The sequence below is a fragment of the Sciurus vulgaris genome, assembly GCF_902686455.1.
Source record: "Sciurus vulgaris genome assembly, chromosome: 4".
NCBI classification, from domain to species: Eukaryota; Metazoa; Chordata; class Mammalia; order Rodentia; family Sciuridae; genus Sciurus; species Sciurus vulgaris.
The window spans coordinates 33,811,225-33,883,313 of NC_136464.1; the positions used below are offsets into that span (position 1 = coordinate 33,811,225).

Sequence of the window (72,089 nt, forward strand, 5' to 3'; positions counted from 1 at the left end):
AGAATTTCAAGGATGATGTTGAATAGAAGTGGTGAAAAAGAGCATCCCTTCCTTGTTCCAATTTTTAGGTGGAGTGCTTTCAGTTTTTCTCCTTTTAGAATGATGTTGACCATGGGCTTAGCATAGATAGCCTGTACAATGTTGAGGAATATTCCTACTATCTCTATTTTTTCTAGTGTTTTGAGCATGAACAGGTGCTGTATTTTATTAAATGCTTTTTCTGCATCTATTGAAATAATCATGTGATTCTTAACTTTAAGTCTGTTGATGTGGTGAATTACATTTATTGATTTCCAGATTTTGAACCAACCTTGCATTCCTGTGATAAACCCCACTTGATCATGGTGCACTATCTTTTTAATATGTTTTTGTATGCAATTTGCTAAACTTTTGTTAAGAATTTTTGCATCTACGTTCATTAGGGTATTGGTATGAAATTTTCTTTCCTCGATGTGTTTTGGTATCAGGGTGATATTTTCTTTATAGAATGAGTTTGGAAGGGTCCTCTCCTCTTCTATTTTATGTAATAGTTTGAGGAGTATTGGAATGAGCTCTTCTTTGAAGGTCTTGTAGAACTTGGCTGAGAATCCGTCTGGTCCCGGACATTTCTTTGTTGGTCAGTTTTTCATGACTTCTATTTCATTGCTTGAAATTGATCTATTTAATTTGTCTGTGTCCTACTGATTCAGTTTGGGTGGATCATAAGTCTCTGGAAACCTGTTGATGTCTTTGAGATTTTCTATGTTGTTGGAGTATAGGTTTTCAAAAGAGCTCCTAATCATATTTTGTATTTCAATAGTGTCTGTCATGATATTTCCTTTTTCATCTCGAATTTAAGTAATTTGAGTTTTCTCTCTCCTTCTCTTCAGTAGTGTTGCTAAGTTTTTATCAATTTGGTTTATTTTTTTCAAAGAATCAACTTTTTACTTTGTCAATTTTTTGATAGTTATTTTTCGATTTCATTGATTTCAGCTCTCAATTTTGATTATTTCCTGTCTTCTACTACTTTTGTTATTGATTTGTTCTTTTTCTAGGGTTTTGAGCTGTAATATTAGGTTGTTTATTTGTTGGCTTTTCCTTCTTTTATTGAATGCACTCCATGTAATGAATTTTCCTCTTAGTACTGCTTTCATAGTGTCCCAGAGATTTTGATATGTCGTATCTTCTAATTCACCTCTAAGAAATTTTTGATTTCCCCCTTATGTTTTCTGTTATTAATGCATCATTTAATAGCATATTATTTAATCTCCAGGTGTTGGAGTAGTTTCTATTTTTTATTCTGTCATTTATTTCTAATTTCAATCCATTATGCTGTGATAGAACACAAGGTAGTATCTCTATCTTTTTGTATGTGCTAAGAGTAACTTTGTGGCATAATATATGGTCTATTTTAGAGAAGGATCTATGTACTGCTGAGAAGAAAGTGTATTCACTCATTGATGGATGGAATATTATATATATATATGTCTGTTAAATCTAAATTATTGATTGTGTTGTTGAGATCTCTGCTTTCTTTTTTAAATTTCTGTTTGGAAGATCTGTCCAGTAGTGGTGAGAGAGGTATCTTAAAGTCACCTAGTATTATTGTGTTGTGGTCTATTTGGTTCCTTTAATTGAGAAGGATTTGTCTGACTTACATGGGTGAGCCATCATTTGGGGCATAAATTATTATGATTGTTATGTGTTGCTGATTTATGATTTCCTTAAGCAGTATGAAATGTCTTTCTTTATCCCTTCTAACTAATTTTGACTTGAAGTCTGCTTTATCTGATATGATGATGGATACCCCCACATTTTTACTGAGTCCATGTGTGGTATGTTTTTTCCCTTCCTTTCTCCTTTTGTCTGTGGACATCTTTTTCTGAGATGAGTCTCTTGAAGGCAGTGTATTGTTGAGTCTTTCTTTTTAATCCAATCTGCCAGTCTATGTCCTTTGATTGATGATTTCAGGCCATTAACATTCAGGGTTATTATTGAGATATGATTTGTATTCCTAGTCATTTTTGTTTATTTTTGGTTTTTAACTTGATTTGGTTTATCCTTTATTTGGCTATTCCTTTAGGGTAATTCCTTCCTGTGCTGACTTACATAGTTGTTTTTCATTTCTTCCTCATGGAGTATTTTGCTGAGAATGTTCTGTAGTGCCAGCTTTCTTTTTGTAAATTCCCTTAGCTTTTGTCATGGAAGTTTTTTATTTTGTCATCAAATCTGAAGGTAAGTTTTGCTGGGAATAAGATTCTTGGTTGGCAGCCATTTCTTTCAGAGCTTGAAAACTGCTATTCCAGGCCCTTCTAGCTTTTAGGGTCTGTGTTGAGAAATCTACTGATTTCCTCCTGAATGTAATTTGAGATTTTTCTCTCACAGCCTTTAAAATTCTATATTTATTTTGTATGTTAGGTATTTTCATTATAATGTGTCTTATTGTAGGTCTGTTGTAATTTTGTACATTTGGTGTCCTGTAAGCCTCTTTATTTGATTTTCCATTTCATTCTTAAGATTTGGGAAATTTTCTGATATTATTTCATTGAATAAATTGTTCATTCCTTTGGTTTGTATCTGTGTGTCTTCCTCAATCTCAAAAATTCTTATATTTGGCCTTTTCATGATATCCCATAATTCTTGAAGTTTCCATTCATGATTTCTTGCCATCTTTTTTGTTTGGTCAGCTTTGTTTTCAAGATTAAATACATTCTCTTCAATGTCTGAGGTTCTGTCTTCCAGGTGTTCTAGCCTAATGGTTATGCTTTCTGTGGAGTGTTTAAATTGTTTTGTTTCCTTCATATCAAGTATTTTTTTTGAGAATCTCTATCTCTTTATTGAAATGATTTTTTGCTTCCTGCATTTGCCCTTTTAACTCTTGATTGATGTGATCACTCAATGCCTGCGGTTGCTCTTATCATTTTAATTATGTACATTCTGAACTCCCTTTCTGAAATTTCTGCTGCCATGCTGTCATTGGATTTTATTGATGTAGTATATAGGTTTGTTTGGGACACTTTCTTCCCTTGTTTTCTTATAATGCTCATATATCCTCCCCTCTAGGAGTGCAAATCTGAGGTATTGCAGTTTCCCTCCATAGACTTACAGTGTTTCTGCAGGTTTCCAATACCTCATCTTTAACTGAGAGATCAATATTAGTAGCACACCATACAAGCAATATGCATCCTTAACTCAAATAGTCCATTTTAAGATACTAACCGTATGGTCTTAATGTGCCCTGGGGAAACCCTGCTCTTTAACTCTTTATTGATACTAACCATATTGTTTTAATAAACAGATATTATGAGTTTGATTATTATTTACAACTTAACCAATAGGCTTGCAATAAGGACCATTTCCAATGGTGGACAAAGAGGATGGGAGGTGTGCAGGCTATATCATTAATGAGATAAGGAGTGTGTCTATAGAGGCACTATGTCATAGGTGTAGTGAAAGTAGAATTAAAAGAAATTGGTTGTTAGCATGTGAAAAGGGAGAAAGAGTCTCCAAGGAGACAGATATACAAGAGGAAAATAGAGAGAATGAGATAAATATTAATAAAAGAAAAGTAGTAATAATAGTAGGTATAATAGGAATAATCATAATATTGCTACTAATAAAAAATCTACAATAAATCTATACGGTACTGTTCAAACCATCTAGTCTTCAGTAGCCTGATATGTGGGAGGAACTTGATAATGCAGTTACCCAAGAAGGGTGCTACACCTCTTAGGATGGTGGCCTATAGGTGGGGTATAATACCTGCTAGTGGCAGAAGTGCTTCCATGTGTTGACAGATGGTCAACAGCAGCATAAGCACTAAACTGTGGATTGGGGACCGGCTGGTCGGGCCTGGATCTCTGAGACTGGACTCTGGGCATGGAAGTCTTCCCTGGTAGCCCTAGGATGGGCCTGGGTCTCTTGGTCTGCCTCCCCGGGACCTATAGCTGGGTTCTTGAAAGCAATTTTCCTAACTAAGTAGATTTTAAATATCTATGCTTGTCAACTTAAAATAAATTCAATGATCTCTTTATGGCACACATCTTTGTACAGCATTACCTGAGTGATCTAGTAGTGTACAGTACATCAGTCCAATGACATATTAATTCATTTTTATGAAATAAAGTCTCATATTCCAATTTGCATACTGTTTCTTCTGTGCTAGGAGTTTGGTGTAGTACCTACCTCCCATCTAAAGTACAAGCCTGTGTTTCTGTTTGCAATACAATTGCTTGTGGTGAATATTTTTTATTGTATTACATCTGACAAGGACATACTAAATAGCCACAGAAGCAGTACCATCTGGAAGAGCCATAATTTCTTAAGTCTGTCCTTTTAATTCTCTGAGATTGACAACTCTTTAGTTCTTTTGAATAAATTTCACCTCTGTACTGATGGAGGGGAGTGAAATCTTTCTGTGCATCTTCCTTTTGTAGAATATATGACCCAGTTATCTTGGGAGTGAAATAATTGGTACTGATTTTAGAGGAAGTTTGTCTATGAACACAGCCAGTGTGGTGTTTACTCTTCTTTTCTAATGTGACTTTGGAGGCAGCTCTGATGTAATATGACAAGTAATATGTACATATAATATGATGTAATATGTAATGATGAGCCACAGCACACCATTATGTGCATTAGAGCTCATTCAAATTCCAGTTCTGACTTCTGTGAGTTGTGTGAATGATGGTCTCCCAGGTTCCCACAAAATCTATTTCCCCATTCGTCAAATAACAAATAATAATCTATGCCCACTGGTCCCCAGTTCTGGGGGGGTTGCGGTGCTAAATGCAAATGCTATGTACATTTTCTTAGTTACATGATGATGTGTGTTTGGTATTTAAAAATGTTTAAGCTGTACTAACTAGTTTATCCTCAGGCATTTGTGATGATAGTTCAGCATTTTAAAATATTAAAATACTTGATTTTCAAAGACAAATTATCTTACTGTTTAATGAAGTATTACATGTTCAATATTTTTTTATGTAAAATCAGATACGCTTATTTCCCCCAAGTTATGAATTTCCAACCAGTCATCAGTCTGAGCATGTTAAGCAATGTTTTGGATCAAATGCTTCATTTCTTCTTAATCCTACCTGCACTTTGGTAACACCAGAGGTTGTGTGCTTGTTTGTTCATTTTCTTGCTTGTTTGTTTTGAAATGCCTATCTCAGAGTGGATGAACTGATTTTCAAGGATAGGGGTTTGGAAAGGAGAGTAAGAGTAAATAACAATTTGTTTTTATCTTTATCAGATGACCATTGTACACTTGGAAGAGATCAGAGCTTATCTAGTTGATTGCCTCAGTGGTTTATGTCAAAGGGACATATTCAGATTAACAGGGAGCACTATAAAGGTTTACACTGGTTGCAAGCTCACAGTTTTCTCAGTAGTAGAAGGCTTCAATGGATCCAGTTGTGGTCCTGGTGATCAGTCTCTCCTGTCTGCTTCTCCTCTCACTATGGAGACAGAGATCTGGGAGAGGGAAACTCCCACCAGGACCCATGCCTCTGCCAATTCTAGGGAATATCCTGCAGGTAGATTCTAGAAACATCCCCCAGTCCTTAACTAATGTAAGTATGTCAGTGCTTCTCCAGTAGCTTTAATGGGAAAATAAATTAATTCTTCCTTTTAAATTAAATATATGCATGAGGCAATTTTTTAAGATTGTTTTACAGCAAATACTCTGTGGATTTTGATGTTTCCATTGATTTTTATACTTTCCCATAGTTAGAGGTAGTGTAATGAAACAAAACATCTGGAATAAAAGAAACATTTAAATTTAATACTTTGATGTCAATATTAAAATGGCAAAAGTCTGGAGTACCCCTGCTCTTTGTTGTTTCACGGTTATTTGCTATGATTTTCTATTTTCTGCACATTCTAATTTGTTTGTGATGCTTTTGAGTAAATTTTTAATTGTTTAAGTGTGTCTTTCATTTCCAGTTCTAACTATTTTTTTCAATATCTCTATTTCCTTATTGAAATGGTCTTTGAGTCTCTGAATTTTCTCTCTTAATTCATTCCTTAGGGCTTCCTTTAGTTTATTGAACATTTTAAGGATCATTTGCCATCTTTCTCTGAAATTTCACACCCTTTCCCAACTGTGAAATCCTTTTAGAGGGATAGTGAATTTTGGGGAAAGATTTATTTGTCTGTTTCCTTAAGTTTTCAGAGGTCTTGGAATTGCACTTCAATTGAGATGGATTCCCCTTTCACTTTTATAGCAATGTCCTTTTGCGTGTAGTTATCTCTTCTGTTTTGGGATTTCTCCATGTTTTTGATATATGAGTAGTTTCAGGGGTGTGACCTGAAGTCTTCCTCTGGTGGATCTTTTTTGGGGCCTGGTTGTTGGTTTCAGGTTTTTCTCTCCTCAAGTCTATGTGTTCAAGTAATGTTGAGGCTGAGGTGAGTCTAGAATATATGTGGGGTGAGATTCCTTGTCACTGGGATGAATTGGGAATGTTGCTTGGGAGCAGGATGTCTTATCTGTGAACCTGAAGTGACCCATACACTTTCCAACCCCACATAGAGGAAGTGGTGGACCAGGTACAGCACTATTGTTATCCACAGATAACAGCCATAAGACAAACGTCTAATATCTATTTTGGAACACTAATTGTCACCTACATAGAAATGGTGGGATCAGCAATAAAAAACTGAATGAGATCAGAAGGGATCTAAAAAACATTGCCAGCTCTGTTAATAATCATGACAGCATGAATGAGATAGGAACTGCATAAAGTATACTTTTCTATATTAATGAAATTTGCAGTTTTTTATGTGGAGAGAAAGTAGGCTAGAAAGGCCTGAGTAAGCTTGAAATGTAAAAAGTGGAATGGTGAAGGATAAGATAGATCACAAATGTTGATTATAAAGCAGAAGGAATAAAAAATTAACTGTAAATAGTTTACATATAACAAGAGGTAGGTAGAGGGAACAAAAATTTGCAGTGTTATTGGGAGAAGAGAATGAAGAAGGGGCACTAAGAAAGAGAAAAGCCAAGGAACAGCAAACAAGCAAATGTAAGATCAACACAATTCAAACCATGCATGAATATACCCATTCTATGTCAAACCAAGGCAAAATGATAAACAAATGCAGAAGAAAGCAGTAGATATGAATTATATGAAATATATATTATACTGCAAAATTATATGAATATATATTATACTGCTGGTTATCAATGAGCAGTTCAGCCTCCTCAAATTTTGAAGTTTGAATATTAGAGAGTATGCCAAGTTAAGCATAGAGAGAAGGTTTTATTTAAAGGTAGTATCACAGACTTATCCTGGGAGGGAGAAGGGGGCTATGGCCCATATTCTGGTATCCCAAGAAGTAAGAGTGCCCTGCATCTTTTATAGACTGAAGTTTCCATTGTTCTCCTGCCCTCTCCACCCTTATCTCTCCTTCTGCCTATGTGACTATGCCCAGGAGATGCAGGAGGAATGAGCAAAAGGTGAGAAACAGAAGGCCAGGGGAAGGGCCAAATGGAATGATCCAGTCCGGAATCAGCACAGGGGGCAATAATTAGCAACTCCCTCCCTGCAAATTTTTGGGAGGGATAGTATAGGCAGGTAATCTTGGTAATCAAAAGTACTATGGACACATTTACATTCCAATCACCCAGGAGTGGTCTGCAACTTACAGGATATAAATGGCCTCCATTTTCTTGATTTGACCCAAACACCTATCTATCCTAACTGACTGTCTTTAATTCTGGCTTCATATACACATATTGTACCACTCGTGCTTTGAAAACTCACATGGCCCCACACATACATACACATACCTTACACAATGGAAAGGACTAAAATACAATAAAATACAATGAAATGGTATTTGAAAAAAAAATTATGTATCTTTTATTTGTTTTTAAATATACATGACAGTAGAGTGTACTTTGATTTATTATACATACTTTGAGGACATCCCATTGCAATTAGGATCCTATTTTTGTGGTTGTACATAATGTGGAGTTACACTGGTTGTGTATTCATTTAAGAGCAAAGGAAAGTTATTTCTGATTCATTTCACTGTCTTTTCTCTTCGCCTCCCTTTATTCCTCTTTGTCTAATCTAATGACCTTCTACTGCTACATTTCCTTCCTTGTTGTGGGTTAGCATTCACGTATCAGAAAACGTTTGGCCTTTGTGTTTTTGGTACTAGCTTATTCCACTTAGCATGATATTGTCCAGTTCAATCCATTTACAGGCAAATGCCATGATTTCATTCTTCTTTATGGCTGAGTAATGTTCAAATTATTGTATATATATCACGTTTTCTTAATTCACTGATCTGTTGAAGGACACCTAGTTTGGTTCCATAGCTTGGCTATTGTGAATTAAGCTGATATAAACATTGATGTGGCTGTGTAACTGCTGTATGCTGATTTTAATTGCTGTGGGTATAAACTGAAGAGCTGGATAACTGGGCTAAAGGTGGTTCCATTCCAAATTTTCTAAGGAAAACTGCTTTACAGTGTGATTGTGCAAATTTGCAGTACCACCATCAATGTATGAATGAACATATTCCCCCATATCCTCACCAACATTTATTGTTATTTTTATTCTTACTCATTGCCATTCTGATTGGAGTGATTTTCTAATTGCTAGAGATGTTGACTTTTTTTTTAATATTTATTGATTATTCATATTTCTTCTGTGAAATACACATTAATTTCCTTTGCCATTTATTTATTGGGTTATTTGAAGTTTGGGGATGTTTATCATTTTTGAGTTCTTTAATTCTTTTATTTTTCTAAGTTTTACTTATTTAATTTTTTATTATCATTTTTGACAGTGACAAATATTTTCTTAAAAATTTTTTATACATATATATAGGGTAATAATATCTGTTTCAGTCTACCACCCTTTTTATCCCTACCCACCCCATATCTGTGCTCACTTCCCTCTGTACAATCCAAAGGAGCAAACAATGTATTTTAAATGGGGTGTACTTGGAGGAAAAATTTTAAAAAAATTAACAAGAAATAATGGGCCTTTCCCAACTGAAGTAGACTAAATAATTTGTAGCGGTGTATTTTCATTCTTCATATTTATTTTTTGTTTTCTAATTCTGAGGTCAAGGATTGGGGGTTGTTAAGCCACACCTGTTTGCATTCCTCACTTAGCCAACTGCCAGACTTTGTGGTTAGGAGCCCATTTGATGTAGTAGCTCTCAGCTTCCATTTTTCTGTCGTTAGATGGGATCCACTGAGTGTTGCTGACAAATTGTATATTCCTGTAGTGGAAGTGGAGCAGAGTTTTACTTGGTCCTCCTACTACTTACCACAACATGGAATGAGCCTGGAGGACTTTATGATCAGGGAAATAGCCACACAGAAGACCTACACTACATGATCTCACTTACATGAGGAATCTTACAAAACAAAGTAGAAAGTCTCAAACTCTTAGTAACAGAGAGTAGGATGGTGCTTGTTGGTGGATGGGATGTGAGAGAAAAGGTGAGATGTTGTTCCAAGGGTACAAACATTCAGTCAGTAAGCGAACAAGCACTGGAGACCTAAGACACAACATCGTGTCTACAATAAATGATAATGGATCTTACACCTGAAATTTACCAATGTGTTTTCACCACACACACATGAAAATGTTAATACTGAGGCAATGTCCATATTAATTAACTTGACTGTGGGAATCAATTTGCAATGTCTATGTAAATCAAAATATCACATTTTATACTCTAATTATATAAATTTTCAATCATACACCAATGAAGCAATTAATAAAAATAAAAATATGGGCTGGGAACCAGCAAAATCAAGAGAAGGAAAGTGTTAACCATTCAGGGTCCACTGGCTGGTAACAGAATCCTTGCGGGTTTTGCATGAAACTTTAGTCTGTAGTCTATGAACTGCTGCTCGGGGAGAGAAACTGATATGCTGCATGGACTGGAGCTGTGTACCTGGTACTCTCTCTCTTGCTGTGTTGGTGATACCTGTGGTTTTGACATATGAGTATTAAGATCTTCTGGGGTCATCATTAAAAATATAGACTCCCAGTAGTCATAATGGGCTTATTCAGTCAAAAAAGGTCTATGAAAAAGACCTGCTAAGGACCCAGAAGAATTCAGCTGGGTATCTGGACAAAGGTGGATAAACACTGGGGAATGACTAATTGTCCAAACTTCAGAAGGTGACAAAATAAAAGTTCAAATCTATGTCTTCCGTTCAAAATATTTATGGTACACTACAAATGAGTTTGTAACTCTCAGGCTTCATTTCCTCTTCATGTAAAACAGGACAAATAAGTCTCATGAATGCATGAGGATTGATGTGAGGATTAATTCTAATGTAGTCATGAATTGCCTAAGCCAGGCATGGAACCTCATAGATCATCCATAAATGACAGCTATGATTGCCATCCATTTGTGAACAAAATTCAGAAATATTTGAAGATACTTGTGGGACAATAAAATATAACAAATACAATGAGAATAATCTCAATGACAGTTTGAATCATTCCAAACATGTAGCTCACATGCTGATTTCATTAAGCTAATATTTGCATTTTCTTTCCCATTTCTAGTTGTCCAAAGTCTATGGCCCTGTGTTCACTCTGTATTTGGGTATGAGGCCCACTGTGGTGTTGCATGGATATGAAGCTGTGAAGGAAGCCCTGATTGATCATGGAGAAGTATTTTCTGGAAGAGGCAGTTACCCAATGGGTGATAGAGTTACTAAAGGATTAGGTAAGTGTGTGTGCCTGTGAAGTGGGTGAGCAATGGTCATGGGGATGAGGAGAATGAAAAAAAGAAAGTCAGTTTGAGCTTGACCATCCCTGTGACTGCCACTCATTTACTTCCTCTACCTCACCTGAGCTATCCCTCCTAAATATCCCTCTCCCTCATTTAGGAATCATTTTAAGTACTGGAAACAGATGGAGAGAGATGAGGCGCTTCTCACTCATGACTCTGCGGAATTTTGGGATGGGGAAGAGGAGCATTGAGGACCGCATTCAAGAGGAAGCCCGCTGCCTTGTGGAGGAGTTGAGGAAAACCAAGTGTGAGTGACTTCTCTTATCACTGTCCTTAACAGGCTGCTCTCTTCTGTGTCTAACAGACATGTTTCAACAGCAGCCAGACCTTAATTATGGGTGCTGTCAGTCCTCATGTGGAGGAGGGATGATTTGAACTAGAGTCAGAGTCTGTGGATCTGTGCTGCCTGTGCACAGGCATGAGTAGGCTGCATGGTGGGTGTAAAGGTCATGTAATCCTCCTCTGACCAGTGTTATTTCTGTTTTCAAAGCATTGCATCATGAAGACAGAAGGTTTAGAGATCCATTCCCTTAAAGAGTTAAAGAGCAGGGTTTCCCCAGGGCACATTGTGAGTTTCCCATTCCACATTTCACCACTGTCCATTGGACACAGTGGAAACATCAGCCTTAGACCCTGTGGAGCTGAAGCAAGTGAGGTGGTTGAACCAATTGAACTGTGGTTCCATAGTCACTTTGCTGTCTCATACTTCTCAGGCTTTCTTTCAAGTCCAGTGCCTAGTAATCATCCTAATCTATCATTTTTCTTTGATTTGTATATCTCCTGGAAAGTCTCATTGATCATCCTTATGATAATCACTTACTTCTCCCTTTCTTTTCTACTGAAACATGAAGTGTTTTTCACAGTGTCTAATTTTCAGCTTGGATCCAGATGCTCTGTTTTTAAATTTCTCTTCCAAATTAACAAACAAGGAAAGGCAAAAAATTATGCTTGATCAGTGAATGACATGCACAAAAAAATTCCCGACTTTCATAATCACTGCCTAACTCCATATTAAAAAACCTTCATTGTGAAATCTAAGAACCTTGGAAAATTTATAGTGCCTGTTGGAGGAGTAGATAATTTGAAAGCTTTGTTCTTATACAATGCTCTATCCTTTCTTTCCATCAGTTTTTTATTTGCTTATTTTTGAATTATTCTTGTATTTTTCATTGACATGTAATGAGTCCATATTAATGAGGGTCATTATGGTGTTCCCACACATGCGTGCAGCAATTACTGTTAAAATCTATCCTCACCATCTCTCTACCCTCCTCCTCACCACCACACCCTTCCCCATCTACAATAATCACTATTCTACCCTCAGGTTCATTTTCATTTTAGCTTCTAGTCCTGAGAGAGACCATCCAATACTTGACTTTTTGTTTCTGACCTCTTACCATCAGTTCCCCCAGTTCTGTCTTCTTTGCAGCAAATGTTAAGATTTCATTCTTCTTTATGACTAAGAAGTACCTATTAAGATTATTTGGTGGTTTTTAGCTGTATTCTTGTGTTTGTTTTCATGTTTTTTTGTTCTTTATATATTAGCAATTTTTATCCTTTGTGAGATGAATAATTGGCAATTATTATCTCCCATTTGAAGAATGTCTCTTCAGTCTATTGACTGTTGTGTAAAGACTTATCAATTTGATGTAATCTACTTCCCTATTTTTGCATTTAGGGTCATGTACAAAAAAATTATGACTTTTATCCATCTTGAGGTATTTCTCCTGTTTTTATCTAGTTGTTTTAGGGTTTCAGGTCTTACAGTAATGCCTCTGAGCTATTTTGGGTTGGATTTTGTACGGGGTGGAAGATGAAGATCTAATTGCCATTTTCTGCATGCTCCAGTTATTGAAGAGGTTCTCCTTTCTCCACCATAAGTTTTGGTAACTTGGTTGAGAATCAGTTGAATGCAGATGCATGCTTTTGTATCTTTCTCATCTCCATTCTCTTCCATTGTTCTGTTTCACTCTTTCATGCCAGTGCCATGCTATTTTGCTCACTGTGGCTCCGTAGGATGGCTTAAAGTCATGCATTGTCCTGCTTCCAGTTTTGCTCCTTGCTCAAGATTGACTTGACTATTTTGTTCTTTGGTGCTTCCACATGAATAAGGGTTGTTTTCTCTAGTTCTGTGAAGAATGCCTTTGGTATTATCATGGAAATTGAATTGAGTCTGCAAATTGATTTGGATAATATGTTCCTTTTAGCAATGTTAATCATCCAATTAATGAACATGGGAGTATTTCATGTTTTTTGCCTTTTCAATTTCTTTCATCAGTTTTGTAATTTTTTTAAATTGTAAACAAATGGGGTACAACTTGTTTCTCTGGTTGTATATGAAGTAGAGGCATACCATTTGTGTAATCATACATTTATGTAGGGTAATGGTGTCTGATTCATTCTGTTATTTTTTCCTTCTCTCCAACTCTCCCACCCCTCTTTTCTCTCAATACAGTTATGCCTTCATTCTTGCCTCCCTCCAACCCCCCATTATGTATCACAATCCGCTTATCAAAGAGATCATTTGTCCTTTGGTTTTTTGAGATTGGCTTATCTCACTTAGCATTATATTCTCCAGTTTCATTCATTTATGTAGAACTTGGCTGGGAATCCATCTAGTCCTGGACTTTTCTTTGTTGGTAGGTTTTTGATGACTTCTTCTATTTCATTAATTGAAATTGATTTATTTAAATTGTGTATGTCCTCCTCGTTCAGTTTCGGTAATTCATATGTCTCCTAGAAATCTGTTGATGTCGTCAGATTTTCTATTTTGTTGGAGTATAGATTTTCAAAATAGCTTCTAATTATGTTTTGTATTTCACTCTTGTCTGTCGTGATATTTCCTTGTTTATTCTGAATTTTAGTATTTTGAGTATTTAGTATTCTCTCTCCTTGTCTTTGTTAGTGTGGTTAAGGGTTTTTCAATTTTGTTTACTTTTTCAAAGAACCAACTTTTTATTTTGTCAATTTTTTGATTGTTTCAATTTCATTGATTTCAGCTCTGATTTTAACTATTTCCTGTCTTCTACTACTTTTGGTGTTGCTCTGTTCTTCTTTTTCTAGGACTTTGAGCTGTAGTGTTAGGTCATTTACTTGTTGATGTTTTCTTCTTTTATTGAATGCACTCCATGAAATAAATCTTCCTCTAAGTACTGCTGTCATAGTGTCCCAGAGATTTTGATATGATGTATCTTTGTTCTCATTTACCTCAAAGAATTTTTTTATTTCCCCCTTGATGTCTTCTGTTATCCATTCATCATACAATAGCATATTATTTAATCTCCAGGTGTTGGAGTAGTTTGTTTTTCATTCTGTCATTTATTTCTAATATCAATCCATTATGATCTGATATAATACAAGGTAGTATCTCTATCTTCTTGCATTTGCTAACTGTAGCTTTAGAGCATAATATATGGTCTATTTTAGAGAAGGATCCGTGTGCATCTCTGTTGGATGGTATATTCTATAAATGTTCATTAAGTCTAAATTATTGATTGTGTTATTGAGATCTATGGTTTCCTTGTCCAATTTTCATTTGGAAGATCTGTCCAGTGGTGAGAGAGGTGTGTTAAAGTCACCTAGTATTATTGTGTTTTGGTCTATTTGATTCCTGGAATTGAGAAGGATTTGTTTGACGTATATGGATGAGCCACTGTTTGGGGCATAGATATTTATGATTGTTATGTCTTGATGATTTATGCTTCCCTTAAGCAATATGAATTGTCCTTCTTTATCCCTTCTGACTAACTTTGGCTTGAAGTCCACTTTATCTGATATGAGGATGGATACTCTGGCCATATTTCTGAGTCCATGTGCATGGTATGTTTTTTCCCATCCTTTCACCTTTAGTCTATGGGTACCTATTTCTATGAGATGAATCTTTTTCAGGCAACATATTGTTGGATCTTTCTTTTTAATTCAGTCTGCCAGTCTATGTCTTTTGATTGATGACTCCAGGCCATTAATATTCAGGGTTATTATTGAGATATGATTTGTATTCCCAGTCATTTGGTTCATTTTTGTTTTTTAACATGACTTGGTTTCCTCATTTATTTGGCTATTCCTTTAGGGTAGTTCCTGCCTTTACTGATATACGTCATTGTTTTTCATCTCTTCCTCATGGAATATTTTGCTGAGAATGTTTTGTAGTGCTGGCTTTCTTTTTGTAAATTCTTTTAGCTTTTGTTTATCATGTAAGGATTTTAGTTCATCATCAAATCTGAAGGTAAGTTTTGCTGGGTATAAGATTCTTGGTTGGCATCCTTTATTTTCAGGACTTGAAAAATGTTGTTCCAGGCTCTTCTAGCTTTTAGGTTCTGGGTTGAAAAGTCTGCTGATATTCGTATTCGTTTCCCCTCATGTACTTTGAATTTTTTCTCTTGCAACCTTTAAAATGCTGTCTTTATTTTGTATGGTAGTTCTTTTCATTATAATGTGCTTGGTGTGACTCTGTTGTAATTTTGTATATTTGGAGTCACATACGCTGTTTGTACTTGATTTTCCATTTCTTTATTCAGATTTGGGAAATTTTTTGATATCATTTCTTTGAGTAGATTATTCATTCCTTTGGTTTATTTCTCTGTCTCTTCCTCAATCCCAATAAATCTTAAATTTGGCCTTTTCATGATATCCCATAATTCTTATAGATTCTGTTCATGATTTCTTGCCATATTCTCTGTTTGTTCAACTTTGTTTTCAAGATTAAATATTTTGTCTTTAGTGTCTGAGATTCTGTTTTCCAGGGGTTCTATCCTATTGGTTCTGCTTCTATGGAGTTTTTAATTTGGTTTATTGTTTCCTTCATTTCTAGGATTTCTGTTTGTTTGTTTTTTTTTCAGTATCTCTAACTTTTTATGAAATAATCTTTTGCTTCCCACATTTGCTCTTTTAACTGTTGATTGGTGTGATCCTTCAAAGCCTGCATTTGCGCTTTCATCTCATTTTTTGCTTCTCTGATCATTTTAATTGTGTACATTCTGAACTCTCTTTCTGACATTTCTTCTACCATGCTATCATTGGATTTTATTGATGTAATATCTAGGTTTTTCTGGGACATTTTCTTCCCTTGTTTTCTCATATTGGTCAGGTAACTTCCATTCTTGTAGTGAAACTCTGAGGTATTTCAGATGTTCCCTATTGACTTATAGTGTCCCTGCAGATTTTTAATAACTCACCTCCTAGTCTTCAGGAGCCTGAAGTCTTGGAGGAACTTGAAAATGCAGTGATCCCCAAGAAAGCTGCCCCTCTAGGGGTGGTGGCCTTCAGGTGGGATATATTCCCTGCTAGTGGGCAGAGGTGTCTCCACTTGTTGACTGATGGTAAGCCAAAGGAAGACTAGATTGCAGGCTGGGGCATAGCTGGTCTGGGCTTGGGACACTGGTTCTACCACCCTGGTGGGAAAGACTAACCAGGTAGCGAGGACTCACCTGGTGGGGAAGTCCCATTTGGCAGCTCTCCTCTGAGAAGTTCCCTTTGGTCCCGAAGTACCACCCATGCCGGGGAGCTGTGCCCAATGGGAGAGACTCACCTGGTGGCTCTGAGTTGGTCCTGAGTCTCTCAATACCTCCTTTTCTTGAATCTTGAGTCCTGGAGCGACATGAAATGCAGTCACCCTCAGTCTGCCATCTTGAAACCTCTCTGTGTTTGTAATTTTTTTTTTTTTTTTTGTAGAAGTCTTTTCCTTCCTTGGTTATTTTTTTTAATCAAGTAATCTTTAATTAAATCTAAAATTTACTTGTTTTATCAAGTAAACTTTAATTAAAATACAGTTCTTAATTTGGATACTTTGTTTTTTTAAAAATGATATGTATTGAAAACCTTATTGTAGTTTCAGTTTTATAGATTCCAACATAAATGAAAACCTGGTTGTTTTTTAATTTACCAATAAAATGACAGGAGTGACTAAGAGAATGGTCAGCATTCAAATTTACTGAAATATATTATACTGGTGACTATATCATTCAGGGAAGTGTTCCAGAAGTTCATTATGAGGTAGCATTCGAATAGATTAAATTTTGAATCATTTGAAAATGAGAGGCTCTATTTTCCTAAAGTGGGACAATTCCCCTCAGTCAGTCTCTATTTCTTCCTCTAATGAACAAATATACAGATTTCATTATGACTTTAATCTTTCTGTCACCTTGAATTTACTCTAAAATAAAATCTTATCACTTTAATTTTCATAAACACATGTCCTTTATGTGTTTATGTTTCCTAAACATTTGTCCATATGCCTTTCTTCTTCATAAAGCATGAATCTTTTCTGCTTATATTCATTTGTTCCACACATTCACAACTCTTTACCTAGTTATTCTCTATTTAAACTTTTTACAAAACTTTTAGTTGTAGAGAGGTACAAAACCTTTATTTTAATTACCTATTTTTATGTGGTGCTGAGGATCAAACCCAATGCCTCTCATGTGGAGACAAGTGCTCATCACTCAGCAACAACACCATCCCTCTCTATTTAATCTTTACTGCAACAGTTTTCACACATGAATCTTTCAGTAAGGTACATATACATATACATGTGTATACATTTATATACATATTTCATGACCAATATGATTCTGTACTGAAAGTGAATTAACAAGTGCTTTTAATGTGATCTTTTACAATATTTTTCTTATGAATGATACTTTGGGTTAGAATGGCTAAAAAGGCAGTGGATTTGAATGGAGAATTAGAAAAACCACTATTAAACTGGCTAGAAGTTGAAAGTCAATTCAAGTTTAAGGTAAAAGTGATAATGATTTTTAGCATTCTGATATTTTTCATCTCAAGGGGATTTCAGAGAGGTATTGCTTAGAGGTTCTATAATTACCTTTCCCTATTATCTTAAAGTTAAATACATTTTTATATATTTTTAATGTTAATTGTTAATGTTTTCATTTCTTTAGCCTCACCCTATGATCCTACTTTTCTGCTGGAGTGTGCTCCCTGCAATGTGATCTGCTCCATTATCTTCCATAATCGTTTTGATTATAAAGATCAGCATTTTCTAAATTTATTACAGAAAATAAATGAAAATATGAAGATTCTTAGCTCCTCATGGATCCAGGTGAGACAAAATCCCACCCATTCTTCCTAAAATAACATATGATCTTTAGTCTTACTGTAAAAGCTTCTAGAGGTCCAAGCAGTCAATTGAGTGTAGATCCCACAGTCTGATGCAGAGTTGGGTGTCATTGAGTGAGTATCAGAGAAATATGACTGAGTCCTTTACTTCATGCACAGGAAAATTAATGCCCACATAATGATGACATGTGAGCCTATTGGATCTCTGGCCAGTGCTTTTCCCAGTAAACTCCAAAGTCTAATTTTTATAAAGTACTTTGGTGACAGCATTTGAGCAAGGTCATGGCACTCAGTGGACATCCTGGCCTCTGTGGAGGACTCACCATTTGCAAGGGTTTAACTCTAATCAACAATTAGAAATTTCATTATTTTACTTGGCAGAAATTCAGTTATTTGATACTTCACAAAGTTTCAAGAAACTTATGTTGCAGAAAAGATAGCCTTTTAAACAAATGGTGCTGGAGAAACTCAAACTCCATATGTGGTGAAATGAAAAGGAACCCCTAGCTCTCACCCTGCACAAAACACAACTCAAAGTGGTAGAAAGGCCTAGGATTACACCAGAAATCCTGAACTTTCTAGAATAAAATGTAGGCCCACACTCCAATATGTTAGCTCAGCTACTGACTTCCTTAACAAGACTCCTGTAGTGGAAGAAATAATTTCAAAAAAGCAATAAATGGATGGCATCCAATTAAAAAGGTAATAATCAAGAGTGTGAAGAGAAACCTTACAGAATGGGAGGAAATCTTTGCCACATGCTCTTCAGATAGGGCATTAATATTTAGGATATACAAGAACTCCTAAAACTTACCAATAAAACCATATAACCCAATCGATAAATGGCTAAGGACAAAACAGACACATCTCAAAGGAAGAAACATGAATGGTCAACAAATACATGGAAAAAACATTCAACATATCTAGAAATTAGAGAAAGGCAAATTAAAACTACACTGAAATTCCTTCTCACTGCAATCAGAATGGAATTATCAAGAATATAAGTAACAAAAAATGTTGGTGAGGATGTTGTTAAAAGTTATGCATGGTTGGTTGGACTGCAAATTGGTTCAATTACTCTGGAAGGCAGTATGGAGATTCCTTAGAAAATTAAATGGAACCATCATTTTACCCCATTGTCCCACTCCTCTGTATATATTCAAAGGATTAAAATTATCATACTACAGTGATGCAGTCATTTCAATGTTTATAAGAACACATTTAACAATAACTAAGCTGTGGAGCCAAACTAAATGCCTTTCAACAGAAGAAAGGTAAAGAAAATGTGGTGTATATACACAGTTGAATACTACTCAGTTATAAAGAAGAATGACTTTTTGGCATTTTCTAGTAAATGGATGGATCTGGTGAATAGCATGCTTCTTGAAATAAGCCAGTCCCACAAAAGCAAAGGTTGAATGTTTTCTCTGATCTTCAAAGCATCAATTATGGTAATTCACGCCAATCTGTATTTCCAGATCGTAGGGAAAAATTGGTTTGAAAAAGAAGAGAATTGATATCAACTTATTTTTATCTCTAAAAATGATGTATGACTATAGGAAAGGGTTATCATTTCTGTTCCTCTGATCATAGTTTTCTCCCTCAAGTCTTTCTATTAGCTTGGGGATTGTTAGATATGTAGAGTAAAAGCTTCTTTCCATGGAGGACATCATTTTTTAAACCTATATTTCTAAGCTGCACTAGGAATAATATTCATGTCTATTATACCTATTTATAATTAATACATATTTTTATTTTGTAGATCTGCAACAACTTTCCTCTTCTCATTGATTACTTCCCAGGGAGTCATAGAAAATATTTTAAGAATGACGCTGATATGAGGAAGTATATTTTGGAGAAAATAAAGGAACACCAAGAATCCCTGGATATAAACAATCCTCGAGACCTCATCGACTGCTTCCTGATTAAAATGGAAGAGGTAGGCTGTGAACAACAGCTCAGTTAACTGATTGCTTCTACATTGTGTGGTTCATCAATTAATTCTATGGTTACTAGGGCTACGTAAGTGGTCAAGCAAGACATATTTCACAAGCACCGTAGGCACCTCTTGTCCTTAAAGATCTATATGAACCATCATGAAAGAATTAAAATTGAATCACTAAATAGGTAGAGTACACGAACACTGTTCTATAGATACTAATAATCTACCTGAGGAAAGACAAAATTGACACCTCAGGTGAAAAGGAAATAATTAAAAACAAGCTGCAGTATATAAAATTGGAGGCATGAAATGCAAATTGAAATGACTGTACTCAGTGTATGGGAGAATGGGAATGTATCCAAAGACCAGCTTTGTAATGGCTCCTTAATGATCAAGATCAAGTGTTCAAAAGATACAACACTGATTTTCATAGACACAATCCCGGTTGCTCATTCTAAGACCAACAAGATGCAACAGGACTGTAGAGCACTGTCCTCACAGCTGCCTGCAGGGGGTGCTATTCTATGGGGAACAGTAGCTGGTACGTGAGACACTGAGATTTATCAGAACTTTTATATATTAAATATCTCCCTTGATACTATAATTTTCAACTAGATTGCAGAGTTCCAAAACAATTGCTTCCCGCAGCACATAGTAGATCAATAGTTACTTCTCTGGAAGGACTGATACCTGGGACTTCCTACTCCAATCTCTTTGGTTAATTATTCCTATACTGTCTTTTTTTTTTTTTTTTTTTTTTGGTAAGTTTTTGTTTGATACATTAGAATTATCCATGTTTTATTTTGCAACATTTATACAATCACATAGCACAAATTTCCTGGTTTGTTTTCTTTATACTTTCCCTTTCCTTCATTTTCTCCCTTCCCCAGTCCCTTTCTCTGCTGTCTTTGTCTTTTTTCCATTTTGACGAGGTCCCTTTACTTTTCTTTTTCTCTCTAGCTGGCACATATGAGAGAAAACATGTGATCCTTGACTTTCTGAGTTTTCTCATTTAGATTATGTTCTCCATGTCCATCGGTTTCCTTGGACTTGACATTTCATTGATTAAGATTGAGTAAAAGTTCATTGTGTATACATACCATCTTATTTTTATCCATCCATCTCTTGAATGATATCAATTTGATAGGGTGAACTGTGCTGCTATAAATGGGAGGTATTGCTAGAATATGCTGACATTAAGGCTTTTGGATAAATACCAGTGCTAGGTCATTCCATTTCTACTCTTTTGAAGAATCAATCTCCACAGTGATTTTCATAGTGATTATACTAATTTACGATCCTACCAACAGTGTAAAAGTGTTACTTTTTCTTCAGATACTCTCCAACATTTATTATGGTTTGTTTTCTCTTTCCAAATACTTTTATGGCTGGATTATACTTGTACATATGGTAGGATTTTTTTATTACATATTCATATATGTACACAATATAACAATGTAATTCAGTTAAGATTATTCTCCAGTTTTTCCCTGTTATCTCATGTCCTCACTTCCCCTGGTTCCTTCTTTCTACTCTACCGATTTCCCTTTGATTTTCCAGAAGTATCTTTTCTTTTTTTTTTTCATTTTTTTTTTTATTGTAAACAAATGGGATACATGTTGTTTCTCTGTTTGTGCATGGCGTAAAGGCATACCATTTGTGTAATCATAAATTTACATAGAGTAATGTTGTTTGATTCATTCTGTTATTTTTTCCCTTCCCCCCACCCCTCCCACCCCTCTTTACCCTCTATACAGTACTTCCTTCCTCCATACTTGCCCCCCTCCCTAACCCTAACTATAACCCTAACACTAACCCTTCCCTCCCCCCCATTATGTGTCATCCTCCACTTATTAGCGATATCATTCATCCTTTGGCTTTTTGAGATTGGCTTATCTCACTTAGCATGATATTCTCCAATTTCATCCAATTGCCTGCAAATGCCATAATTTTATCATTCTTTATGGCTGAGTAATATTCCATTGTATATATATACCACAGTTTCTTTATCCACTCATCAATTGAAGGGCATCTAGGTTGGTTCCACAGTCTGGCTATTGTGAATTGAGCAGCTATGAACATTGATGTGGCTGTATCTCTGTAGTATGCTGATTTTAAGTCCTTTGGGTATAGGCCAAGGAGTGGGATAGCTGGGTCAAATGGAGGGTCCATTCCAAGTTTTCTAAGGAATCTCCACACTGCTTTCCAGAGTGGCTGCACTAATTTGCAGCCCCACCAGCAATGTATGAGTGTACCTTTCTCCCCACATCCTCGCCAACACCTGTTGTTGCTCGTATTCTTGATAATCGCCATACTAATTGGGGTGAGATGGAATCTTAGGGTGGTTTTGATTTGCATTTCTCTTATTACTAGAGATGTTGAACATTTTTCCATATGTCTGTTGATTGCTTGTAGATCTTCTTCTGTGAAGTGTCTATTCATTTCCTTAGCCCATTTGTCGACTGGATTATTTGAATTCTTGGAGTAGAGTTTTTTGAGTTCTTTATAGATTCTGGAGATTAGTGCTCTATCTGAAGTATGATTGGCAAAGATATTCTCCCACTCTGTAGGCTCTTTCTTCGCATTGCTGATAGTTTCCTTTGCTGAGAGAAAGCTTTTTAGTTTGAATCTATCCCAGTGGTTGATTCTAGCTTTTATTTCTTGTGCTATGGGAGTCCTGTTAAGGAAGTCTCATCCTAGACCAACAAGGTGAAGATTTGGACCTACTTTTTCTTCTATAATCTGCAGGGTCTCTGGTCTGATTCCGAGGTCCTTAATCCATTTTGAGTTTCGTTTCGTGCATGGTGAGAGATATGGGTTTAGTTTCATTCTGTTGCATATGGATTTCCAATTCTCCCAGCACCATTTGTTGAAGAGGCTATCTTTTCTCCATTGCATATTTTGGCACCTTTGTCTAGTATGAGAAAATTGTATTTATTTGGGTTTGTGTCCGTGTCCTCTATTGTGTACCATTGATCTACCTTCCTATTTTGGTACCAATACCATGCCGTTTTGTTACTATTGCTTTGTAGTAGAGTTCAAGATCTGGTATTGCAATACCCCCTGTTTCACTTTTCCTGCTAAGTATTGCTTTAGCTATTCTGGGTTTCTTATTCTTCCAGATGAATTTCATAATTGCTTGCTCTATTTCTGTAAGGTACGTCATTGGGATTTTAATTGGAATTGCATTGAATTTGTATAGCACTTTAGGTAGTATGGCCATTTTGACAATATTAATTCTTCCTATCCAAGAACATGGAAGATCTTTCCATCTTCTAAGGTGTTCTTTAATTTCTTTCTTTAGTGTTGTATAGTTCTCATTGTAGAGGTCTTTCACCTCTTTTGTGAGATTGATTCCCAAGTATTTTATTTTTTTCGAGGCTATTGTGAATGGGGTAGTTTTCCTAATTTCTCTTTCTGAAGATTCATCACTTGTGTATAAAAATGCGTTGGATTTATGGGCATTGATCTTGTAACCTGCTACTTTACTGAATTCACTTATGAGTTCTAAGAGTTTTCTGGTGGAATTTCCAGGTTCCTCTAAATATATAATCATGTCATCAGCGAACAGGGATAGTTTGAGTTCTTCTTTTCCAATTCGTATCCCTTTAATTTCTTTGGTTTGTCTAATTGCTCTGGCCAGAGTCTCCAGAACGATGTTGAATAGAAGTGGTGAAAGAGGGCATCCGTGCCTTGTTCCAGTTTTTATGGGGAATGCTTTCAGTTTTTCACCATTTAGAATGATATTAGCCATGGGCTTAGCATAAATGGCCTTTACAATGTTAAGGAATGTTCCCACTATCCCTATTTTTTCTAGTGTTTTGAGCATGAAGGGGTGCTGTATTTTATCAAATGCTTTTTCTGCATCTATTGAAATAATCATGTGATTCTTGACTTTAAGTCTATTAATATGGTGAATTACGTTTATTGATTTCCTGATGTTGAACCAACCTTGCATCCCTGGGATGAAACCCACTTGATCATGGTGCACTATCTTTTTAATATGTTTTTGTATGCGATTTGCTAAAATTTTGTTGAGAATTTTTGCGTCGATGTTCATTAAGGATATTGGTCTGAAATTTTCTTTCCTTGATGAGTCTCTGTCTGGTTTAGGTGTCAGTGTGATATTGGCTTCATAGAATGAGTTTGGGAGGGTTCCCTCCTCTTCTATTTTATGGAATACTTTAAGAAGTATTGGAATGAGCTCTTCTTTAAAGGTTTTGTAGAACTCGGCTGAGAACCCATCTGGTCCTGTTAGGCTTTTGATGACTTCTTCTATTTCATTACTTGAAATTGGTCTATTTAAATTGTGTATGTCCTCCTCGTTCAGCTTAGGCAATTCATATGTCTCTAGAAACCTGTTGATGTGTTCGAAATTTTCTACTTTGTTGGAGTATAGATTTTCAAAATAGCTTCTAATTATGTTTTGTATTTCAATCCTGTCTGTTGTGATATTTCCTTGTTCATTCCGAATTTTAGTGATTTGGGTTTTCTCTCGTCTTCTCTTTGTTAGTGTGGCTAAAGGTTTATCAATTTTGTTTATTTTTTCGAAGAACCAACTCTTTATTTTGTTAATTTTTTGTATTGTTTCTTTTGTTTCAATTTCATTGATTTCAGCTCTGAGTTTAACTATTTCCTGTCTTCTACTACTTTTGGTGCTGTTCTGTTCTTCTTTTTCTAGGGCTTTGAGCTGTAGTGTTAGGTCGTTTATTTGTTGAGTTTTACTTCTTTTATTAAATGCGCTCCATGAAATAAATTTCCCTCTAAGTACTGCTTTCATAGTGTCCCAGAGATTTTGATATGATGTTTCTTTGTTCTCATTTACTTCTAAGAATTTTTTAATTTCCTTCCTAATATCTTCTGTTATCCATTCATCATATAATAGCATATTGTTTAATCTCCAGATGTTGGAATAGTTTCTGTGTTTTACTCTTTCATTTATTTCTAACTTCAATCCATTATGATCTGATAGAATACATGCTAGTGTCTCTGTCTTCTTGTATTTGCTAACATTAGCTTTGTGGCATAATATATGGTCTATTTTAGAGAAGGATCCATGTGCTGCTGAGAAGAAAGTGTATTTGCTCTTGGTTGGATGGTATATTCTATAAATAATAGAATTAATTTAATAAAATTAATTTAAGTCTAAATTATTGATTGTGTTATTGAAATCTATGGTTTCTTTGTTCAATTTTTGTCTGGAAGATCTGTCCAGTGGTGAGAGAGGCGTGTTAAAATCACCTAGTATTATTGTGTTATGGTCTATTTGGTTTCTGAAATTGAGAAGGATTTGTTTGACATACATGGATGAGCCACTGTTTGGGGCATAGATGTTTATGATTGTTATAACTTGCTGATTTATGCTTCCCTTAAGCATTATGAAATGACTTTCTTTATCCCTTCTGACTAACTTTGGCTTGCAGTCCACATTATCGGAAATGAGGATGGATACTCCAGCTTTTTTGCTGAGTCCATGTGCATGGTATGTTTTTCCCCAACCTTTCACCTTTAGTCTATGGGTATCTTTTTCTATGAGGTGAGTCTCTTGCCGGCAACATATTGTTGGATCTTTCTTTTTAATCCAATGTGCCAGTCTATGTCTTTTGATTGATGAATTCAGGCCATTAACATTCAGGGTAATTACAGAGATATGATTTGGTTTCCCGGTCTTTTGGTTCATTTTTTAAATTTTATTTATTTATTTGTTTGACACAACTTGTTTCCTCCTTTATTTGACAATTACTTTAGGATAATTCCTCTCTTTGCTGATTTGCTTCTTTGTTTTTCATCTCTTCCTCATGGAATATTTTGCTGAGAATGTTCTGTAATGCTGGCTTTCTTTTTGTAAATTCTTTTAGCTTTTGTTTATCATGGAAGGATTTTATTTCGTCGTCAAATTTGAAGGTAAGTTTTGCTGGGTATAAGATTCTTGGTTGGCATCCATTTTCTTTCAGGGCTTGAAAAATGTTGTTCCAGGCCCTTCTAGCTTTTAGGGTCTGGATTGAAAAATCTGCTGATGTCCGTATTGGTTTCCCCCTGAATGTAATTTGGTTCTTTTCTCTCACAGCCTTTAAAATTCTGTCTTTATTTTGTATGTTCGGTATTTTCATTATAATGTGCCTTGGTGTGGGTCTGTTGCAATTTTGTGTATTTGGAGTCCTATAAGCCTCTTGAACTTGATTTTCCATTTCATTCTTCAGATTTGGGAAATTTTCTGATATTATTTCATTGAATAAATTGTTCATTCCTTTGGCTTGTTTCTCTTGGCCTTCCTCAATCCCAATAATTCTTAAATTTGGCCTTTTCATGATATCCCATAGTTTTTGTAGATTCTGTTCATGATTTCTTACCATCTTCTCTGTTTGTTCAACTTTGTTTTCAAGGTTAAATATTTTGTCTTCAATGTCTGAGGTTCTGTCTTCCAGGTGTTCTATCCTATTGGATATGCTTTCTACGGAGTTCTTAATTTGGTTTATTGTTTCCTTCATGTCAGGGATTTCTGTTTGGTTTTTTTTTCAATATCTCTAACTCTTTATTGAAATGATCTTTTGCTTCCTGTATTTGCTCTTTTAATTGTCGATTGGTACGATCATTCAATGCTTGCATTTGCTCTTTCATCTCATCATTCAGTGCATGCATTTGCTTTTTCATCTCATCGTTTGCTTCCCTGATCATTTTAATTATGTACATTCTGAACTCCTTTTCTGTCATTTCTTCTGCCATGCTTCATTGGGTTTTATTGATGTAACATCTAGATTTCTTTGCAGCATTTTCTTTCCTTGTTTTCTCATATTGTTCAGGTATCAGTGGACCGCTGAGATATTGCAGATTTCCTCTATTGACTTACAATGTCCCTGAAGATTTCTATATATATCCCCCCTTAGCCTTCAGTAGGCTGAAGTCTTGGAGGAAGTTGATAATGCGGTGCTCCACAAGGAAGCTGCCTCTATAGGAGTGGTGGCCTTCAGGTGGGGTATAATCCCTGCTAGTGGGCAGAGGTGCCTCCACTTGTTGACCAATGGTCATCCAAATCTGACCTAGGCTGTGGGCTGAGGCAAGGCCTGTTTGGGCCTGAGTCTCTGGTTTTACCGTCCTTGTGGGGAAACCTCACCCAGCAGGGAAGACTCACCCGGTGGGGAGGTCTCGCTGGTCAGTTCTCTCCTAGAGGTTCCCCTCGATTTACAGCTACTGCCTGGGCTGGGCTGCCTTCCTCTGCAAAGTTCCCAGGGGCCCGGCCCTACCTCCTCGGCCTGGGAGCCTCACCCTTTGCAGATGAATCTCCTTAGGCTGTCCCTCCTCAGAGAATCTGCCCGCAGGCCTGGAACCTTCGCTCCGCCCTAAGCCTGTCTCTGTGCGGCTCTTCCACCAAGAAGCCTCCTAGATTCTGGGACCCTGCTCTGCACCTAATCGCCTGGCTATGGGGCCCCTCCTCTGAGCAGCCACCTGGGAGCCGTACAATCGCTCTGAGTCCCAGAGACCCGCCACAGGCCTCTTCCTCCAGACAGCCTCCCAGTATTCCGATGCGGTCCCTAGGAGTCCAAGAAACTCACTGCGTGCCTCCACCTCCCACCAACCACCCGTAGCCCTGGGCAATCAATCACTCTGAGTCAAAGTGACCCTCCCCGTTCCTCCTCCTTCTCCAGATAACCCCCCGGGTGTTCAGGAGGGGTCGCTCTGAGTGGCTCTGAATCCACGTGACCCGCTGCACAGGTCCTCTGGGCAACCGCCCGGAGTTCTGGTGCGGCCACTCAAGACCAAGCGACCCACCATGCTTCTCCTCCAGGCAGCCCCCCTGTGTTCAGGAGCTGTCACTTTAAACAACTCACCACTCGCCTTCTCCTCTGAGCAGCCGCCTGGAGCGCTAATGCAGTCACTGCGAGTCCAAATGACCCGCCGCGCTCCTCCTTCTCCTCCTCCTACTCCGGGCAGGCCCCGGTGTTCAGAAGTGGTCTGAGTCCAAACAGCTCGCCACGCAGCCCCTCCTCTGGCAACTGCCTGTAGCTCTGGTGCAGTCACTCCGAATCCAAGCAGCCACGCTCCTCCTCCTCCTCCTCAGGGCAGGCCCCGGTGTCCTGAGTCCACACAGCTCTCCTCGCCACTCCTCCCCTGGGCAGCCGCCGGAGCCCCAGTGGTTGTTCCGATTCCCAGCGCTGTGCCGAGCGGTCTCCTTTAATGCGCTCCCAGTTGTCCTAGTTCACTGCTCCAGCGGGGGGAGGGGCGTCTCGCCGGCAGCTCTACTTCACAATGTTCCCTGCGTTTTGGGACCACTGTCCCATCCAGGACGCCTTCCCAATGGGTGAGAGTCATCCGGCTGCTTTGAGTTGGTCCCAAGTGTCTCAATATCTCCTCTTTTGAATCCTGAGTCCTGGAGCAACATGAAATGCAGCCACCCTCTAGGCCGCCATCCTGAAAAACCTCCAGAAGTATCTTTTCCTTATTTAATTGCTTAGGATAATTACTGAAAAGTGGAATAGCTGGATCATATGGTGATTGTGGTCCTAGTATTTGAGGAACCTTCATAATAATTTCCATAGTGGAAATTTACAATCACGCCAACAGTGTAAAAGTGTTTTTTTTTTCTCCACATCATATCCCCTTTTATTATTGTTTGTGTTCCTGATGGCTGACTTTCTAATTGTAATGAGATGAAATTTCAGTGTCATTTCAATGTGAATTTCCCTACTTGCTAAAAATGCTTTTTTTCATACACTTGTTCAGTATTTGTATTTCTTCTTTTGCAAAGTGTGTGTTTAGTTCATTTGTACACTTATTAGTTGGGTTTTAGTGGTTTTTGGTGTTAAAATTTTTAAGTTCTTTATGTATTTTGGATATTAATCTTGTGGAAGAGTAGCTGGCAACATTTTTTCTTCTACTTTGTTGCTTGTCTCTTCACATTCTTTTTCATTTCCTTTGTTTTGCAGAAGTTTCATAATTTGATGTCAACCTGTTTATTGATTTTTGATTTTCTTTCTTGAGTTTTAAAGTCTTATTGTTGAAATCAATGCCTATACTCATTGACTGGAATGTTCCCCTTGTGTTTATTCCAGCAATTGCATTGTCTGGTCTAATTTCTAGATTTTTGATCCACTTTGAGTAGAACTATGGGCAGGATTAGAGAGAAAGGAATCTAGTTTCTTTCATTTTCATATGGATATCTAATTTTCTCATCACCATTTGTTTAAAAACAACAGAACTGCCTTTTCTCCAATGTATGTGTTTGGCACCTTTGTCAAGGATGAGATCGCTGTACTTATCTGGGTTTATCTTGATGATTTCTTTTCCATTAGTCTACATTGACAGAACCATGTAGTCATTGTTGCCAGAGCACTGTAGGGTAATTGGAGATTAGGTACTGTGATGCCTCTGACATTGCTCTTATTGCTCCTTATGGCCTAAGCTACTCTGGGTCTTATATTTTTCCAAATGAATTTACAACCTTTTCTTCTTGTTCTGTGAAGGATAGCTTTGTTATCATGATTGGGATTTCATTGAATCCATAGATTGCTTTGTTAATATGGTCATTTTGATAATGTTCATTCTGCCTATTAAAGAACACAAGGAGTCTTCGTGTCTTCTAAGGTCTTCCTCAGTTTTTTTCTTCAGTTCTTTATTTTTAATCTAGAGATTTTTCTCCTTCTTGGTTAGATTCATTCCTAGGTTACTGAGATTTGGATTTCTTTGTTTGTATTGAGGCTATTGTGAATGGAATTGTATTTCTGATTTGTTTTTCAGTGGATTATTTTTCTGTATATAAAAGCTACTGATTTTTATATTTTGGTCTTATATCCTGCTTCTTTTCTGAACTTGGTTTCTGAATCAACCATGGAAATCTTGTGGTGAAGTTGTTTTCGGTCTTCCAAATTTAGAATCATATCTTTTTCAAACAGTGATAATTTGAATTGTTTCTTTCCTATTTGTATCACATTTATTTCCTTTCCTTGCCCATTGTTTTGACTAAAATATCAAATATTTATTGAATAGAATTTGTGACAATGGACACCCTTGTCTTTTTCCTGAGTGTAGAGGAAAATGTCCTCAGTTTTTTTTCCCATACAGTATATGGTGGCTTGGAGCTTGTTATATATAACCCTTAAGATATTTAGATAAATTCTTTCTATCCTTACTCTTCAGCATTTTTAACATGAATATGTGCTAGATTTTGCTACTGGCTTCTTCTACATCTATTGAGATTATAATGTGATTATTATTTCTTGATTTTATTTCTGTAATGAATTATGGTTATTAATTTGTAGGAGATGAACCATCCTTGCCTTTCAGAATTGAAACAAACTTGATCATCATGTACAATTTTGTTATTTGTCTTTTTAGTTGTAGAAACTTACTGTGCTCTCATACCTGATTTACCACTATTTTATTAAGAATTTTAACATTTATATTTATCAGGGTTATTGGTATCTAGTTTTTCCCCCCATATGTCCTTATCTGTTTTTGGAATCATAGTGATACGTGTTTCATAAAACGAATTGGATGTTATCCCCTTTCCCCACCCTCTTCTTATTTCATGGAAGAATGTGAGAAAGGGTTACATAGTTCTGCTTTAAAGGTCTGATAAAATTCACCTGAGAACCAATTGGCCAAGGGTTTTTCTTTTCTGAAAGGCTTATCACTGCTTTAATCCCATTGTTTATAATTGGTATGATTAAGTTTGTATGTCTCTTGGTTCAATTTTTATAGGTAGCATTTGGGTTATAAATTTGTTCATTTCTTCTAGATTTTCTAATTTTTGGAATAGGCGTTTTCAAGGTAGTCCCTAATAATCCTCTGGATTTCGGAGATGTATCTGGCAATAGCTCCTTTTTCACTTCTAATTTTATTGATTCAGGTGTTCTCTCTTTTGCTTAGTTTGACTAATGTTTATCAGTCTTGATACTCTTTTCAAAGAATCAAGTTTTTGTGTCATTGATCCTTTGCACCTTTTATATTTCTTATCAATTTCACTTTGCATCTTAATTAATTCTTTCTTTCTACAATATTTGATATTAGCTTGTTCTTAATTTTCCAAGGCCTGGAGATGCATTATTAGGTTATTTGGGATCTTTCTAATTTTTTAATGTATTCATTCATAGTATTTAATCTTTTTCCTTAGACCTCCTTTCCTAGTGTTTCAGAGATTCTGGTATGTTGCATTTCTATTATTTCTTGATTCTAGTAATTTTAAAATTGTCTCCTCATTCTCTCAATGATCTATTCATAATTTAAAATTGTATTATTGAATCTCCATGGTCATTTGTATTTTTTAATAATATATTTTAGTTTTTGATGGACCTTTATTTTATTTATTTACTTTTATGTGTTGCTGAGAATCGAATCCAGTGCCACACATATGCTTGGCAAGTGCTCTACCACTGAACTACAACTCCAGCCCCATTTGTATTTTTTGTAGTTGTTTTATTGCTGTTGATTTCTAATTTCATTTCATTCTGACCTTACAGGATAACTGAAAAGATTACATTAATTTAAGAAGAATATTTTCTAAGACTTAATATTATATGTCCTGAAATATGGTCATATTGGAGGTTGTTCCATGATTAGAGGAGAAAAAGTAAAATTTAGCTGTTGTTGAATAATATATTCTGCTAATGTCTGTGAAATTCGCTTAATATATAATATTTTTAGCTCTAAAGAGTCTTACATGATTTTATGTGTGGATGACCTATCCCTTGGGGAGAGAGGTATGTTGAATTATCCAGTATTATTGTATTGCTGTCTCTTTGAATCTTCAGGATGAGTAGTATTCCTTTATGTAATTAGGTGCACTGTTGTTTGGAGTATAAACACTGTAAATATCTTTTTGCTGAATTGTTTTCTACCAGTTTGAATTGACTCTTATTGCCTTTTCTGATTAATTTTGGTTTGAAGTCAGCTTTGTTTGATCTGTGAGTATCTACTCATGCTTGTTTTGGTTCTCCATTTTCTTGGAATATCTATTTCCAACCTCTTACTTTAAGCCTGTATATTTCTTTGCCTGTAAGACTGGTCTCTTGACAACAGTATATAGATGGGTCCTATTTTTAAATTCATTCTGCCATTCTATGTCTTTTAATGTCAGAGTTGAGTCCATTTACAGTAATCTCTTTTAGTCAGCTTTCCTGTTGCTGTGATCAAAAGACTTGAGACGAACAAGATAGAGTAAGAAATGCTTATTTTGGCTCATGGCTTCAGAGAGTCAGTCAATGTTTGGTTGACTCCGTAGCTCTGGGCCCAAAATGAGGCAGAACATCTCAGTAGAAGAACTCAGAGCATGGAAACCAGGAAGCAGAGAGACCTGTGCTCACCAAGGACAAAATAAAAATCCTCAAAGCACTCCCTCAATGACCTCCTTCCTACAGTCACACCTTACCTGCCTATAGGTCCTGCCAGTCAATCCATATCAGTGGTTAATGAATCAATTTTGTTGATTCAAATACCTCTCATTTTTCAATCATGTCAACTCTGAAAGTTATTGCATTCTCTCATATGTGGTCTTTTGGGGAATCCCTCAGATCTAAGACATAACATTTCAAAAATGGCCCCCAAAAGCTCATGCCCTTTCACAGTGCTAAATTAATGTACTCCAATTCCAAAAATCCCGTGGTATTTACACTTTCCATAATGTCCAAAAGTCCAAGTTCAAAGTCTCCTCTGAGACTCAAGGACAAACTTGTGGTGTGAACCACTAAAAATAAAAACAATGTAATACATATCCATTACCAATAATGGATATCCAATATCCAATGTATAGTGTCCAGAATAAATATTTCCATTCTAGAAGATGGAAATAGAGGAATAGAAAGAAGGAATGGGACCAAACTCAAACAAAATCCAGCTGGCAAATAATCGTATAGCTTCTTGTCTAGCTTCAAGGGCATGTGGCATCATGTTGTTTTCTCTAAAGAGCTTCTGTGGCTTCACCATTATGGATTGTTGACTGTAGTCCACATGGCCTTTCTCTTGGTTTTTCTCTGCTCAACTCCTGTGGCTTTCCTTGGCAGATGTTTCATGCTATCATCATGTTTTTGACAATTAGATCAATTTGCCTTTTTTTGGGGTGTGTTTACATGACAAATTATTTTCTAGAACAGAATTCACCAATCTATGACTCAGAGGTCGAATCTGATTCTGTTTCCTGTTTTGTCAATAATGCTTTATTGGATCAATGTCACATCCATTTATTTACATCCCATCTAAGATTACTTTTATAGTACTATGAGTGAGTTGGGTAGTTGTAATGGAGACTGTATAACCTATAACACCTAAAATATTCTCTATCTGACCCTTCAGAAAAAAAAAATTAGTTTATATACTCCAAATAAATTGAGAATTGAAAAATAAAGGTGATAGTGAAAATAATAATGGTGCTTGTGACTTAATAATGTCCTTAAGGTTTTCCTAATTAGGGTAATAGGAATGTGCTAGTGATTCTGCTAAGTATTTTTTAGTATTTGAAGAAATTTATGCCTACTTCTTTGAAAATTTCAAGTAAAGTTAAGAAAAATATGTAAACAAAATAATTTTGAATTATGCCCAGTTGCTTTAATATTGACTGTGAAAGGAATGTAGTGTTATATAGCTCAAATACCATTGAGGCCTCATTTCAATATTTTTTCTCTTTAATTTCGTATTTGTTCAACTAGTTATACATGACTGCAGAATACATTTTGACACATCATACCTAAATGTAGTATAACTTCTCATTCTTCTTGGCCATGATGTAGAAACATGGCAGTTGCATAGTCATACATATGCATAGGTTAATAATACCTTATTCATTCTATTCTCCGTACTACCCCATACCCCCTCCCCTCCTTCATTTCTCTCTGCCTCATCCAAAGTACCTCTATTCTTCTCAGGACCCTCCTGCCTTTACTGTGAATTACTATCCACATATCAGAGAAAACATTTGACCTTTGGTTTTGGGGGATTGGTGGATTTCACTTAGCATGATATCGTCCAGCTCCATCCATTTACCAGCAAACGTCATAATATCATTCTTCCTTAAGTCTGAGTAATACTCCATTGTGTATGTATACCACATTTTCTTTATTTATTCATGTGTTAAAGGGCACCTACTTTGGTTCCACCCTTTAGCTATTGTGAGTTGAGCTGCTATAAATATTGATGAGGCTGCATTGGTGTATTGTGCTGATGTAAGTACTTTGGCTATATACTGAGGAGTGGGATAGTTATGTTATGTCAAATGATGGCTCCATTCCAAGTTTTCTCATACTGCTTTCCATAATGTTGACACCAATTTGCTGTCCCACTAGAAATATAAGATTTGTATTTATACTGATTTGTCAATGTTGGTTTTTTTTTTTTTTTTTTTTTTTTTAGCTTTTAGCATTTCCTTAGGATGTTACTAGCATTTCTTAAACTCGGGGGGGGAGGGGGGGTCTCCACTACAGCTTCAGCTTCCTGCTCACATTTTCATGCATCGCCCTTTCAGGGGCTGTGTGCACAGAATCTGACTCTGCTTCACTTTGCATGGCCTCCTAGATCTTCCTCTGAAATCTTGGTGGAAGCCTCTATAACCCCCAAATTCCAGCATCTTGCTTCAGTGCAGTACAAGAGCTACATGGTTAACACCAAGATTTGCCACTATCTGGAAGAGTAATCAAGCTTCCAGGGATCATGGATGAAGGAGGCTCTCAGTTTGCATACTCTGCACATTGAAATATCCTCCGAGCTGCAGTGCAAGCAGGGTGCTCCCATGGTCCCTTCTCAAATGAATGGATGACTCCCCACCTCTGGATCCAAGGTCAAGCAAAACATCATGGCAGAAGGTCATGGTGGAGAAAAGCAGTTCAGGAAATGGCTATTAGGAAGCAGAGAGAGAGCTCCAATCACCATGGACAAAATACAAACCCAAAGCCACTACCCCTAGTGACCTGCTTCATCCAGTCACACCATACTTGCAAATCGTTATAGCCCATGTAAACCATATTAATGGATGGATTTATAGAGTAGGCTACACCCCTCATAATCTAGTCATATTACCTCTGAGAATTTTTGTTCTTTCAATTGGCATACGTGCATATATATGCATGTGTATATGCACACAATTGTATGGACATACTACTTTGGATCCTGCATATATATGAACATTGAAGAGTGTTCCTACATGGAAATAGCATAATTTAGTAGATTTTGTGATCCAGTAATTTTTTTTTCCATCCTGGCATTTCTCCCTCTTTTTTTTTTTTTTTTAACTTTCTTTCTTTTTTTAATTGTAAACAAATGGGATACATGTTGTTTCTCTGTTCATGGAATAAAGGCACACCATTTGTGTAATCATAAATTTACATAGGGTAATGTTGTTGGATTCATTCTGTTATTTTTTCCCTGTCCTCCCACCCCTCCCACCCCTCTTTTTCCTCTATACCGTCCTTCCTTCCTCTATTCTTGCCCCCCTCCCTAACCTTGACCCTAACCCTAACCCTCCCACCCCCCATTATGTGTCATCATCCACTTATCAGCAAGATCATTTGTCCTTTGGTTTTTTGAGATTGGCTTATCTCACTTAGCATGATATTCTCCAATTTCATCCATTTGCCTGCAAATGTCATAATTTTATAATTCTTTATGGCTGAATAATATTCCATTGTGTATATATATATACTACAGTTTCTTTATTCATTAATTGAAGGACAAATTTAAGAATTATTGGGATTGAGGAAGGCTTAGAGAAAACAAACCAAAGGAATGAACAATCTATTCAATGGAATAATATCAGAAAATTTCCCAAATCTGAAGAATGAAATGGAAAACCAGGTACAAGAGGCTAATAGGACTCCAAATATACAAAATTACAACAGACCCACACCAAGGCACATTATTATGAAAATACATAAAATACAAAATAAAGACAGAATTTTAAAGGCTGCAAGATAAAAGAATCAAATTACATTCAGGGGGAAACCAATAAGAATATCAGCAGATTTTTCAGTCCAGACCCTAAAAGCTAGAAGAGCGTGGAACAACATCTACCAAGCCCTGAAAGAAAACAAATGCCATCCAAGAATCTTATACCCATTTTTCCCTCTTGATCCCCTTACTCTTCTCTATTGTTTTACTTTCTATTTTGTTTTTCTGTCTATACTCTACATATAAGCAAAAACATTGTACTTCTGACTTTCTGAGACTGGATATTTTCTAGCATGATATTCTCCAGTTTCATCCATTGATCAGCAAGTGCCATATTTCATTCTTCTTTGTGGTAGAATGAAATTTATTGTGTATTTTTATCACATTTTTTAATCCATTTGTCCCTAGGGGATCTTCTAGGTTGTTTACATAACTTGGTAATTGTGAATTGCACTACTATAAACATGGCTATGCATGTATCACTACAGAACACTTACCTCTGTTCTTTTGGGTAAATACTGAGGAATGAAAGAGCTGACTTATGTGATGTTGCAAATTCTGATTTTTGCAGACCTACTCATTGCTTTCCAAAGTGGTTGTACCAAGTTTCAGTCCCAACAAGAATGTATGAGTGTACCTTTTCCCTGATATTCTCTAAAGAAATTTTTGTTTTTTCTATTCTTGATAGTTGACATACTGACTGGAGTGTTATGATATTTCAGTGTAACTTTGATTTGCATTTCCTTGATCACCAGGGATTCTGAAAAATTCTTTTCTATATTCATAGGTTATTTACATTTCTTTTTTGAGAAATGTCTGTTTAGTTTATTTGCTCATTTACTGATTGTATTTTCTGTTTGTTGTTAATGATTTTTTGAATTCTTTATATATTCTGGATATTAATCCCCTGTCAGAAGAGTACCTGGAATAGATTTTCTCCAATTCTGTAGGCTCTTCATGCTCTTTTTTCCTTTTTTGTGAAGAAGGTTTTTAATTTGAAGCCATCCCACATATTTATTCTTGTTTTGTTTCTTGAGTTTTAGATATCTTATTCAGGAATTTGGTACTTGTGCCAATATGTTAGAATCCTGACCCTATTTTTTTCTTCTAGCTGTTGCAGAGATTCTGCTCTAATTCCTATGTCATTGATCCATTTTTAGTTTACTTTTGTGGAGAATGAGAGATAGTAATCAAGTTTCATTCTTCTACATATGAATATCCAGTTTTCTTAGTGTGATTTGTTAAAAATAATATTGTTCCTTCAACATGTTTTTGGCAGCTTTTGTCAAGTACCAGATGACTGTATCTATGTGGATTTGTCCATCTTTTATTCTATATGATTGGTTTTCATGTCTGATTTTTAGCTACTTCCATTTCTAAAACTCTGTAGATTCAATTGAAATCTGGTATTGTGATTCTTGTAGAATTGTTCTTATTGCTCAGTATTGCTTTGGATATTCTAAGTATTTTGTTTATCCATAAATTGTAAAACTGATTTTCCTAATTCTGTGAAGATTATCATTGTATCTTGATCAGGACTGCATTAAATCTGTAAGTCATTTCTTGTAATAGCACCCCTTTTAATAATATTAATTCCGTGCATCTAAATACATGGATGGTTTTCCATTTTTCTATGGTTCTCTTTAATTTCTTTCTTTAGCATTGTATGATTTTTCAGTGTATAGATCTACGCTTCTTTGGTTAGATATATTTGTAGTCATTTTGAGATTTTGAGGCTGTTGTGGATGGAATTGTTTTCCTCATCTTTCTCAGGAGATTTATTATTAGAGTAGAGAAAAGCTATTGATTTTTGTATGTTGATCTTATATCCTGCTATAGTCATCATTTAAAAAATGAGTCCACATGTCTTCTAGTTTTTTGGGGGGGATACATGTATAGAATCATGTCATATATGATTATAGAATTATGTCATCTGAGTTCAGAATGTGACTATGTTGGACAATGATGTCTGCTTTTCTTAAACTTGGTAGGATGTTTCATGGAAGGGGAGCTTCCCCTTACCCACTGAGCCACCACGCTGACTGCTGTGTCTGTCCATTGCTGTTGTTAATTCCTTTTGCTGTAGTAGCCAATGTTTTTGGTATTCACCTGTCTACTAATTTATGAAAATTTCCCACAGTCTTCTTACCTGAGCTTTTGTCTGCAGAACTGATGTTTTAATTCATGCTTGGGGAGCTGGCACAATAATGTGAATTCCTCTGGTTTTCTATTGTCCTTATTTTTGGTACTTCATCTTAACTATATTAGTGTTTTACTCCATGATATGGGATATGCTCCTATTTGAGTCTTCTTTAAAATACTGATTGGACTATCTAGGAATACTAGGTAAAGGAATGTTAACTTGCCCTGGCAATATGCCTATTGAGATAGCTGTCTCTCAATGTTTCTTACATATTATTGAGTGTCTTATAGCCCACCTGGCGATTATACACACACCATAAAATGAATTCTTGCCTACAGACAGATCATACAATTACATATTTTATATGTAATTTACGTGTTAGGGTTATTTTATGATTTCAAATGCCCTTTAGTCAATATTTAAATTAACCCATGTTGATGTCAAGTCTGTGTCCAATAATACCCTCATTCCTAAATCAACTTCTTATCATGTTGTTCTTATCATGTTTTTATATTTTTTTTAAATATTTTTTTTAGTTGTCAATTGACCTTTATTTTATTTATATATATGTGGTCCTGAGAATCAAAACCACTGCTTTGTTAGGCAAGCACTGTACCACTGAGCTACAACCCCAGGCCCTTATCAAGTACTTTCTATTTCTCAATTTCCAATGTATGAGTGCTCTATTCAGTCAGAACCTTATCCCCAGAATCTGCATTATACCTATACTCTCCTTACTTCTGAGAGAACAGTTAAAAACCTAAACTCTATATCTAGATGTTTTTTGTTCATTTTTTCAATTTAATCTTAGAATCAGGGTAAATTTTAGAGTGAATTCACCCTCATACTTTTTTCCTAAACCAAACTTACCTGTGGCCTCACTTCTGGAATACAATCTGTCTTTAAAATTGATTCTCTTTTTGTTACTCTGTTATATATTGTGCTGCCATATTTGATTTTTTTTAACATTTTCCAGTTCCTAAAGGGTGTGTAGGTAATCCTAAGCACATGTGAATTCTTTCTGAAGAAGAAAACTGCATATTTTGATTGAAGTTATTTTATCTTCCATGATATGGCCCTAATTTATTTATTTTTATCAATTATGATCAACTTATCTATAAATGAGAAGTGCTGGGACAAAATAAACCCTTTTCTTTGTAATCACCCAGTTTCTGGTAATTTGTTAGGACAAGAGAAAATGAACTAAAGCATTGTACTAAATATACTAACGTTTATCTTAATGCTTAAATCTCTCTCTGTGTTTTTTTTTTTTCTCAATCTCCAAAAGATTTCTGGCTGACCTACACTTTGTGCTATGTTTTGAGTAAAAAGAAGGTAATAGAAGTGGAACCAGCAGACTTTCACTTGTATTTTTGATAAGAAATAATTTGCATGTGCTTTGTAAATAAAATGGTGAACATAATCTTTAGGAACCAGGGATAAGAAAGTAGGAAACAGACACTTGGTCAGTTAATGTGTTGTTTACCATAGAACATAGTAGATTTTTAAAATATTGTATTTATTTGTATCTATGTTGGCTTACCTTTATAACTATCTGATTTCTTTTGAAATTATTATAATTAAATACTAAATTGTGAAATAAGTGCATTGAATTATTCCTAGGTAAAGGGCAATCCACAGACTGAATTTACCAGTGAAGCCTTAGTAAACCTTGTGAATGACCTGTTTATAGCTGGGACAGAGACAATAAACATCACTCTGAGATATGGACTCCTGCTCCTGTTGAAGCACCCAGAGGTCACAGGTATGACTGCAGATGGTGAGCAGGGTGAATTTCACAATGGGAATCTGGTAAGACACTGCTAGAGTCCTTCATTTTGTTTATCTTGAGGAAGACACTATATTGAAATTAATGTGCTGCCAGTTATATTTGTCCAAATTTAATAAAGGCATAAAAATAAGAGAACATGTACAATATGGATAGTGACTGAGAGAACTGAAGAACAGCATGGGCAATAGCAAGACTGTGATCACATCTGGATTCCACTGGGAAGTGAATGCACAGTCAGCATGAGTGGGCCTAAGACTATATATTGGTTTTCCTAAGGAAAAGCCATTTGGGATATTAGATATGTTCCTGCAAGATTTCTGTGGAAATCTTTCCTTATTCTGAAAATTTCATACTCTAATGCTGGATAGTGAAAATCAAAACTCTTTATTGGAGCATAAATAGAAAGTTTTGAAATTTAAAAAGGTGGCATGTATATGACTACAGTGTGATAAGTTTTTCTAAAACTATCTTTTTGCTTTTAAGTGGTTCTATTTAGATGATGTGCCAAAAGGAATTCTGTTATTCTAGAAATATTTTTCCATTAGATTTATCTTTTATGAAGATCTCTACTTATAAATGTACATTTAAAGAGTGCCAGTAATGCATAGCATGTTTGAAGCAAACACCATCGTTTCCTGTTTCAGGATACCATCAAAACTATCATAAAGTAATCACAAAGGAGAATAACTCCTTTTAAAATGGGAGAGGAGGAGTAGGGGAAATAGTCAATGAACCTTTAAGATATTTGTGAAATACAGAGAGCAGAAGGAGTGGACATAACTTGGCAGAGAGGATTCAAGTTGAAGTATATATGTCAGAAGAAGAAGTTGTTTCAGTGTGGAAGACTCAACCTGTGTACCAAAAATTATCCATGGAATTCAGGATTTAGAAGCACCACATGTCAAATTTTAAGTTAGGGGGAATTGAGGCAAAAAATAGGAGCCCATTTCTACTCTAGGCGCCTCTACTCCCTCTATGTTCAGTTAAGTGTTTTGGTCTCATAGGAAGAGAGGTTTACTCTCTAGGGAAACTAAAACTAAGAGGTCTTTAATTAAATTTAGAACATCAAAGTAAAGTCAAAAATCACATAAACTTTCAGATATAAACCAGGTCTTATATAAAGAATTATGAATCAGTAGGGCATCAGAGTTCTAAAGAGCAACTGTTTTTCTACTTGTTAATAGAAAATGTAAGAGGCAGGTGTGGAGGCACAAGCCTATAATCCCAGGTATGCAGAGGTTAAAGTAGGAAATTGAGGCAAATTCAAGGATAGCCTGGGCCAGACTGTCTCAAAATAATAAAAGAGGCTGTGGGTGTGTCCAAATGTAGAAGGTGTCTGGGTCAATCCCCAGGAGAAACAAAAGAAAACAAAACAACCAAAAACGTCACCCCAGACAAACCCAAAACAACAACAACAAATCCAAAAAATCAACAAAAAGAAAGGAAAGATGTTTTTAGATCCATCTTTGCTACAGAACTTTTCCCCCTCTTTCGCTTTCACAGAGAGATACTGGAGGATATGCTCTATGCAAATATTTCAAACCAAGACAACTGCAGTCACAGGTTCCTGAAATCAGGAGGCCTTATATATAAGCATAGGAGTTTAAAACAGTGTTCTGACCATCAGGCCTGGGAAACAACCATTTGTGCATATTAAGCACATAAAGCAGGTGTAATACAAGATAAGGAATGTAAAATAGAGAACCTGAAGATCAAACATTTAGAAAATTATTATTAGAAGTTTGAATCATTGACCAAAGTATTTGAATACAATATAAGATAAGCAACTAGAAAATTAGGAATAGGTACAATTTGTTCAAATGTAATATAAGCATATGTAATGAATGAAACACACACTTACCAGTGATCTTTAGTTATATGGTTATAATGGTGTAAACAAAGTGTATAGATATAATAAAAAATTGTGATCAAAATATATAGCAGTAGAGAGAGGAAGTATGTCAGGGATGTAGGTGCATATTTCTTTGGGGTCTGTATTTTGCATGGAGTAGAAATCAATCTTAATCTTCCTTACCATGAATTTTTTGAAACATTCTAAAATTAAATATATCAAGAAATCACACTAGAACATTATTTAGAAATATGAACATTTCAGAAGAAACATCTAGACTGATTCAAAAACACACCTAACACATACACACACAGGCATGCATATAAATAGATCCATTGGTGGAATTAGTTTTATAATGTCATATATTTTTTTGGTATAAAATTAATTGTTTATTCCTGTTATTTTTCTGTAATGATAATAATTCTTTAATTATATATCTTCACATTTTGAAACATTTTACCATTTCTATTTATATTTGATATCATATGTGGTAGAATGTAGGGTTATATAAGTTTGTAGATGTATTTTAATACCCAGCTTAGAGGTGAGTCATTAATGTATATGACTTATAGTGTATGTATGTAGGTATTTATATATGTCTGTCAATGTTGACAGATATTGACAAATAGATATAGATAGTATCATGGTGATCTTTTTACTGATCCAGAAGTAGTTGTTGCATATAATTCATGTTTCTAATGCCTTTGGACACACACCCAATGCTTCCCATAACCCTGAATTATTTTAAGAAATATCCTGTGTTTCTCTTTCCCATTGGTTCTTATTTGTATCTTATCAGCTAAAGTCCATGAAGAGATTGATCGTGTGATTGGCAGATACCGCAGACCCTGCATGCAGGACAAGAGCAGTATGCCTTATACAGAGGCTGTCTTGCATGAGATCCAGAGATACATTGACCTTATTCCAACCAGTGTGCCCCATGCAGTAACCTGTGACATTAAGTTCAGGAACTACTTCATTCCCAAGGTAAGAGAGGTAATTTGAAAAACTAATTTCTCCCACATTGCACTTCAGTGCTTTTGATGTTCTCAGATTCACAGTATGGTCCCAATACTCTGCCAACAAAAAATGAGAGAAGTACAAACTTCATTCGTGTATCATCTTGATGGACTCAGTGCTTGACCAGAGTAGATCACAAAGTTTTGTAACTGTTCCTTATATGCAGCAGTGTGAATTTTCCCAATATCTTCTGCTCCTTTAAGTTTGTTTTGTCTATTTAGTTAGTTTCCAAGTAATTTTTGGAATCACTTTGTTAATTTCCTAAAACACTCTCCTGGGATATTTTTCAGCATAATATTAAATCTAAAGATCAGCTTGAAAGGAATTGACATCTTAAATCTTAACTTGTTGAATATTTCAGTTAATTAATATTTTATATGGTTTTATTCTGTTTGAGTTTTCTTTATTTTTTTCCAATAATGTTTGTCTTGAATGGAGTGGTGTCGCATAAACCTGATGCACAGAGATTTATTTGCCTCACATGCATCAAGTGATTATGAAGGATCATATTCCCTGGAGAAATTTATTACTAATTGATGGCAGCAGCTGTTTTTGAAAAGTACTGATTGGATTCTGGGGTAAAGTGAGAGGAAGATTACTTTTCACCATATATTAATTTTGATACAATGCCTTGTTGTATTTTTTTCTTTATTTGTGCTTTTAGTTATACATGACACAATGTATTTTGGGTGCCTGTCAACAGATGAATGCATAAAGAAAATGTGGTGTATTACTCACAATGGAATATTACTCAGCTTTATTACATTTTTAATGGAATTCTAAGTAATATAATGGAAAATAAAATTTTCATATATTTTTTTCTGTTCTTTTATTATTTTCCTGGAAGTGTTAGCAATCAAATCCAGGTAGGGTCTAGGTCATGCTAAACAAACACACTTCCACTGAGCTATATTTCAAGAAATACAACTGATTCTTTTATGTGTACAGTTCAGTGAATTGGGACAAATAAATGCAGAGATTTAACCAGAGAACAATCAAGATATAAAATATTGCTGGACATGATGATCTACAGCTGTAAGCCTTGCTACTCAGGAGGCTGAGGCAGGAGGATTGCTTGTGCCCACAAGTTTGAAACCAGCCTAAACAACAGTCGAAGTACTGTGCCTATGTATATAATATTTATATCACCACATAAAGTTTCTTCATATTCCTATGACAGCCAATCATACTTCCTCATGTCCAGGCCCTGGTGACCATGGATCAGCTTTCTGTACTTATGGTTTTGATTTATCAAGAACGTTATACAGGGCTTTTCAAGATGGCAGACTAGATGGTGACTGCATTTCATGTTGCTCCAGGACTCAGGATTCAAGACAATGAGGTTTTGAGAGACTTGGAAACAACTCAGAGCCTCTGGATGAGTCTCTCCCACTGTGGAGGCCCGCCAGACATGGTGGTAGAACTGGAATGCAGGGAACCTTGTAAAGTAGAGTTGCCCAAAAAGACCCTCCCCCGCCACTGGAGTGGTGAACTCAGACAACCAGGAGCATTGTGGAGGAGGGCAGCTCAGGAAGTTGCTCATGTGTGGAGCGAAGGCCCAGGACCTTAGGCAGCTTCTTAGAGGAGGAGCCGCCCAGTGAGAAGTTTCAGCATCGGGGAGGCTCCTGGGCCTAAGAGGTAGGTCCAGCCCCTGGGAATGTTGCAGAGGAGGGCTCCCCAACCCAGGTGGTAGTTCTGGATCAAGAGGAAAGTCTACGAGGGAGGCTGACCAGTGAGAAGTCCCCACCGGGTGAGTCTTCTCTGCTGGGTGAGGCTTTCCCACAAGGGCACTAGAATCAGAGACACAGGCCCAAACAAGCCTTGCCTCAGCCTGCAGTCTAGTTCCCCTTTGGCTGATCATCAATCAACAAGTGGAGGGACTCTGCCCACCAGGAGAGAATATACAACACCTGAATGCCACCACCTCTAGAGGGGCAGCTTTCTAGTGGATCACTGCATTATCAAGTTCCTCCAAGACTTCAGGCTACTGAAGGCTAGGAGGTGATACATTGAAAATCTACAGGGACACTATAGGCCAGTAGAGGAAATCTGTAATATCTCAAAGTTCCACTGATACCTGACCAATATGAGAAAATAAGGGAAGAAAATGTCCCCAAAAAAACTAGATATTACATCAATAAAATCCAATGAAACCATGGCAGAAGAAATGTCAGAAAGGGAGTTCAGAATGTACATAAGTAAAATGATCAGGGAAGCAAAAAATGAGATGAAAGAACAAATGCAGGCAATGAATGATCACACCAATCGACAGTTAAAAGAGCCAATACAGGAAGCAAAAGATTATTTCAATAGTTAGAGATACTGAAAAAAAAAAACAACAGAAATCCTAGAAATGAAGGAAACAATAAACCAAATTAAAAACTCCATAGAAAGCAGAAACAATAGGATAGAACACCTGGAAGACAGAACATCAGACATTGAAGAAAAAATATTTAATCCTGAAAACAAAGTTGACCAAACAGACAAGATGGTAAGAAAGCATGAACAGAATCTATAAGAATTATGGGATATCATGAAAAGGCCAAATTTAAAAATTATTGGGATTGAGGAAGGCTTAGAGAAACAAACCAAAGGAATGAACAATCTATTCAGTGAAATAATATCAGAAAATTTCCCAAATCTGAAGAATGAAATGGAAAATCAAGTACAAGAGGCCTATAGAACTTCAAATACACAAAATTACAACAGACTCACACCAAGGCACATTATAATGAAAATATCTAACATTCAAAGTAAAGACAGAATTTTAAAGGCTGCGAGAGAAAAGAATCAAATTACATTCAGGGGGAAACCAATAAGGATATCAGCAGATTTTTTAATCCAAACCCTAAAAGCTAGAAGAGCGTGGAACAACATTTACCAAGCCCTGTAAGAAAAAGGATGCCAACCAAGAATCCTATATGCAGCAAAACTTACCTTCAGATTTGATAACGAAATAAAATCCTTCCATGATAAACAAAAGCTAAAAGAATTTACAAAAAAGAAAGCCGGCATAACAAAACATTCTCAGCAAAATATTCCATGAGGAAGAGATGAAAAACAGTGATGCAAATCAGCAAAAGGAAGAACTATCATAAAGGAATAGCCAAACAAAGGAGGAACCAAGTCATGTCTAAAAACAAAAATGAGCCAAATGACCAGGAATACAAATCATATCTCAATAATAACCCTGAATGTTAATGGCCTGAACTCATCAATCAAAAGATATAGACTGGCAGATTGAATTAAAATGAAAGATCCAACAGTATGCTGCCTGCAAGAGACTCACCTCATAGAAAGAGGTACCCACAGACTAAAGGTGGAAGGATGGGAAAACGTACCATGTACATGGACACAGCAAAAATGCCAGAGTAAACATCCTCATATTAGACTATGTGGACTTCAGGCCAAAGTTGGTCAGAAGGGATAAGAAGGACATTTCATACTGCTTAAGGGAAGCATAAATCAACAAGACATAACAATCATAAATATCTATGCCCCAAACAGTGGCTCATCCATATACATCAAACAAATCCTTCTCAACTCCAGAAATCAAATAGACCAAAACACAATAATACTAGGTGAAATTAACACACCTCTATCACCACTGAACAGATCGTCCAAACAAAAATTGAACAAAGAAACCATAGATCTCAATAACACAATCAACAATTTAGACATAATGAACATTTATAGAACATGCCATCCAAAAAAGAGTGAATACACTTTCTTCTCAGCAGTACATGGATCCTTCTCTAAAAGAAACCATATTTTATGCCACAGAGCTACTGTTAGGAAATACAAGAAGATAGAGACACTACCTTGTATTCTATCAGATCATAATGGATTGATATTAGAAATAAATGACAGAATAAAAAACAGAAACTACTCCAATATGTGGAGATTAAATAATATGCTATTGTATGATGAATGGATAACAGAAGAGAACATGAAGGAAATTAAAAAATTCTTAGAGATAAACAAGAACAAAGATACATCATATCAAAATCTCTGGGACACTATGACAGCTGTACTTAGGGGAAAAATTATTTCACGGAGTGCATTCAATAAAAGGAGAAAACATCAACAAATAAATGATCTAACTCTACAGCCTAAAGCCCTAGAAAAAGAAGAAAGAGCAACATCAAAAGTAGTAGGAGAGAGGAAATAGTTAAAATCAGAGCTGAAATCAATGAAATTGAAATGAAAGAAACAATTGTAAAGGTTGAGAAAATAAATAGTTGGTTCCTTGAAAAAATAAACAAAATTGATAAACCCTTAGCCACACTAAGAAAGAGAAGGAAGAAAAAAACTCAAATCACTAATATTTGGAATGAACAAGGAAATATCACGACAGACAAGAGTGAAATACAAAACATAATTAGAAGCTATTTTGAATATCTATACTCCAACAAAACAGAAAATATCGAAGATGTGAATAGGTTTCTAGAGACATATGAATTACCTAAACTGAACCAGGAGGACATATACAATTTAAATAGATCAATTTCAAGTAATGAAGTAGAAGAAGTCATCAAAAGCCTACCAAAAAGGAAAATTCCAGTACAAGATGGTTTCTCAGCTGAGTTCTACAAAACCTTTAAAGAAGAGCTCATTCCAATATTTCTCAAAGTATTTCATGAAATAGAAGAGGCGGGAACCCGCCCAAACTCATTCTAGGAAGCCAATATCACCATGATACCTAAACCAGACAGAAACACATCGAGGAAAGAAAATTTCAGACCAATATCCTTAAGGAACATTGATGCAAAAATTTGCAACAAAATCTTAGCTAATCACATATGAAAATATATTAAAAAGAAGGTGCACTATGTTCAAGTGGGTTTTGTCCCAGAGATGCAAAGTTGGTTCAACATCATTCAGAAATCAATAAATGTAATTCACCATATCAACAGACTTAAAGTCAAGAATCACATGATTATTTTGATAGATGCAAAAAAAGCATTTGATAAGATACAGCATTCCTTCATGCTCAAAACATTAGAAAAAAATATGGATAGCGGGAATATTCCTCAACATTGTAAAGGCCATCTATGCTAAGCCCATGGCCAACATCATTCTAAATGGTGAGAAATTGAAAGAAGTCCCCCTAAAAATTGGAACAAGGTAGGGATGCCCTCTTTCATCGCTTCTATTCAACATTGTCCTTGAAACTCTAGCCAGAGCAATTAGACAATCCAAGGAAATTAAAGGGATATGAATAGGAAAAGAAGAATTCCAACTACCCCTATTTGCTGATGATATGATTATATAGTTAGAGGAACTGGAAAATTCCAACAGAAAACTTTTAGAACTCATAAGGGAATTCAGTAAAGAAGCAGGATATAAAATCAATGCTCATAAATCTAATGCATTTTTATACATAAGTGATGAATCGTCAGAAAGAGAAGTTAGGAAAACTACCCCATTCATAATAGCTTTGAAAAAAATAAAATACTTGGGAATCAATCTAACCAAAGAGGTGAAAGACTTCTACAATAAGAACTACAGAACACTAAAGACAGAAATTAAAGAAAACCTTAGAAGTAGAAAGATCTCCCATGTTTTTGGATAGGCAGATTAGTATTGTCAAAATGGCCATACTACAAAAGTGTTATACAGATTCATTGCAATTACAATTAAAATCCCAATGACATATCTTACAGAAATAGAGCAAGCAATTATGAAATTCATCTGGAAGAATAAGAAACCCAGAATAACTAAAGCAATCCTTAGCAGGAAGAGTGAAGCAGGGGGTATCACAATACCAGAACATCAACTATACTACAGAGCAATTCTAACAAAAACAGCATGGCATTGGCACCAAAATAGACAGGTAGATCAATGGTACAGAATAGAGGACACAGACACAAACCCAAATAAATATCTTGGACTCACACCACAGAACCTTCATCTTATAGAAGAAAAAGTTGGTCCAAATCTGCAACATGTCGACATAAGATCAGACTTCCTTAACAGGACTCCCATAGCACAAGAAATAAAATCAAGAATCAATAACTGGGATAGATGCAAACTAAATAGCTTTCTCTCAGCAAAGGAAACTATCAGCAATGTGAAGAGAGAGCCTAGAGTGTGGGAGAAAAACTTTGCCACTCATACTTCAGATAGAGCACTAATTTCCATAATATATAAAGAACTCAAAAAACTACACCAAGAACACAAGTAATCCAATCAACAAATGGGCTAAGAAAATGAACAGATACTTCACAGAAGAAGATCTACAAATAATCAACAGATATATAAAAAAAATGTTCAAGATCTCTAGTAATAAGAGAAATGCAAATCCAAACTACCCTAAGATTACATCTCACCCCAATTAGAATGGTGAATATCAAGATACAAGCAATAGTAGGTGTTGTTGAGTATGTGGGGAAACAGGTACACTCATACATTGCTGGTGGGGCTGCAAATTAGTGCAGCCACACTGTAAAGCAGTGTGGAGATTCCTGAGAAAACTTGGAATGGAACCACCATTTCACCCATCTATCCCACTCCTCGGCCTATACCCAAAGGACGTAAAATCAGCATACTAGAGAGATATAGCCACATCAATGTTCATAGCTGTTCAATTCACAATAGCAGATTGTGAAACCAACCTAGATGCTTTTTGGTTGATGAATAGATATATATTTATAATGGTATGTTACTCAGTCATAAAGAATAATAAAATTATAGCATTTGCAGGCACATGGATGAAATTGGAGAATATCATTCTAAGTGAGATAAGCCAATCTCAAAAAACCACAGGACGAATGATCTCACTGATAAGCGGATGATGACACATAGTGAGAGGTGGGAGGGAGGCAAGAATGGAAGAAGGAGGGACTGTATAGAGGGAAAACAGGAGTGGGAGGGGTTGGGGGGAAGGAAAAAGTAACAGAATGAATCAAACAACATTACCCTATGTAAATGTATGACTACACAAATGGTATGCCTTTACTTCATGTACAAACAGAGAAACAACTTGTATCCCACTTGTGTACAATAAAAATAAATTTTAAAAATTGTCAAAAAAAACCTAAAGGAACATTATGCACTAGAATATGACATAGGACAATACAGAATCAAATCTTTTATCTCTGACTGTTTTACTTTCATTTATTCTTTCTCCAATACTCTTCTTACATACATCTAAGTTTCTTTTTAACATTTTTTATTGGTGTATAATAATTATACAGAATAGAATGCTTCACTGTGGCCAATTCATAAATATACATAAAATAATTGGATCAACTTCCTTCCCTAGTACCTTCTTTTACCCAATGGCTCTTCTTCTCCTGACCACTTCCCTGTACCCCACTGGTCTCCCTCATATTTTCATGTATCTTTCATTTTCTTCTCTATGTAACAGAACATGTTTTAGATTCATTTTCATTTATAGGTATTAGTAGTTCATTTTATTATGGGAATACCATGAATTCTTTCACCACTCATAATGAGATGGAAAATTTGGGTTGTTTCCATTATTAGGTTTTTTAAATATGAGGAATATGAACATATGTGTAAAAGTGTTGAGGTGGACTATATTTGCTTTTGTATCATGTAAATACGTAAGATTGAGACTATTGTATAATTTTTAACTTTATGCTAAACTGACAGAATAAATTCAGTATTTTCTTTTATAATTCACCCTTTATTTCCTATGTAAAAAATATTTTCCACTACAAGATTGCACAATTTGCCCTTGTATTTCTGTAGAAGGTTAATAGTTTTAGTCCTACAATTAAATTGATGATTCATTTCAAGTTACTTATTTGTGGTATAAAATGAGTGTATGCTAGTGGTTCCTTTGTTTTCTTTTCTTGTTCTTGAGATAAGATTTCTCTGTTTCACAGGCTGGCTTTACACTCCTGGGTTCAGGCAATCATAATGCCTTAACCTCTCTAGCATCTAGGGCAAAAGCACATGCCACCATGACCAGTTATTTGTTTCTCTATGAAAGAAAAGTGTCCAGTTACTCTAATACACTTTTAAAAAAATATATATACCTTTGTATTTTCAAGAAATATTTTTATGTTCAGAAACCACCACATGATCCAATATACTGCTTCTCTGTATTTATTCTAAAGACTTCAAGTCAGCACAACAAAGTGATACATTCATAGTCATGCTGTAGCAGCATAATTCACAATAGGCCTGGTAAAGAACCAGTTTGGATATCCATCAACAGATGAATGAATAAAGAGAAATGTGTTATATATACACAATGGAGTTTTATTAAACTGTAAAAATTGAAATCCTCAGGAATTCCTCAACTTCAGGAAGAGAGATGGTCAGAAAGTCAAGGGACATATGTTTACTGCTACATGTAGAACGTAGAAAAATGGAACAGCAAAAATATCTGTAGGGGATCACGTTAAAATTGAAGAAGAAACAGTGTACAAAAAAAAAAAAAAAAAAAAAAAAAGGAACCAGGAGGGTTTTGGAGGGGAGAAAAGGGGCAGTACTAGGGAATGATATTGACTAAATTACAGTGTTATATTAATGTAAGTATGAATGCAAAACAAAAAATCCTAGTGTTATATATAATTGTATCAATAGAATGTGGAAAAAATAAACATTTTAACACTCTGATTTAAAACAAAAATTGGATATTTAAAAAATGTTAGCATTGATTTATGATCTTCACCATATTGTTGAGGATTATGTTTTTCATTAAATTTATCATCCCTTTTTCCTTGGGGTGGGTGATCTGGTATTCAACTGAAAAAAAAGAGCTCCCCCACATTCCACATTTTATGGAGATTCAAAATTTGTGACAATGTTAAATATTCAGTTAGTTTTTATTTTACTTTTTATTATCCTAGAAAGTTCTTATAAATAATATCCCAGATATTTCAAGAACTATCAGAGACCAATTTTAAGGCAGAATCCTACATGAGATGTGTGAAAACTGAAGTGATAAAAATGAATATTGACTAGGGGAAGACACCAACATCCAAGTTTGAGGATAAGAAGAACTAGAAGTGTTGTGCTCAAGTTCTTATGGACTAACTACTTCAAATGCTTTTGGTGGAATTTTGTCAGGTTTATAGCCACTGACTTTAAATGCATGCATTTTATTACTTGGTTAGCTAACTGGAAATATCACTGCTGTTCTTTGGAGAAGTGTTTCTTTTCTATAGATCATAACATTTAAACACAGTAAATTCCAATATTCCTACAAATTCATGTCTTCTTTACAACTTGGTTTACCTGTGTCTGTTCATTGCAGGGCACAAATATAATAATATCACTTTCGTCTGTGCTACATGACAGCAAAGAATTCCCCAACCCAGAGAAATTTGACCCTGGCCGTTTCCTAGATAAGAGTGGCAAATTCAAGAACAGTGATTACTTTATGCCTTTCTCAACAGGTAATTGAACATAATTACCCTATGTAACATGATTGATTACACAAAAAGTGTGATTCTACTTTGTGTACAACCAGAGAAATAAAAGTTGTACCGCATTTGTGTACAATGAATTAAATCAATTAAATCATCCTCCTCATCATCATCATCATCATAAAAGATATTTATTTTCACTGATACTTTAGGCAACAAGACACCTTCATGGGATCAGTTAAAGTTGCACAAAGCTTATTTTGGTTCTGATAGAAATGCTTCTTGCACGTGATCAGCAGAAACACTCCCAGTGCCCATGAAATGTCCAAGATCAGGATACAACATCTTGACTGGGTCTGATTACTGGGGCTTTGGGGAAATTCATCAATTTTTCCCAATGTAAGAAAGCTACAGAGAGAGTAGATTGAGTCATGCCTCAAAATACAACACCGCACTCCCAGAACTTTCTTAGAAGATGAACTTCATCTCCACTGTCTTCATCTGCCCTGTGAAACTCAACTTTGTTGAGTATCTTCATGTGTTTCTTTTCATTCCTCTGCCAGACTCTGGGTATGAGACATATCCCCAGCAGAGAATGGGCCAGCAAAATGGTCCAACACAGCAGTTAGCCAAGCAGATGAATAAGTAGATTGTTGTAATCTTATATAACTAGTCCTTCAGGAGTGAGAAGAAAGGATTGGCTGTTCATGATGGCAGAGGAAGAAAATGTCTCCTACCTGTTCTCTATTACCACACAGTGAAGCATAAAATGAATTGAGTGGCATTCAAATAAAAGAAAGGAATTTAAAGCTGCCAAGTGAGAGGCAAAGACAAAGGACTGAAGAGAGGCAGGGAATTTTAACAGAGACAATAAACCATAGGAGTAGAATATTTGCTTTTGATCAAGGGTACCAGAGCCTTCTGACTGGAAAATGAGGGTCAGTAAACCCTCTGAATAGGGTAGATTATACTTTAAGGACACCAGAGTACCTTGATCTCCCTACCTCTCCTTCCTCCTTGGAACACAGGGCCCTTCACACATGAAGTGTGTGCTGAGTCTCTGGCATATCACTGCCTAAATTTAGTCTTTGGTTCTTCAGGCTTGCTTTTAGGTCTGGCACTGTAGATATTAGGATGACAAGAACTGAGCCCTGCCTTAATGGAACTCAGGTTTCAGCACAGTGGGAAAGTAAAGAATAATGATTCAAGTTATCTCTGCTTCATTGCTGATTAAAGCCAAAGACAATTAGATTCTATAGCCTGGAAGAATTCCAAAGAGTGTTACAGAAAAATGACATTTGATCTAGGGTCTGAAAAAATTATGAAGTTCATCCTAGTCAAAAGGAACAGCATGAGATAAAGCTTGAAACTGCATTGTGTATTTAAGACTGATGAGCCTAACAGATCTGAAGAATGGGAGGAAAGATCATGGAACTTCTGACTGGGAACAGGGAACACAAATAATCACCCTGTGTTTCTGGGAAAAGATTGATGAACTATCAAAAGAATAGTTTTAATGTGTAAATGGTTAATGAATTTCTTGGCACAGAGCTGATGTTCAGTAAATATTAATGGAATGAAGAGTGCCAATAAATTTTTAGGTGGATTACAGGTGTGTCCCTAGTTCTGTTTATTCAGCCATACTTTATATTTACTCTTCATTAAAATTTTTTTTAGTTGTGTTTGGACACAATACTTTTATTTATTCATTTTTATGTGGTGGTGAGGATTGAATCCTGAGCCTCACACATGCTAGGCAAACACTCTAACATTGAGCTAAAACCCCAGTCCTATGTTTACTCTATTTCCATCCACCTAATCATTTATCAAATAGTGGCTCAACAGTGTTCCTCTGCCAGTCAGAAATACACTGTGGGAGGAATATTTACCCTCTCTCTTGGCCATTTCAGGAAAACGGATTTGTGCAGGACAAGGTCTGGCCCGCATGGAACTGTTCTTATTCCTGACCACGATTTTACAGAACTTTCACCTGAAATCTGTTATTGACACAAAGGATCTTGATGCCACCCCAGTTGTCAATGGACTTTTTTCTGTGCCACCCACATACAAGATCTGCTTCATTCCTGTCTGAAGAAGAGCAGTCTGTTTGGCTTCTGCTGTGCTGTCATCTGGAATCTCCCCTTTAGGACAAGCCCCATCTCCTTCCCTATAGGCATGTCTTCTCTGACCTGCTTCTCAACACCCTATTTCTTTGAATTCCAGTTGACATCCAAACCCCATTGGAGAAAGATTCCTCAGTTTTCACAACTGCATGCTTCCTATTCACATACTGTAGCCACTGTGTATTTTAACAGTCTTGTGACTTTACTATAACATCACTGTTTAGAAATTGTCAATGTCCTTGAGACTTTCTATTGTATTGGAGAATAAATTTTCTAAACAATTTTTAATAATCTTCTGTATTTCAATTGTGTTTGTTATGATATTTCCTTTTTCATCACATACTTTAGTAATTTGTGGTTTTTCTTGTGGCCAGCGAGACCCGGGGCCAGGGTTACGCCACATGCATCTAAAGATGGCGACTGGAAGAGAGCAAAGGCGTCCTGATTATGCCTGGAGAGAGGCAGGAAGCTTTACAATTGGCTGTATTATAATTAGTTCAGCTGCCTAGCGAGTGGACAGATATATTTTACATGTATGCTTGAGCTAGTGATCACTTGACCTTTAACAGGATTGGATGTACATATCTGGTTACAATTGCTTATGCATGAGACTGCTTATATATTGAAGGTGTTATTTGAATAAACGGGAAGCTGCTTCATGAACTTCTAAAGAGTATGTGTCTTTTGTCCCGCTGGTCAGGCTGAAAGAGCAAGGAGCGGCGCAAGCCATTTGAAGCAGCCCAGGCTAAGAAGCGGCGGTTTTCCGTATTTTCTCTTTTTTTCTTCTTTAGTGTGCCTGGGGGTTTATCTATTTGATTGATTTTTTTCAAAGAACCAAGTTTTTATTTTATCAATTTTTTCAATTGTTTCTTCTGTTTCAAGTTCATTGTTTTCAGCTCTGCTTTAATTACTTCCTGTTTTCTACTGTTTTTGGTGTTGATTTGTTCTTCTTTTTCTATGGCTTTGAGATGTAATGTTAGCTCATTTATTTGTTGACTTTTTGTTCTTTCAATAAATGAGTTCAATGTAACCAACTTTCCTCTTAGTACTGCCTTTATACTGTTCCAGAGATTTTGGTTTGTTGTATTGGTATTCTTACTTACCTCTAAGTATTCTTTAATTTCATCCTTGACTTTTTCTACTATCCATTCATCATTCAATAGTGTGTTATTTAGTCTCCATATGTTAGAGGAAATTCTATTTTTAATTTTATCATTGATTTCCAATTTCAGTCCATTATGATATGATAGAACGCAGGGTATTATCTCTATTTTCTTGTATTTACTAAGAGTTGCTTTGTGGCATAAGATATGGTTTATCTTAGAGAAGAATCCAAGTGCTGCCATCAAAAATGTATATTCGCTGATGGATAAAATATTCTTTCTATATCTGTTCCATCTAAATTATTGATTGCGTTATTTAGTTCTATAGTTTCTTTATTTAGTTTTTGTTTAGAAGAATTGTCCAGTAGTGAGAGATGTGTGCTAAAGTCACCCAGTATTATTGTGTTGTGGTCTACTTGATTTTTGAAATCGAGAAGGGTTTGTTTGATGTACATAGTTGCTCCATTGTTTGGGGCATAAATAATTACAATCATTTTGTCTTTCTGCTGTGTAATTCCATTCAGTAGAATGAAATGATCTTATTCATCCCTTCTGATTAACATTAACTTGAAGTCCACTTTATCTGACATGAGGATGGAAACCCCTGCTTGTTTACATAACCATATTGATGATATGTTATTTATCCCATCCTTTCACCTTCAGTCTGTGGATGTCTTTGCCTTTGAGTTGAGTCTGTTGGTGGCAGCATATTGTTGGTTCTTCTTTTTTAACTTAATCTGCAAGTCTATGTCTCTTGATTGATGAGTTTAGGGCATTAATATTCAAGGTTATTACTGAGATATGACTTGCATTCTAGGTTTTGGTTTATTTCTCACTTTTAATTTGATTCAGTTTCTCTTCTGATTATTCCTTTAGTGTAGTTCCTCCCTTCACCGGATATTGCTTTTTCTTTTTCACTTCATCCTTATGGAATATTTTGATAACATTCTGTAGTCCATGCTTTCTCATTGTGAATTCCTTCAACTTTTGTTTATATGGAAGGTCTTTATTTCACCTTCAAATCTATAATCCTTGGTTTGAATCCATTTTCTTTCAGAGCCTGAAAAATGTTTTTCCAAGGCCTCCTAGCTTTGAGGGTTTGGGTTGCAAAATCATTTGAGATCCAAATTGTTCTCCCCCTATAAATCATTTGCTTGTTTTCTCTCATGGCATATAAGATTTTATCCTTATACTGTATTTTAGTCATTTTTATTATAATGTGTCATTGTGTGGGTCTGCTCTAGTTTTGTACATTTGGGGTCCTGTGAGCCTTCTGTATTTGATTTTCCATTTCATTCTTTAGGTTTGGAAAATTTTCTGATATTATGTCATTCAAAAGATTGTGCATTCTTTTGGTTTGTATCTCTGCTACTTCTTCTCTCCCAATAACTCTAAGATTTCATCTTTTCATGTTGTCCCATAATTCTTGGAAGTTCACTTCATGAATTCTTACCATCTTCTCTGCATGGCCACATTTTTTTTCAATATTAAATGTTTTGTCTCCATTGTCTGATGTTTTTTCTTCCTAATAGTCTAGTCTGTTGGTGATGCTTTCCATTGAATTTATAATTTGATTTATTTATCCCTTCATTTCAAGGATTTCTGCTTCATTGTTTTCAATATGTAACTTTTTATTGAATTGATCTTTCTTTTCCTGTATTTTCCCTTGATACAATCCTCTACTTTGCATATCAGATTAACTATTTACATTCTAAACCCCTTCTTGGACATTTCTTCTATTGTGTTGCCAGTATCTTCTCTTATTGGGGCTTCTTGGTTTGTTTCTTCCCTTGTTTTTTCAAGTGCTTTTGTTTTCTCATCTAGTTGTATGGATCTGAGGCAATACAGATTCCACCCTGTACTCCTATATTGTCACTGATGCTTTCCAGTATTCCACCTTTAAGAGGGAGACCAATATCACAATACCCATTGCAAACAATGTATAGCTATGGATACACTGCCCTCTCCTCATAAACAGCAATACTGAGTTCAATCACTGTTCACAACAAAAGCAGAAAATTTGTCAAACAGATTTACCATCTCATAAAGGGGACAAAGAACGAAGAGAAACAGAGTGTGATATGATGTTTATGAGAGAGAATGGGAGAAACCAGAAGCAAAACCACAGGACCAGTGGACTAGGAACCAACAGAGATTGGTTTTTAGGTAGAGAAGAGATAAACAGGGAATCTAGGAAGACAGACTAGTGAGGTGAAAATACATATAATTGAGAACATATAAATTAAAAAATGTAAGAATGTACAACTGCATAGTACAACTGCAAAACACCATGCATATACCACTGTCTTCACCAAACTCATCCACAACAAATACCCTGCTCCAAATATGGTGGAGAGAGATGCCAGAGAAGAAAAAAATGAAAATAAAATAAGTCTCCATGGGAAATAGAATGAATGTCTCTGCCTGCATCCAAAAGATTCTCAGTTCTGTCTCTGAATTCCCACAAGACTTCCTAGCACTGACGGGGCTTGGCAGTCACTATATCACCAATCTGGGCCTCAGATATCCTAAGTTCATCCAGATGCAATCCCAAGATCTCAATGCCACTGGAATTTGGAGAGAGCCTACCAGTGATGAGCAAACCTGAGAGACAGTAACTAGATGGTGACAACATGCACTCCCAGAAGGAAGACTCCAGTAACAACCAAACCCGTAGGCACCCCAACACTGAACCTCCAGGTCCTGGCAGGTGTCCCCAGACAGGGTAGCTGTGCCCCAAGATGGCAGTGGCAGCAAACCCACTGGCACCCCAATCCAACCCCAGGCTCTGGTCGGTGTCTAACAATGGACGTGGTCATGTGGAACCACACCTTGTGTCTCCCTGGCAGCGGACCTCTGGGAACTTGGGGGACTTGGTAGCGGCAGGAGTCGGTGGCAGCAGGCAGAGGGTCAGCAGCAGCTGCAGTCATTGGTGGCATTGGCAGGACGTGGGTGGACTGCAGCAGCAGTGGCTGCAGCAGCAGTTGTAGCTGCAGCTGCAGCAGCACCCAGAGAGGAGACCTCCTAGTGAGTTCCAGGGAGCTGTAGCAGCTTTGGCAGCAGTGTTGCCAGTGGTTTCCTCTGTGTTGGTGGCAGCGTACATGGCATCCAGGCGTCCCAGGCAGCATCCAGGACAGCAGAACTCCGGGTCACGGTGGCTGTGACGGTGTCAATAATAGAAGGAGAGATAAGACCTCAAGCACCTGTGGAAATGGTGTCAGGGGCAGCTCTGCCCCAAGAGAAAATCTCTGGGCAATGGCAGCCATGTCCCCAACAGCAGTGCCCTGGGAAAAGACCTCTGGGTGTCTTTGGCAGTGGCCTCAGGGGCTACTGCACCTGGCTCCCCAGAGCAGACCTCTGTCTGTTAGTCAGGTTTTACGGAGGGGTGGAAGAACAGGCATTTTTATATTCTGACAGAGTGACAATTTCTTAAAGATGCTACACTAAGTATCTTACCAAAATTTATAATCTTCCCTTCACCACCACCTTCCCCATCATTCACCTTCTGATTCCCCAACCCTGACGTTGCACTTTGCTTTTTTTTTTTTGTACTTACTCTTTCTCATAATCATAGTATTTGTATAATACTATACAAATCATAGTATTTGTATGAGTCACCATGATGGCCTTAACTAATACCACAAATATATGAGCGAAAGCAACACATATTAATGATCTTCTAGTTCTGGGATTCAATGATCCAATGTCCTCTCTTCTGGGCTCAGACGACTCTATCAGCCCAGATGGTTCTTTTTGGAGGCTCTAGTGGAGATCCATTTTTCTAATTTTTTCATCTTGTAGGGGATGCATCATCCCATGGCTTCTGTGTCCTGTGTCACGTCAGTTCATCCTCATTGTCCCCATGTGCCGTCTCCTATATCCTCTCATTTTCCTTTGATATAAACCTTGGTGGAGTTAGGTGTGGTAGTACATGCTTGTAATCCCATCAGGATTCTGAGGTGGAATAATTGCAAGTTCACAGGCAGGTTCAACAGTTTAGGAAGGCCCTAAACATCTCAGAAAGATCTTGTCTCTTGTCTTGAGAACTAAAAAGTGCTGGGCATCCTAGGGCACCAGTGGTGCATGCCTATAATCCCAGGGGCTTGGTAGGCTGAGACAGGGGGATGGAGAGTTCAAAGCCAGCCTCAGTAATGGAGAGGCACTAAGCAACTCGCTGAGACCCTTTCTCTAAAGAAAATGCAAAATAGTGGTGGGGATGTGGCCCAAAGGCCGAGTGCCCCTTGACTTAAATCCCCAGAATCCAGTATCCTCCCTCCAAAAAAAAAAAAAAAAAAATGCTGGGAATGTAGCTCAGTGTTAGAACCCTTGGATCCAAACTTGTTATTAGGAAAAAAAAAAAAAAAAAAAAAGACAAAATAAACAAAATCCTTGGAAATTGCATTGAACACACCTGTATAATGCAGTAGAATCTATCCATGTTATGATCCTTGACATAAACTCATCTACATTGTCCTTTTTAACATGTAAATTAACAGATTCATGGGTTAACAGGTTTCAAGGATTAAGATGTAGATATTTTGGCATATGAAGTCATTATTCAGCCTAAGACATTATTATTATATTCTATTATTACCAACACAATCCAGACAAGGCTTTGTTAAATATCTCGTTCAGGCTCACAAGGAGGTAATCCCAAGGCCTTTGGAATCTTTAAAAAAATGATATTTCGTTGTAGATTGACACAATACCTTTATTTATTTATTTTGTATATGGTACTGAGAATGGAACCCAGTGCCACCATGCTAGGGAATCACTCCACCACTGTGCCACCACCCCAGCTCCACTTCTGGCTTTGAAATAAGTTTCCTAATCAATCGATTTTAATTCTTACTGGGTTCAGTATCTTTTAGTTTTATAATTTTATTGTTTGGTAGTTGATATACAGATAATATTTGTTAAGATGTAATGTAGAGAGAACATATTTTCAGATTTCAAAGAAAAAATCACAGACTTCATACCATGGATCAAGTTTCAGAAAGGAATGCAATTGCTCAACAGCAATATAGTACACTGCAATTTACTCGGGATAGGCCTGGATGATTTTATTTATTTATTTATTTATTTATTTATTTATTTATTTGGTACTGGAGATTGAACCAAAGGAAACCTAAACACTGAACCATATCCCCAGCCCTTTTATGTATTTTATTTAGAGACAAGGTCTTGATGAGTTTTGTAGGGTCTCCATAAGTTGTTGAAGCTTGCTTTGAACTTGTGATTACCCTGTCTCAGCCTCCAAATCCACTGGGATTATGGGCATGCACCACTGCTCCTGGATACCTTGAGGATTCTAAGAGAAAATATTTAAAATCTAGAAAACTATAAGCTCAGCCAACTTTGAACTAACTGATAATAAAATATCAGGAAATTGATTTTCTGTATTCTCAGGGGTCTTGAGAGAGAGAGAGAGAATCAAAGTGATAGATACAGATACATGATAAATAGATGACAAGGAATTTATTAAAATAATTGGCTCACATGGTGTTGGAGATTGAGAAGTCTCATGCTAGGTGATCAGCAGTCTGAAGAATGAGGAAAAGCACTGGTGTGACTCAGTCCAAATCTATGGGCATGAACATTGGCAGAGTATTGCTCTTTTGAAAACAGCCTCACAGACATACCCAGAAATTTTGCTATTGGATATCACTTAATCCAGTCACTTGGAAATGTAAAATCAATCAGCAATCTTCCATGAACCTTATTTTTTTGGGGGAAGAAGGGGACGTTCTTGTATACAAGAGAGCAAAACAAGGCAAAGGAGAAGCTGGATGTAGACACAGGAGGTCCAAGGAGGAGGTCAAGGGGAAAATCTCAGAGAATGTTAAGTTTGGCCCTAAATGGAGAGATGGGCTCTAGACTTCCAGATCAACTAGAGCGAGAGGGAGAGAAAGTGAAATGACTACAATTGCTAATTCCTTATTCTTTTTGTGTTGCTCACTGATCATCCAGTTGGAGAGGCACAAAACTGAAGCTATTAGGTAGCTATTGGTTTCCCTTCTCACAAGTACTAGGAAGGATGGATTGGGAAGTACTGTAGATTGGAGTTTTGTTTGGACAGACAATGGAGGCACGCCCAGCATGGAGCTACTGCAGTTTTCTGAGGGGAATTGCAGGTTTTGGGGCTTATGTTTAATATAGTCTCAGGGACCTAAGTCTAATAAGGCCTCAGCGGTTTTCTTGGGTGATATCTGCTCTGGAGATATTAGATCAACACACCCTTAGAACCTGGCAGATCCTAATTTCTGCTTGGAGTCTGAGTGTCAGGTACCTCTCAAGAATTCTCCTTGGCAACAGAGGAGCCATTCCACACACACTGCTACCCACAAACACACACCATCCAGGCTTAGTGCCTGAGTGTGTACACATTCTCCTGTGTAGTTTCCCATCACTCTTAAACTGGTCATGTGAACTGCCAGATTCAAAGGGAAAATGAGTTGAATTTCCCTTTCCTTTTTTCACTTAAACCCCCCTGGGTGCAACACTTGTGTTTCTTTCACTCATGCTGTACTAGTTACACTCTAGCCCACACATAGGCACTAGTGGGAACAGTATGACAATATTTGCTATGATCTTCCAGACTCCTGCAGCACAAAGGTGCAGTGTGGCCTCTTTAAAATGGCTTCCAACCTCAGCTTTCATTGGTCAGTTATGAAATACAGAAAACTTTTCATATATCAGTTTTTTGGATAACTTCTAGAACAGGAAAAGTTTAGCCCATTTTTCTGATCTCCAGAATTTTCCATGCCAATTTTGTGAATTGTGTTTCTCTCTGTTATCCTTTCCCATTTTGGTGGCCCCCGCTGCTGCAGGACAATGTAACTCAGTTCCAAAGTACTCTTTCTTGTTCTAAATTCTATACACCTAAATTTCTAAGACTTAAGGCTCTCTGACCAATATTGGATTTTAGTGAAATCTCTCACTTATGATTTAGATATTAGATGTCTCCCAAAATTCATGTGTGAGACAATGCAAGAGGATTTAGAAGTGTAAAGGTTTGGTGATGAAAGCTTTATCCTAATCATTGCATTAATCGACTGATAAGGATTAACTGGATGGTAACTGTAGGCAGGTAGGGTGTGACTGGAGAAGGCTGGCCATTGTGTGTGTGGCTTGGGGATGTATATTTTGTTCATGGTGAGGGGTGTCTCTTCTCTCTCTCTCTGCTTTCTGGCCACCTTTCCTTAGCTGCTTTGTTCCACCACACTCTACCACCATGGTATTCTTTTTTTTTTTTTGCGGTGCTGGGGATTGAACCCAGGGCCTTGTGCTTGCAAGGCAAGCACTCTACCAAATGAACTATCTCCCAAGCCCACCATCATGGTATTCTGACTCACCGTCGACCCCTTTGAATTCAGTTGGCCATTTATGGAATGAGACCACTGAAACTTTGAACCCCCAAAGAAATTATTCCTCCTATAAAATTATTCTTGTGAGAACTTTTGGTCAAAGTGATGGAAAAACTAACTAAAACACCCTTATCCACCCACCTTGCTGAGGAGTATCCTAATGCTTGAATCCTGAGAACAATAGGAAATGTAGCCTTCTTCTAGCCCACCATCTTGAATCTGGGTTGATATTTTTATTTTTATGTATCAGTTAAAATACAATGCAAATAAATAACTTTCATATATATTTAAGGCCCTGATAAGTCTTACCATTTTTCCTACAGATTAAATTAGAAATAACCATATATTTATATTCTTTATCAATCATCATTTTTTTTTTCTGCATAACTGAACTAGAATCTTACACTGCTTTCTTATTTTAAAGGATGGTGATATTACCAAGATTTTTCCGCCTGAAAATGTCTTTGCCTTTTACTTTTTTAATACATAATTTTAAAATAGGGGGGAAAAAGTCATTCTCACATCAATCTAGAGGCTAGAAGTCTGCAATCCATTTCACTGAGACAAAATTGAGATGTGGGAAGGTTTGTACTCTCTCCTATGAAGAATCTATTCCTTTTGTCTACTCTTTTTCTGGTGGTTGATACAACTTCTTGGCTTGTGGTTGTATCACTCCAACTCTGCCTCCATCTTTACTTCCATTTTCGTCTTCATTACATGTGTCAAATCAGACACGTGAAGTCTACCATACTTACCATTTTTAGGTGCAAAGTTGAGTGACATGCTCATTTGCATTATTGTGCAACTATCACCAACATTCATCTCCAGAGATATTTTTCATCTTCCTAAACTAGAATTCTGTATCAAATAAAGACATCCCCTATTTCCTTTTTCCCTGGAAACCACTATTTCACTTTCATTCCATGAACATGACTACCTCAATACCTCAGCAAAGTAGGATCTTATTTGTCTGATTGTGTCTAAAACTTCAACCATATGATAAAGTGTGTCATTACTATTTATGTTTGGGAAATATTCTATTGAATGTATTGGCTACATTTTATGTATGAATTGTTTCTTCCTTTGATGTGTTATTTTGAAATTTTCCAACCTTCAGCTACTGTGTATAATAATGGATGTACAAATACCTATCAACTCTCTGTTTCAATTGTTTTAGGCAAATACCTCAAGATGGAATTCTTGATCATATGGTAAGTTTTAATTTTTTTTTTTTGAGCCAAATCGTAAAGAGTTCTGAGGGTGTCCCAAGGTGAAACCTTAGGACCGTCTTAGATCTTTCCTGAACATTCATGGCATTCTAATACCAAGGAGTAAGTCAGATTTTCTTTATGTCTTTTATGAACAGCTCTGTTATGATTTGGATGCTAGGTGGCCCCCAAAACACTCATGTGTAAGACAATTCAAGAAGGTTTAGAGGAAAAATGATCAGGTTATGAAAGTCCTAACTCAACCGGTGAATTAATCACTTGTTGGGATTAAGTGAATGGTAACTGAAGGTGGGTAGATATGGCAGGAGGAGGTAGGGCACTGGGGCGTGGCTTTGGGGGTATATATTTATATCTGACAAGCAGAGATCTCTTCTGCTTTTTGATTATCATGTGAGCTGCTTCTCTCCATTATCCACTTCTGCCATGATATTTAGCCTTACCTTGAACTCTAAGGAATGGAGCCAGCTGTACAAGGCCTAAGACCTTTGAAACTATAAACTCTCCAATAAAATTTTATTCTTCTAAAGTTGTTCTTGTCATATCTTTTAGTTGTAGCAGTGAAAACTCGGACTAAACAAATTTATTCACCATTGTTTTCTTTTAAGGCTTAGAGTTAGCCTACTAAATTCTTTGAATGTTTTTCATGACTTCAGGCATCCACAATGCTCAAAAATTGCCTCTTTTTGTCTTCAACAAATGACTTTGGTACTGTGAAAGCTCAGAGTCCAGTCAGATACAAGTAGCTCTACACGTGGGATCTTTCAGAGTTCCACAGGGTGAGTCCAATAATAACAGTGTTCTGGAGAGGAGCTTTAAGGGAGCTTCAACTAGATGCTGCCACTTCCAATGTGTGATAGATGTTTGTTTTCACTCATGATTGTGGCCTGTGTCTTTTCAGTTCTCCAGTGCTGTGGAGATGTAGTGAGGGAACAAGAGAACACGAGAACATGACAATATCACCAGTTCCACTAGGGTTTATACACTGATTTCAAATAAACACTTGAAAGGTTTCTGGGAATTTAGGGTAATTTCCAGAAGCCTGAAAAAAATGTTCACAGAGTTTTCACTGTGCTCTCATTGTTTCATATTGGAGGGAATTTTCAGGAGTCTTTACCACTTTTTACTGACATCCTCCAGTAAAATATTAATAGAAATAGAAGATAGTCTTAATTAGTCTCAATTTTATAGGGAAAGAGTTTATTATTTCAAGATTTTGAATATATCCTCTTTTAGAATATCAAGGTTGCTTTTTTTCCTTAGTCTTCTGAAAGTGTTTACCTTGACTAGACTTTGAACATTACCTAAAGAGTGTTTTTGACACCTATTGAGATGGTCACATGTTTGTCAGGGGTTCTTCAATTATTGTAACACATTTTACTTCAAATAGTACAAAGAAAATCTGAGTTTCAGGATGACTTTACCTTTCTCCAGCCAAAAGTATGTGTTCAGGTTGTATGTTTAGGAGTAGATGGATGCACACAGTTAATACAGTTATTTAAACCAGAACTCTGGTTTTCAGGCTCTTCAACCTCATGCCTATTCTTACTCTCTGTATTTAGACCTTGATGGTAACCTTCAGGCATCAACTGAGGCCAAGGTGTTTAATTTGTTTTTAATATTTGATGTGCTCTCAACTCCTATCTTTTTCTTGTGTCCCTGAGAATCTGACAACAATTATTTTTCAGTTCTAACTCTCATAAATGAAATGGTCAGTCTTTTAGCCTCTTACCTCCTGATTTCAAATCTGCAATCTTTTCCAATCACATAAAATATCAGACTTTCCAATATAGATTTTGCAATCACTGTTTTCTTATTTCCACATATGCTTACATTTGACATTGTTTCAGGAACACATATAAATATTCATTGATATGTGTGTGTGTGTGTGCATGCGTGTGTGTGTTTCTAATCATTAAGAGAGCAAGACATGGAAATATAGAAATGGATATGTAGATATAGACATTATTTCCAGAAATTTGTGATCATCATAATGAAATACTGTTTACAAAGAGTAGGACTTTTTACTTGAAGTATCCATGCAAGTCAACCCATGGATCTATCAAAGAATTCCAATCCTCAGTATTTATAAATTTTTGGGTAAATAGTCCTTAGTTACACTCACAGTAGAAAAGTAAACATTTACATTATATATAATGCACTATGTTTCATTATTTCTGAAAATAAAAGCTCATATAGACTATAGTGCATCCATTCCATATCAATGTAGAGAAGTACATGAGTATAAATACATATGCACATAGTATTTGTACTTTAACAGTTCAAAAATAATCTAAATACCATCAAAGAGATATGTCAGTTTAAATAGGGAAATATTTTTGGATATTATGAAATAGTCAAACAATGGGGTATTAGGAGTTGCATTTATTTATACTGCTTGTCAAAATATCTATGAGATGTTATTATACAAATATCACTGCCAAATCATAGGCATTTTGTAATCACATATACAGGTATTTTTGTCTGTATGTGTTCCAACATCATCATAGCTATTCTTCTCTCCTTTAATACATGTTGCCATTCCCTTGTATTGTGCACACCTTGGAAAACAGCCTCCTTATTAAACTTTTCAATTAGCATTTTTGAGTGTTCCTTAAATGACCCCTACAGAAAATGACCCTTATGGAAAAGTGTTTAAGAGAAAACACTTAAGTGTTACTTTCTAAAAAAATTTTTCATTACCTTCTGACTTCTTCCCTGCTTTAAAAAGACCTGTCAGGAGCTCCTCTCTCTGGGCTTCCACAGCAGCCTCTAGCATAGCATGGGTCACACTGCAGCTTCATCGACTCTTAATTCATCTTCGCTCTCTTAGAGGGAAGCTCTGTTTCTTATTCTTATTATCTTCCTGGATCTGAGTGTGGGATTGCTACACATAAGATGCTCAATAATGCTATTGATTGAACGGACTTTTCAGGGTCAAGGAGAAGAGTCTTGGTAGAATTGGACTTCTAGGAGCTCTTGAGTTCTCTGCAGGACCAGGAAGCAGAATCAGTGGGTGGAGTCTCCTAATAAGTGCAAAAAAACCTAACACCTAGACTTTGGAATTAGCGCTTCTGGCTTCTGAGAAATGACTGAATACAGTCTAGAGGAGCTTCCAAGACAAGCTCTCCCTCTTCTCACTGGACCCCTGATGCACAGATGAAAACAGAGCTTGCTTGCCTGTTGAGAAAGCCACGAAGAAGTCATTCTTTTTAAAGTTTTCACTTTCATCTAGAACATTGGTGGGGTTGAACTTCTCTGGGCTGGGAGACTCTTTGTCATCATGCAGGAAAGAAGTCATGGATGCTTTTTTGTCTGTTTCCTGATAAAAGAAGAAAAAGATGGACTAGTTTGTAAAGGAGCCATGGAACTTGAAAAATATTAGATATCCCTCACCTAAACTCCTTGTTTTCCAGATGAGGAGAGTGAGGCACAAAAACAAGCATAAATTTGGTCCATTTCCCCTAACAAATTAATAGCTAAACCTAAGAGATCTTAAACCATGTAATGTCTGGTCCAGGGCTGTGTTGTTTGACTGCAAGGCCAACCTCACCAGATGTAGTCTGACACCAGCACTTCCTGTGCAGAAGATCAAGAAAGCTCCCTGAAGTGCATTGCTCTGGACAAATAAATTGGCATATTTTCTAAGAGAGATGATGTCACTGGAAATTCAATAAATTTATTAAAAAATTTATTTTTTAAAATTATACATGATTGTAGAATGTATTTTGACATGTTATATATACATGGAATATCACTTCCCATTCTTGTAGTTGTACATGATGTGGAGTTACATTGCTTGTGTATTCATAAAGAATATAGGAAATTAATGTTTGATTAACCCTACTATCTTTCCTAATTCTATCCCCCATCACTTCCCCTCATTACTCTTTGTGAATAGAGCTGTTTGGACTTTACCAGTAACTTTTGGTATCTCTGTAAATTCCATCAGTGCATCATGTATATAATATAATTTCTGGATACACTTGTGTTCCATTTTGGTAAATAGTCCCACAAATAATCCGAGTGGTTAGTTTAAAACTTTACTATGAGAGTGGCAAAGAATTTAATTCCTTGGCAACACTTAGTGGATTCACATTATTTCATTTTAAATTTCCTGATTGGCATGTAATCATATCACATTGACTTTTCTGTGAAGAATGATGATGTCAAAAAATTTTTCAGATGCCCTTTGGCAATGTCATTTACTCTTTTGTGAATAATTGTATACAGTTTGTATGTAGATCATGGTTTAGATAGATGGACATATCAGTCCTATAATCACATGGGAACAGAAATGTTGAATGTATACCCAAATAACTCTTTATTTTAAATTATTAGAAAAATCCTGAGCTGATATCTTAGCCCGAAATACATTGTTATGAATTTCCCACAATCAAGGAAATTCTCATGTACAAACAATACAACTATCAACATCAGGAAATTTATATTGATGTGTCAGGGCCATCTTCTCAAAACCAATTCCTGTTTTCCCAACAACTGGAAATTATGTCACTAACATCCAGTTCAGAATCCATTCTCTGACTCCCCAGTACAAGCATCTGCCTCCACCTGCCCCATGTGGCACCCTCATGTCTCCTGGTTCTGACAGCTCATGCTGGCCTGGCCTTCCATGGGGCTGTTCTTTCACCCAACTTGGCTCTCAGTCATCTTGCCTGACAGACCCGTGTTTCATATCAATTTTGTCCTTATTTATTTAGGTGCTTATACTCCATGCCTGGCTACCATAGTGGGTACCCTCTTCCTTGTTTGGGCCAGTCTATCAAATTTCAAGTTAGGCAATCCTCATTATGGAGGCCCTGCTGGCCTGCCTGGGGTCTGATGCAGCATGCTCAGGCTCCTAAATCTCTCATCTCTCTTCTCTTCCTCTCCAGGATTTATCCACCACCCCAGGATAACCGTATTCTTGTATACCCTTTTCAACCTTAGAGGGCTCTGATAACGAACCTGAAAAACACAGGTGCATCACTACTACCATAAGTGCCTAACTGAGTGGACCCACAGTAAACTTGGTATTTAACATTTTAAGAAGGAAGTGGGAGGGAATGGGATAAGGATTGGGAAGTCTCAGCTCTATAGATTCTAAATACATTCAGAATTGGTTTTCAATCTTTTAATTAAGATTTTCAACAAATTAGTATTTGCTGTTGTTTGGTGCTTCTTGTGTGTTATTTAAAACACATTTTTAGAGCGTGAAAAAAGGTGGTGGATGAGTAGACTCCTACAGTGCTTGTGTTGTGCCCTCCCATCTCAGTGACACACAGAGAAAGACTACCTAGTCATGTACCAAATCACTTTCACATGAGGTAAGGAAGCCAGATGAGTCTTTAGTGCCTGAGTTTAGGACAATAAAAAGACACTTTAAAGAAGGTGAAAAGGAAAGACTTGCCTGCATTACTCCCAACCCCAACTCTAAGCCAAGCGACAGAAAGAGATGCCCCTGCAAAGGGGAGGGAAAAGGAATTGAGTACAGGCCTTGGACCTGAAACACTGAGGACGTACGTATGCACAGTTAGAGTTGTACATCTCAGAACTAATGCCTTATCTTAAAACACCTGACAGGGCTGGGGATATAGCTCAGCTTGTAGAGTGCTTGCCTGTCAAGTACAAGGTCCTGGGTTCAATCCCGAGTACTGAAAAAAAAAAAACATTCTTAAATGGTATGAATCTACACTGTGTACAATCCCAGAAATAAAAGTTACACCCCATTTGTGTACAGTGAATCAAAATGCAGTCTGTAAAAATAAAAAAATATATATATAAAAAAGGTAAACAACAAAACAAACACCTGACAAAGTGATTTCCTCTGGGAGATGAGGTCAGAAAGGGTAGTGTGTGACACTTCTCTTTTGATACATTTCTAGACAGAAGGAAGTGAAAATGTATAGAATTGGACATGATATACAAGGTCAATTGTGTGTGTTCTGGAGATGAAATGGGACTAATTACTTCAGAGACATAGCACCAAATTACTATCACATTTATGTTCACTGTAAAACAAAGTGTGGAAGCTGAAAAGTAATGGAAAAGCTCATGCTTTCAGGGAATTTTTTCTTGTTGAGGACAGAAGACTAATGCTTTAGTAACAGGAGAACAAATTCATATTTGGTTCTGAGTTGGAATCATGAAGTACAGAGAATATCTCAATTTTTCATTTATTTTTATGTTAACAAGCACAACAGGGGTATGATTTGTAACCTTAATGCTAGTTTCCTCACAAGAGTGATCTCCACATTATGCTTCTATTGTTTGTAGCTGCCTGGATGTTATTTCTGTGTTTAAAATCTACATATCTAGTAACTGTATTTGACAGTCAAAGAATTTTCTTGCTGTTATTTATTTATTTATTTTTTCGTATTGGCTACTGACTGCAAGCCTCACACATAATAGACAAGTGTTCTACCTCTCAGCTATGCTCCAGCCTTGCCACAGAGATTCTCTACCACTTCCCCTTTCCACACTCTAAGCTTATCATTTTGAAGGCTGGCATGTCCTTTTGGGCACCAGTCTTATTCCATTTTTACCTGAATTATTTCCCAAATTTTAAAAGTCATGTTTGATACCAGTAATCATTCATGATTATTTTTAAGATCATCTGGAGGAGAAAGGTCCTGAATTGTCACATCTTAATCATTTTACTGTTGGACTTGTATGCCATATGAATAACTCAAAGTAAGGTAAGCTTTGGCACTTGGGGTCACCAATAGCAGTGTACCAGGGCAAAGGAAATAACAGATGTAGTTATGCAGTGACACAGGAGACATTCTAAAATGAAGACAGGGTGTTGTCTGGTTCCTGTGGGAATGGGGAAATGTGAGAATAAAGAGAAGGCATCCCCAGTAGGAGACGTTCTGTGAAGAGTGTCCCAGAGGAGAGGACTGTACATGACAACATGGAAGCAGCCAGACAGTGAGGCAGAGAAGTAATGCATTGGCAACTGTGTTGGTATCGAGGTCCTTAACCACAGATTTCAGGTTAAAGTACTGTACACTACTGGTCAAGAATAAAGACAGCTCCATGAGAACCAGGCCCTCTTTAACATATTTCTGTTTTCCAGAAGAAAAAGAATCAAAGAAAATAGTTATTTGTTGTGTGTAATGTGACTCTAATATTTATTGTGATTCTAACTGGCACTAAGAGAATATTCATTGATTCCTAGATCATCTGGACACATTGATTCCCATTTATTTTTTCATCCTTCTGTTATGTTGAAATGTGGATTTGAAGAGGTCTCTGTTCTTGTAATTGTGGTATTTACAATGCCAGATGTAGAGCAGGCATTGAAGTGACAGAGTCAAGGATGGAGATTCCATTGCCAGATTCATCACACATAATGCAGCCATGGTAATGCAGTATGCAAGACACATGGTCATCACTGGAAGAAGAGTGCTCTGTGATTATTTGAGGGTATTCTGGCACATCCTCAATTTTTCCATAACTCTATGGTTTTCTTTCTTTCTTTCTTTTTTTTTTTTTTTTTGTGGTACTGGTGAGTGAACTCAGGGACACTCAACCACGAGCCACATACCAGCCTTTTTTTTTTTTTTTTTATTTTATTTAGAGAGAGTCTAAGTGAGTTGCTTAGCACCTCACTGATGCTGAGGCTGGATTTTAACTCGAGATCCTCATACCTCAGCCTCCTGGGCTGCTGGGATTACAGGCATGCACATCTGGTGCCTGGTAACTCCATGGTATTTTAGCAGCATTTCTGACATTCCTGGTTGAGAACAAATATCCTCTTCTTGTGATCCATTTTCTCGTCAAAATGCTCTGCCTTTTCTTCTTTTCCATTCTGTCCCATTTAAGGAAGCTTAGCTGTCATTAATACCATTACAGTGTTGCATACTCCATTTTATGCTTCATAGTGGGATACAAGAGGGTGCAAACCTGGCGTCTTCTCACACATAACTCCCTGTACCCCGGCAATCTCTGCTTTCCTCTCTCACAGCACTAGTTCTATTGAATCACAATGAACTGGTTAGTGAACTGCTTCCCTAACTGGTGCTGTTCTCTGTTATTGGAGACTTCCATTTCCACAACTGACCATGGGATATTTACAACACTACCCAGAAGACAATCATGTTGTGAAGTGAGATCCTTTTTCCTGATGGGTGAAGAGAGCCTTTCTCTTTATGGGTGAAGAGAGTCTTAATGTTTTAACTTTTAGGGGAGTCCTTTGGTAATTCTGTGATGTATATGCATGAAAGACACAATCACTTTACGCTCTATATTTCTTAATTTGGAAGAAATCTGTCATGTCAAAAATTAAAGTCCCACTATTTTGATCCATCACTGAGAATTTATCATGATCAGGGGAAGTGAGCAGGCATTGGAGAATGCTGCTAATCATGTACAGAGAACCAATCTACTAGATTCAGGGAGGCACCACATAAATTCCAACGAATCCCAGAAAGATTTTTAGTCCCCTGAAACAATTGGAAATGACTTTTTATT

The 72,089-nt window shown here is 36.5% G+C and overlaps 1 protein-coding gene across 2 annotated transcripts; it reads left to right on the top strand.

Moving 5' to 3' along the window:
* The first annotated feature begins 5,345 nt into the window (after nt 1-5,345).
* LOC306660045 (cytochrome P450 2C9-like) lies at nt 5,346-54,139 on the top strand. Of its 2 annotated transcripts, XM_079138116.1 has the most exons (9): nt 5,346-5,552; nt 10,530-10,692; nt 10,856-11,005; nt 17,658-17,818; nt 19,598-19,774; nt 39,408-39,549; nt 42,228-42,415; nt 51,684-51,825; nt 53,706-54,139. In XM_079138116.1, the coding sequence occupies exons 1-9, from the start codon at nt 5,385-5,387 to the stop codon at nt 53,885-53,887; spliced, it is 1,473 nt and encodes a 490-aa protein (XP_078994242.1). In that variant the 5' UTR covers nt 5,346-5,384; the 3' UTR covers nt 53,888-54,139. The 2 variants fall into 2 exon arrangements, with proteins under 2 accessions (XP_078994242.1, XP_078994243.1); XM_079138117.1 differs by lacking the exon at nt 51,684-51,825.
* The last annotated feature ends 17,950 nt before the right edge of the window (nt 54,140-72,089 follow it).

Bases quoted from the DNA above. Each gene is read 5' to 3' on its own strand.
- LOC306660045 (XM_079138116.1), top strand. From the start codon at position 5,385: ATGGATCCAGTTGTGGTCCTGGTGATCAGTCTCTCCTGTCTGCTTCTC. The intron at 10,693-10,855 runs GTAAGTGTGTGT...TCCCTCATTTAG, and splicing joins TAGAGTTACTAAAGGATTAG to GAATCATTTTAAGTACTGGA. The intron at 42,416-51,683 runs GTAAGAGAGGTA...TGTTCATTGCAG, and splicing joins GGAACTACTTCATTCCCAAG to GGCACAAATATAATAATATC.